Source organism: Silene latifolia, chromosome 1, assembly GCF_048544455.1.
Source record: "Silene latifolia isolate original U9 population chromosome 1, ASM4854445v1, whole genome shotgun sequence".
Lineage (NCBI taxonomy): Eukaryota > Viridiplantae > Streptophyta > Magnoliopsida > Caryophyllales > Caryophyllaceae > Silene > Silene latifolia.
Genome location: NC_133526.1, coordinates 76880645 through 76952733, shown reverse-complemented (window position 1 = coordinate 76952733; position 72089 = coordinate 76880645). Strand labels below are relative to the sequence as shown.

The 72089-nt window shown below is 35.3% G+C and overlaps 4 protein-coding genes across 6 annotated transcripts; 2 read left to right on the top strand and 2 right to left on the bottom strand.

Annotated features, from left to right (window-relative positions):
- Positions 1 to 16948: 16948 nt before the first annotated feature.
- On the top strand, positions 16949 to 36502 carry LOC141606719 (ubiquitin C-terminal hydrolase 12). Of its 3 annotated transcripts, none has more exons than XM_074425985.1 (32): positions 16949 to 17217; positions 17461 to 17527; positions 18160 to 18307; positions 18393 to 18550; positions 19455 to 19720; positions 20522 to 20740; positions 20839 to 20947; positions 21035 to 21150; positions 22058 to 22156; positions 22926 to 23035; positions 25122 to 25196; positions 26127 to 26205; positions 26318 to 26464; positions 26553 to 26633; positions 26729 to 26848; positions 27421 to 27543; positions 28362 to 28442; positions 28524 to 28612; positions 28701 to 28809; positions 28955 to 29023; positions 29100 to 29210; positions 31243 to 31298; positions 31389 to 31566; positions 32028 to 32129; positions 32256 to 32327; positions 34069 to 34134; positions 34685 to 34750; positions 34880 to 34966; positions 35057 to 35173; positions 35320 to 35394; positions 35515 to 35601; positions 36021 to 36502. In XM_074425985.1, the coding sequence occupies exons 1-32, from the start codon at positions 17188 to 17190 to the stop codon at positions 36060 to 36062; spliced, it is 3354 nt and encodes a 1117-aa protein (XP_074282086.1). In that variant the 5' UTR covers positions 16949 to 17187; the 3' UTR covers positions 36063 to 36502. The 3 variants fall into 3 exon arrangements, with proteins under 3 accessions (XP_074282086.1, XP_074282097.1, XP_074282078.1); XM_074425996.1 differs by having other exon boundaries at positions 16994 to 17217; positions 17464 to 17527; XM_074425977.1 differs by having other exon boundaries at positions 17034 to 17217; positions 27421 to 27567.
- Positions 36503 to 42474: 5972 nt separating this feature from the next.
- Positions 42475 to 43906, bottom strand: LOC141606713 (uncharacterized). Its single transcript, XM_074425965.1, has 2 exons — positions 43710 to 43906; positions 42475 to 43364 (listed from the first exon to the last, which is right to left on the bottom strand). The coding sequence occupies exon 2, from the start codon at positions 43361 to 43363 to the stop codon at positions 42530 to 42532; it is 834 nt and encodes a 277-aa protein (XP_074282066.1). The 5' UTR covers position 43364; positions 43710 to 43906; the 3' UTR covers positions 42475 to 42529.
- Positions 43907 to 45075: 1169 nt separating this feature from the next.
- LOC141606705 (putative glutamate carboxypeptidase AMP1) lies at positions 45076 to 57034 on the bottom strand. The gene is made up of 10 exons (XM_074425954.1): positions 55921 to 57034; positions 55383 to 55625; positions 49875 to 50027; positions 49622 to 49690; positions 48925 to 49012; positions 47900 to 47983; positions 47684 to 47772; positions 46788 to 46901; positions 45914 to 46048; positions 45076 to 45552 (listed from the first exon to the last, which is right to left on the bottom strand). The coding sequence occupies exons 1-10, from the start codon at positions 56920 to 56922 to the stop codon at positions 45379 to 45381; spliced, it is 2151 nt and encodes a 716-aa protein (XP_074282055.1). The 5' UTR covers positions 56923 to 57034; the 3' UTR covers positions 45076 to 45378.
- Positions 57035 to 63704: 6670 nt separating this feature from the next.
- On the top strand, positions 63705 to 65117 carry LOC141649013 (uncharacterized). The gene is made up of 2 exons (XM_074457719.1): positions 63705 to 63758; positions 64563 to 65117. The coding sequence occupies exons 1-2, from the start codon at positions 63705 to 63707 to the stop codon at positions 65115 to 65117; spliced, it is 609 nt and encodes a 202-aa protein (XP_074313820.1).
- Positions 65118 to 72089: the final 6972 nt, after the last annotated feature.

The following is a 72089-nucleotide window of genomic DNA, read 5'->3' as shown; positions in this document are numbered from 1 at the left end:
TAATTATTATACATTTTATATTACTAATTATATCGGGTTAATTGTTGAGTCGATAATTACGTAAACTATTTTAAGTAACTCGCGTTGTATCGATATAAGTTAATTGTGACGGGTTTATAAGAATTCGAATTTGTGAGCTAACCCATGTGAGTTGGCCCAATAACTATTCAGCCCATTTAACCCTAAGCCCATTTAAACCCTAACCCTAACCCTAAACCTAACCCTAATAGTACCCTCAACCCGCCTCCCTCCTCTCTTATTCCCTCAGCCGCCTCCCTCCTTTCATCAGCTCCAACTTCTATCTTCACGCATAGATAAAGAGAGAGAGTGGCTGTGGGTGAGTGACGACACAGCAGGGAAGATCTAGGGGCTATGGTCGACGTCAATGGGCGGCCCTGGTGGCGGATGTGGCGGCAGGAAAAAGGTAAGAGCAACCCCATTTCCCCTGTTTTCATATTTTCTGTCGGGTGTTTGTGGGTGTTTCGTGACTTAGGGAGGTGTTTATGGTGGTTGTGGATGGGGTATAGAGGTAGAGTGGTAAGTGACGAGTGTAGTGGTGGTGGTTAGGGTGGTTATAGGTGGTGGTTGTGGCTGTGCAAGGCGGCATCGACATGGGGGTAGTAAACGGGTTTAAGCAGCGGTTTTCAGGTGGGTTTAGAATGGCTAGGTTTGGGGTGGCACCACCGTGGACTCGGGGGAGGTCGAAGTGGTGGTGCCACGGTGTCTGGGTTCGTGGGCTGACGGAGAGCAAGGTCGTGGTGGTTTGGCAAGGGTTAAGTAACAGTTGCGGTGGTGGTGAGTCTTGAAAATAGGGCGTTTGGTGAGGTGTGGTGGTGAACGGACCAAATGCCAGCCCTGGTTCGACTTCGCCGTGGCGATCGACCAGGTGGTGGTGGTTGTTGGTGGTGGGGTCGAAGTGGGGACCACGGCTGGTGGTTGTCGTGGTGTTTTCAGGCGGCGCGTGAGGAGTTGGGCGAGTGTGAAGTCGGGTTGTGGGGATTGTGCTATGTTTGATTCGGGTTTTGTCTTAAATCGTTTAATTCATTAAATTAATTATTTAATTTAATTCCCGAGTTGATTAAATTAATTAGAGACGGGTTTGAGTCGGGATGTTTGAGTTGTTTAATGTTTGATTCGGATTTTCTTAATCATATAATTCGTTTAATTATCATATTGGTTACCCAATTTAATTCCCGAGTCAGTTAAATAATTCAAGTCGGGTTTTCTTAATCGTATAATTCGTTAATCCTTTAATTACCATTTTGGGTTTTAGTTCCTAGTTGTTTAAAATAAAATAATAATTAATCATAATTAATTATCTTGAGTCGGGTTTGTTAAAAGAGAAAAGTTACTATATCGGGAAAGTTTCCATTTTTAAGAAATTCTACTTTAGTATCTTCCTATGTTGGGAAGTTGGGTCAAATACTAATCGGGTCATTTTAGTTATCAGTTGGGCATAAGTTTGGTGTCGGGATGTATTTTGGGAAAGTTTCTATTTTGGGAGATGTCTATATTTAGTAGTTAGTAATTATAAATATTATAATTGTTTTAGGTGACGGATTCGTGAAGGATCGATAATCAAATTCATTGCTTTACTTTCTCGGATCGCTTAATCGCTTAATTGGAATTCTTTGGCACTTTGAGGTAGGGAAATACACTTGTCTTATTATCGTCGTTGTTGAATTGTGTTGACTTGATTCCTGGTTGTTGATTTACGTTATGATTTATATACGGGAAGTGATTGACTGAATTTATCGTATTGAGTATGATATCACAACATCGGGTAGCGGCATGACTTTATGATTTATCGTTCGGTGAATTATATACATATTGCATTGCATTAATTACTGTTGAGCATTTCATATGCATTGGAGTTGGAGGATGATGTGGTGGTGACGACGTTAAGATACGATGTGATGTTGTGATAAGGCCCGGGCGGGTTCGGCAGACTTGCCCTGGTGTCCTCAACGGAAAGCGCAGATCGGCTACGGTCGATATATATAGTCTACCGGGGATCGGTATGGCTGGGTTGTCCGGGTTATGAGATATGAGATATGAGTTGAGATGGAGATGGAGATGGAGGTGACGGAGGAGCATGCATATCATATTTTATTGTTTCATTGTTTTCCCTACTCAACCTCGTGGTTGACCCTGTGTATTCGTGAACACCTGTGATGAACCTTTTTATGGGGAGCAGACTTGACAGGTTAAGAGATAGGACGGGAGCTTGATGGGCGTGAGACACTGGATCAGACGACTTAGTAGCTAGATCATCATCTAGAAGACTTTCACTTTTATTTATGTCAGTTCTTGTAATTTGAGTTGAAAAGAGGATTTGTAATAATTAAGTTAAAATATTATATAAATTGCCTTGGAGTTTAATTTGTTATTCACTACCTCGGAAAAAACCGAGATGGTAAAGATCCGTTTTATTAGGGAATGTCTTGACGAGGACTTCTTTTATAAACCGGGGTGTTACAAAGTGGTATCGGAGCGAACGATCCTCAGGCCTAAACCAATGAGCCCAATGAACATAGGATGTGTCTAAATAAAATGAACCCGGGATAGAACTGTAGGAGCACACTAAGGTAAGGTATGAGTTAGGGGCCCCCTCACACCGAACCGTGGCCCTCTCGATTGACCGGAAACCCCGAGTGTATATGAGAGAAAGGGTAGAAAAGTTGCTTGAGGTTGAACAGGAAATTCATCTATCGTTGCCTAAGTATTAGCTAATTGATACATTGATTATTGCATAATCGAGTTGATGTATACTTTGAGACCCATATATTCTAACCATTTTGCAGGACAACGCTACGGTAAGTAATTTGTATGAATGATGTGTTGATAGTACTACTATGACTAAGTAATATGCGGTTATGTGATCCCGAAGCCATGTTAGTATAGTCTTGTGATAGTAATAAGAAACACGATAGAATTTCATATCTTTAGTCATCACAATCGTGATTTAGATGTAATGAGTAGATCGAGATGCGAAGGGATTCTATGGGGTATATGTTTACGTAAGTACAGTGTGAGATCTAAGTTGGTATGGGTTAGTATCGATAGTATGGTTGTAAGAGTTTGGAACATAGAAAATGAATGACTTAGTGATAAAACTCGTTCTGGTTGGTGTTACCCTTTAATTGACCTTACTGCCATTTCTTTTCTGTTATTTGCCTATCGATGAAAATTTTATGAGAGATAGCCTCGTGAGTTAGTGTTCAATAGACGTTGGTTTCATGCTTATATGATATACGGATTAGGAGTAATAAATACTTTAGTGAACTGTGGTTAGGAAGTTCCTGTGCAGTGATGTTTGACCAACGATTTTGTAAAAATCCTCATTTAAATTGTATTAATAATTTTTATATAATTCCAACTCCATTGATCAAAAGAGTCGCATATGTTTTCAAATTAATAAGCCACGAAAATTCTTAATGTCTCTATATTAAACGGTAAATTTTGCAAACTGACCCAAGTTTTGGACCAATTGCTGTCACATGTTTGTTTGGACCAACTAAGTTGTAAAATTCTTTAAAAATGGAATTCTTGTGCTTTAAACCTAATTCTTTTTCCCTGTGTTTTGAACTCACCATGTTTTATAAAAGTAATATGAATCAAGTTTTAATCAAACAGTTATTTATTCGTGATTTTTGGAAGGTACAACGTAAATCAAACATTTAAAATGTGCGTTCTATGTTAAAACTTCATACAATTGTTTGGCTAATTCATGAGCTGTAGTAATGTGAAATTGTAATGTTTTATATGACGATCGTAGCACGCATGTTCAGTAGTTATGTATCTAACCAGTGATAAAATTAAAGTTTAGTTGATAACATTGTTGGCATGATAGTATGAGTAAAATTGAATAGCTTAAATTGATTTTTATCAAGGGTGAAATATTTAATACGAGTCCAGTTGTTTGCATGTTTTATATACATTGGCATGTTGTAATATCTCTGGCGTATTCATCATATTTGCATAGTGGTCGGATATATATAAAAATAAACCTATATGGTCATATCTTGGTAAAGTTGATGGCGTTAAAAGTTAATTTGATTGTTCTAATATACTCGCATGAATAATTATAGTAATTATGTCTAAATGTTTACACATGGGTGGTAGTAATGATTGTGTCTAAATGTTCACACGTGTAGGATGTCATCTGAGTTCTAATGTCTTTCATATGAGTTGTGTGCCCATAGTTATAATTATTACCTTCATCGCATTAAATTATTTGATTGAACCTAAAACCTATAACATGATAATAAACAGTGTCGTTATTTCTTATTGGATATATTCGTTATTACATTGTCATAAAATGCTAAAGTGATTTTTGCAATTGTAGCACGACATTTGACATATCTATATTCTCGAGTCGTTACTATTAGTTATATTTTAATACAGATTATTTGTGATAATTATAATGGCAATTATAACGAGATAACCCTTTGAGGATTCACATGATATGTGTTGGTTTAAATGATAGTTGTTATAGTTACGCTTAATTGAGCCATGAATATAACTGAGTAAAGAAGTGCAACTAAAATCCTGACGTTGAGGTAATAGACGTTCATTAGTAAAGATAGGACTGAAATAAATAAGATGAACCTGTAAATTACAATATATGAGTCGACACCTAAGCTCGTTTTGTTGAAGGAATTGAATTAAGTTTATCTGATTTGGAGTTTCGTAGTAAGCTGTAAATGGATTCTATGACGGCCTTGTTATAAGATTATGTCGAGAAAATTATTCACCGTCCAGTATGAAAGTAAAAGTTTTGAAAGTGAAGTCAAATTTTGTCGTATGAGTATAATTTGAATGAGATTTCGGCCGATTGTCCGGTTGAATGGTTTCATGATAATTGCTAGTCCGGAGTAATGAAACTAGAACGGAGTCACAAGTAGTGGGTTAATTTAGTCATGTTGTTCGTTCATGTAGTGAATTGGTGGGTTGTGGTTAGTTACGAATGTCAAAACGGGAAGGGTAATGTGATGATTTAAGGGAGTTATGTGTTAACATGGTATGTTGATATTAGCATAACATGTAATGAATATTTGAAAAATTTGCCAATCAATGTGCTTTCGTCATTCGTGAATGAATCCCAAACACTTTGCTATGAGGATTAAAAATATTTCTAGGCTGATAAATACTGCGAACTGGTTGGCTTCATTTTATCGGTGATTATGTGTCTTGACCTAAATTTGTACAATTATGTGAAGGAAAGTCAGACTGGACCTATTAGGTTATAAATTTTCATAAATCGATTTATCAAGTATTGACCCTAATTCTCCTCTTAGGATTGATTGATCCCCTATGTCTCTAAGGTATGAGATTAAAACGATTGGTAAAATGGATAATTACTAATGATTTTACTGGTAACGGTAGCTTCCTTGAGAGAGTTTGTATATTGATTGTCCTTGGTAAGGATTAGCTAACTTGAGCGTGAGTTGTGAATCTTTTATCCTCTTTCGATTATTAGCGTAGTTTGAGAACCTTGTTATAATAATGAAGGTTACGAGGACGTAACCATGTTTTTAGTTGGGTAGGATTGTAAAATCTTAATGCTTAAATTGCACTTGTTTGTAGATTGTAGTTTGACCAAGTTGATGTTTAGTTGTGGGGTACCTATACAAATGAGTTCTATATGTTTTGTTCCTACTTCGGTTAGTTGGTTGATGTGAAAAAGGAGAGTGTGATTAAACTATTGGTAATGAGTTATGAGTTGGCCTATGAGCCGAGTGATGATGACGGGAGTTATGTTTACGGTCAGTCGACCATGGTTATTGAGTTACTTGAGTTTGAGATCGGAATTTAGATGGAAGATGACGGTGTTCTCAGATGAATATTTAGTTTTTATGCATTTGTGTTCTCATGTAGTTATTAGTTATAGTTAGTTGGTTAAGTAAAGACGAGTTAAACTTCGGGACGAAGTTTATTTTTTTTAGGAGGGCAGAATGTAACATTCCGTATTTGTTATGTTTAATTAAAGTGTCAAAAGCGTGTGTTAACCGTGTTAGAAATGCGTGACGTCCGTATGTACGATATACAACACCCTTTTGATGTTTGAGTACGGGAGCGAACTTCGGGACGAAGTTCATTTTAAGGGGGGAAGACTGTAATACCCCGTATTTTTATATAATAAATTAAATGGATATTATTATATATTAATTATTATACATTTTATATTACTAATTATATCGGGTTAATTGTTGAGTCGATAATTACGTAAACTATTTTAAGTAACTCGCGTTGTATCGATATAAGTTAATTGTGACGGGTTTATAAGAATTCGAATTTGTGAGCTAACCCATGTGAGTTGGCCCAATAACTATTCAGCCCATTTAACCCTAAGCCCATTTAAACCCTAACCCTAACCCTAAACCTAACCCTAATAGTACCCTCAACCCGCCTCCCTCCTCTCTTATTCCCTCGGCCCGCCTCCCTCCTTTCATCACTCCAACTTCTATCTTCACGCATAGAGAGAGAGAGAGAGTGGCCGTGGGTGAGTGACGACACAGCAGGGAAGATCTAGGGGCTATGGTCGACGTCAATGGGCGGCCCTGGTGGCGGATGTGGCGGCAGGAAAAAGGTAAGAGCAACCCCATTTCCCCTGTTTTCATATTTTCTGTCGGGTGTTTGTGGGTGTTTCGTGACTTAGGGAGGTGTTTATGGTGGTTGTGGATGGGGTATAGGGGTAGAGTGGTAAGTGACGAGTGTAGTGGTGGTGGTTAGGGTGGTTATAGGTGGTGGTTGTGGCTGTGCAAGGCGGCATCGGCATGGGGGGTAGTAAACGGGTTTAAGCAGCGGTTTTCAGGTGGGTTTAGAATGGCTAGGTTTGGGGTGGCACCACCGTGGACTCGGGGGAGGTCGAAGTGGTGGTGCCACGGTGTCTGGGTTCGTGGGCTGACGGAGAGCAAGGTCGTGGTGGTTTGGCAGGGGTTAAGTAACAGTTGCGGTGGTGGTGAGTCATGAAAATAGGGCGTTTGGTGAGGTGTGGTGGTGAACCAGACCAAATGCCAGCCCTGGTTCGACTCAGCGTGATCGATCGACAGCTGGTGATGGTTGTTGGTGGTGGGGTCGAAGTGGGGACCACGGCTGGTGGTTGTCGTGGTGTTTTCAGGCGGCGCGTGAGGAGTTGGGCGAGTGTGAAGTCGGGTTGTGGGGATTGTGCTATGTTTGATTCGGGTTTTGTCTTAAATCGTTTAATTCATTAAATTAGTTATTTAATTTAATTCCCGAGTTGATTAAATTAATTAGAGACGGGTTTGAGTCGGGATGTTTGAGTTGTTTAATGTTTGATTCGGATTTTCTTAATCATATAATTCGTTTAATTATCATATTGGTTACCCAATTTAATTCCCGAGTCAGTTAAATAATTCAAGTCGGGTTTTCTTAATCGTATAATTCGTTAATCCTTTAATTACCATTTTGGGTTTTAGTTCCGAGTTGTTTAAAATAAAATAATAATTAATCATAATTAATTATCTTGAGTCGGGTTTGTTAAAAGAGAAAAGTTACTATATCGGGAAAGTTTCCATTTTTAAGAAATTCTACTTTAGTAGCTTCCTATGTTGGGAAGTTGGGTCAAATACTAATCGGGTCATTTTAGTTATCAGTTGGGCATAAGTTTGGTGTCGGGACTGTATTTCGGGAAAGTTTCTATTTTGGGAGATGTCTATATTTAGTAGTTAGTAATTATAAATATTATAATTGTTTTAGGTGACGGATTCGTGAAGGATCGATAATCAAATTCATTGCTTTACTTTCTCGGATCGCTTAATCGCTTAATTGGAATTCTTTGGCACTTTGAGGTAGGGAAATACACTTGTCTTATTATCGTCGTTGTTGAATTGTGTTGACTTGATTCCTGGTTGTTGATTTACGTTATGATTTATATACGGGAAGTGATTGACTGAATTTATCGTATTGAGTATGATATCACAACATCGGGTAAGCGGCATGACTTTATGATTTATCGATTGTGAATTATATACATATTGCATTGCATTAATTACTGTTGAGCATTTCATATGCATTGGAGTTGGAGGATGATGTGGTGGTGACGACGTTGAGATACGATGTGATGTTGTGATAAGGCCCAGGCGGGTTCTGCAGGACTTGCCCTGGTGTCCTCAGCTGCGAGCTGGCAGATCGGCTACGGTCGATATATATAGTCTAGGAAATGGGGGGTCGGTATGGTGGGTTGTCCGGGTTATGAGATATGAGATATGAGTTGAGATGGAGATGGAGATGGAGGTGACGGAGGAGCATGCATATCATATTTTATTGTTTCATTGTTTTCCCTACTCAACCTCGTGGTTGACCCTGTGTATTCGTGAACACCTGTGATGAACCTTTTTATGGGGAGCAGACTTGACAGGTTAAGAGATAGGACGGGAGCTTGATGGGCGTGAGACACTGGATCAGACGACTTAGTAGCTAGATCATCATCTAGAAGACTTTCACTTTTATTTATGTCAGTTCTTGTAATTTGAGTTGAAAAGAGGATTTGTAATAATTAAGTTAAAATATTATATAAATTGCCTTGGAGTTTAATTTGTTATTCACTACCTCGGGAAACCGAGATGGTAACAGTCCGTTTTATTAGGGAATAAATTTAACATCTCACATAAACTATTTCTTCATCTTCATTACTCAAGTTACTTATCCTTGCACCCATCATTCATTGGGGAAAGTAGCAAATAGCCCCCAAACGTTTGGGGCTATGTGCAATTTAGCCCCAAACGTTATCAAATGTGTAATTTGCCCCCAAAACATATGAGACTATGTGCAAATCAATCCAATTTTATAATTCCGACAATTATCCATCTACAATTACCCTCCCCACCACCACCACCAAATACAATCTTCCACGCACCCTATGTCCCATCCTAACTTTCTCCTCTCTTTCATACTCCAACCATAAGCTCACCTATCATGAGTTCCCTCGTAAATCTATTCATTACGGAGTATAATTTATAAATCGTGTCAACTTTAGTTTAATTGAAGGCGCAGTTCAACTAGCGAAAACTACACCTATTTTACAAATATCTAACATTATTTACACCAATTAAATTTGGTGTATACTACAACTACTTACCAACCACAAACCCTATAATTAACTTGTATAGCCGGTAATCTTATTCATTGGGTGTGTCCCCCGTAGAAGGAGATACTATCTGCCAATTTTTGTACATTTCCTGCTAGTTTATGTGTAATTTGTTCTACTTATCAATATACTGTGATAATTAATCAATTACGTTGTTCCAAACTTCCATTTACGAAAATTTTGCTTTTTTATTAATAGAATATTATTCCCTAATAATATTCTGGATATTTTAGTGTACCAATTGATACACTAGAATATCCAGAATATTATTAGGGAATAATATTCTATTAATTATAAATTATACGCCACAGTTGGAGAGATTAGGTCGGATTCTTGGTTATGGTTGGGGTTTGAGTGGGAGAAGATAGTTAGTATGGGACATGGGGTGGAGGATTGTGTTTGGTGGTGGTGGGGAGGGTGGTTGTAGATGGATAATTGCCGGAATTATAAAACTGGATTGTTTATTTGCACATAGTCATTCTAGGAGCAACAGGACTAGTGAAATTAACAATAATAAATGTTAGAGTGGTGTAAGAAAAAATAATGACGGCGGGAGAAGTGAAAGTAACAATAATCACAACACATGTAATGAAAGTAACAATAGAAACAACGGAGAGAGTATGAAAAATTAACTAACAATTCGATTTTAGAAAAATATTAATTTATTCAAATATATGAGTTTGACAAAACTAACGAGTTAATCGTAAAAATAGCATGAGTAGTTAAAGAAACAACAGTAACCGAATAATTAGTGAACGTAATAGTATTAACATGGGATGTAGTGAAAGAAATAATATTAAGAGCGGGAGTGGTGAATGTGACACCCCTCGATAAGGCATCAAAAGAGAACTAATAAGTCTAAGCGGAAAATACGAGATTTTTAAAAACTTTTTAAAGTTTAAAGTACAAAATCCACCGATCGTGATCAAACGGAAATGAAAAGTAGGATAGTTAAGTTTTACAATTAAAAACAAAGTGTGTTGGGGAAAAGATATCCCACGAATAAGCACAAGTCTAAGGATAGGTGAGTCTATGAACACAATAACTAAAGTCCAAGGGTCAACGTTCTCGCTAGCTCACATGCCTTCCCCATATAATCTGCATCATGAACCTGTCATTCATGTAAACATGAACGCCACAGTCAGTGGGGAGTAACTCAGGGTTCTCCCAGCCACAATATGCTAAAATACAAGTAATTAAGAACTCAATTAAGTAAACCAATATAAATAAACAATCGCATGGGGTAACAAGAGATTACAATTGATAGGCATAGTAAGATAGGCATAGTGAGATAAGAATGATTATGCACACATGAGAGAAGAATAATTAGGTCATCCGTTCATATATTGACTCGTTGAATATTAATGAACAAGGGAATGTAAATGATAATCATAATGATAGACATAATATGTTCATAATGAAGTAGGCATGATACATTAAGAATAGATATGCATCCAAGAAAGTAGAATAACTAAGTCAACCAATTTCATATTAACTCGACTCAACAAGTGTAAGACATATACAAAGTGTAGACGGACAAGACAACAACCTAGACTCCAACCTCTTGGTAGGACGACGATAATAATACGGTCCTAGTCTAAACCTGGATCCAGACTCTCGGGATGGGCGTCACCCGATTCGACAAACGATATACAAATCGCATCCAAGACTCGAAACATGGCACACATAGCCGTAACCAAAGGTCGAGTAACCTCAAATCGGAAACATGGCACACATAGCCGTAACCAAAGGTCCGAAGAGAGGCGGAAGGATAACCCAATCCGGAAACATGACACACATAGCCGTAACCAAAGGTCCAAAAGGGGTAAATAAGGAATGTCAAGTCGTCACACTATGTAAAACGTCATTCTCGAGTCACAAATAAGAGCAACAATAATTTGCATGATCATAATGTAAACAAGTCCTAAATTGACCAATTACCAATCATGAGAAAGATTCATAACCAAGTAAATGATTAATAGAAGTTACATGTGAAGAAAAACCTTCAGTGAACTCCCAGCCGGGTGGGGACCAAACCCGAACCATTCATAAGCATTAGAACCAAGAGTAAGAAGCATATGAAGTAAATCATGCAAAACAACGTATAAAAACACTTAACTTAACCAAGTAAATAAGCACTTGATAAGAAAGCAACCTTAAAATGAATGTTGTCCACAATGAGCTGAAGCTCAAACTTTACAGCATTTAAAAAGTCACTTCTCAAAAATTCTGTCAAAGATGAGCTTCGGCTCATTTGCACCAGAATTTAAATGTCACCCTTATAATGAAGAAATTCAACCAACACACCACCAATTTTACCCAAAGTTGCTCCAACATCATTGTTGGGCACATAATCAACCTCCAAGTATCAATTATACAATTAAAAACAAGAATCCACAACATACAACATTCATAAATTACTCCATGTTCATGAACAAGACTTAATAAGGTAAACTCAACATAAAAATTCCATCTTTTTCACCCAAAAAGGCTAGATCTCAACTTACCAACATACAAAATTACCATTAGACATATTTCACAACAACAACACTACCAACTTCATCATTTACAATATTAATCCAACAAATAATCTTATGACATAATTAAACATGTCAACTAAGCATGATTAAGACGGATTTTTCTCTAATTAACCCCATGTAAACAACCCATTTCATCCAATTAAACAAACATTTGACAAAAGACTAGAAATTCCTCAAACAACCATAAGACGGTTTCACACACCAATTTATCCAACAATGAACATGTGAAACATGTAAAAGTTCATACTTTAACAAACACAAGAGTAAACTACAACATATAAACACATAAAGTTGACATAATGTCGAGTAACCCATCACCGTTACCTTTGCTCTTCTCATTCTCGACTCAAAATTGCCCCGGGTTGTCCAAGCTTGCATCCAACCATGTAAACAAACGAAATTAGAACGGAATCCGAGCTTAAAAGGGGCGGAAGCCGCGAGAGGTGAGGAAAGGCGGCGACTTTCTTACCTAGAAAGATGGAGGGCGATGACAGAAAGAGATAGGCGCAAAAATCATTGAAAACCGATAAGAAACGAAGATTTTATGGCCTTCTTAAGATTTAAGGTGAAGATGGGTGGTAATGGTGGAAATGGTGATGCTGAAATTTTGAGGAGAAAAAGTGATGGTAGGGTTTATGTTATGAGTTAGGTGGAGAGAAAAAGATAAGAGAAAAGCCCATTGGTCATCCTAGGCCCAAAACTTAAATTGAGTCGATTTTCCACTAAATTACGTCTCAAACCTACTACAAACTTAAAGACGGATATTTTTGTCAACATTAATATTATTATACATGTAAAGCAACATTTTTATAAAAACGGGTTTAAAATATAACTAAAATAATAAAATGGCTAATTAAATTATAAATGCCAAAACGGAAAAATCGCGGGTGTTACAGTGAACGTGTCTCATAATTTGTTGATAATTTACATCTCATCATAGTTTCAAGATATAAATTGTAAATGTACGCGTAACTGGGCATCAAACTTAGTATTACACATAAACAAAACTGTAAATCGTTATTGTAACTTCCGTGAAAAAAAAAAAAGATAACTTATAAATTGACATCATTAGCTCTGACCTCTGTGGTACAAAAAATATTTTCTTTAAAATATATTTTAGCACATTACTCAATTCTCTTGATTAATTTTCAATTTCAATTTTTTTTTTCTCAAAACAAAATACAATGACGAGAAATATGAAAAATGAATGAAATACCACTATTATATAAGTAATTTATTAAAAATTTTAAACTCTATATACCGTGCATTTATTACACGGGGCTAAACTAGTGAGCTACTAACCAAAATTTTACACGTTGATGATTAACAATGACTTTAAATATATCAGATGTATCACGACATTGTAAACCCAACCAATAAAAATATATACAATTAAAAAATTTCATTGGCTATCGTACACAATGATATTCAACCGATGTATGGACTCAATTTTTTTCATCTTTATAATTCAGATTACAAAATCTCGAACCTAAATACACTAAAATTTAGTCCAAAGTATATAAATGGGTGTTGTCGATGCTTTGAATTAATCTATAAAATATAATTAAAAGCCTACCCTGAAATGACTAATAAACGCCACGTAGAAAAAGCCACGTAGGATCCAAAAATGCCACGTAAATGCCACGTAAATGTGAGCATCAAAACTCATTGCCACGTAATTGTCTTATTTTATAGATTTAATTCATTTTTCTATAAATTAATTTAATTTATGTAACCCTTACAAATTTACATCAAAAATTCATAATTTATAATCAATATTGACATTTTAATTGAACTTTTGTAATAAAAACATGTTAATAAATGCCATAATTTATAATTAAAATTGACATATTAATTGAAATTTTGGTAATAAACCATGTTAATAAATTAAAACTTTTCATATTACTTAACATGCATCCACCATTTTTATTAACACTTTCTCCTATTTAATTCATTTTTTTAATTAAACATTATATTAAATTGATTAAAACTCTTCATAATACTTAACACCCACCAAATTAATTAAAATTTCTTCCTATCTAATTAATTTTTGTAATATAATATGTTAATAAGTTGATTAGATTTGTTTATACTACTACTTAATACCCATAATTTTCATTAACATTTTTCCCTATTTAATTCACCTCTTGAGTTACTCAGCAATCAATTATTTAATTTAATAATACCACAAAATAAATTAAAAATAAAATTAAAATATGGGAGTCTATGGTTGTGTGATGGCTATAAAACCTATAATACCTATGATAGTTTCTATTCACATTATTTATTTAAAATCTATTGCTCATTTGCCCATGAGTTTCTAAGTTGTGGATTATATTTTATGGTTTAATTTATTTATTTGATTATGGAGAGTATATTGAGTATTGTTGTTGTTATGACCAATAAATTATATTTTAATTTGTTATGTTATTGGTTTTATAAATCTTTTGATTTATATTTAAATTCATGTTTCCCATTTGGTTTAATTTCAATGATTTAAATGTGACAATGTTGATTCGTTTGTGAAGTTTTTGCCATGTTGATGTTTTACCTTTTGGTCAATATATTTTTTATATGAATTTTAAAGCATCGGGAAATGTATGTGAATGCAGATAAGACAAAGCATCACGTGGGTAATCTGAAGAGGGAGGAAATACAAAAGGCACGAAACTGAGGGAAAATCTATCTATCTATACAATATAATTAAAAGGATACTTAAAACATTTAATTTTAATTCACATGGCATTTTTATAGAGGTTAATACTAATTCATCTATATTAATTACTTAATTATTTATTTTTATACAATATTATAAAAAGGCAAAACTATGTATTAAAAAGTTAATTATCTCCAAAATTGTCACATGCTTATAAATACCAAAAAAATTAAAAAAAAAATAGTAGTTGCAATCACTAAAAAACTAATATAAACTCTTTATTTTCCTCTCATAAACTTGGTTATTAATCTACCTATTTATTTAACTTTAATTCCATAAGATAATTAAAAAGCAAGCGATACTATCTACCATTGTTATTCTGCATGTCATATTTTAATTTCGGAAGATAATTTCTAAACCATTTTCATGCAAAGTAGATTGTGTAAAAATATAATAATAATAACAATAATAATAATAAAGCAAACCTTTCACATTCCATTTCTCCTTGCACCATATTTATGTCTATATTAGACTTCATAATACTGAGAAAAATCTATAACTCTATAATCTAAATAAAAAATCTATAATCTATAAATCTAATTAAAAGGCAAGCCAATCTATATGTCATATTTAATTACATATGATAATATCTTAAACCACTCTTGTATAAAGTAGTTTTTGTAAAAAAAAATAAAAATTATAATTATTAGTAATCAAGCAAACCTTATACATTCCATTTCTCCTTACTCCTTATTTATGTTTATATTAAATTTCATAATAATGAAAAAAATGATGCTCAAAACTCAAAAGTCATGAACCTTAATTCATATTTATACTTATATTAAATTTGATAATAATGAAAAAATAATGCTCAAAAGTCATAAGCGCATCCTCAATTGTTTATATATTTTTGTTGGAAGGCAAAATTTATAAACCAAAATTTTTCTCATCCCTATTGTTAGTAGAATTAAATGTGTCACTAATTTATTTCTTTTTTAGTGCAAGTTCCATTGGTATGAAGTTTTGATCACATTTTTCAACTTCATCGTATGTATTTGTTTTGTTCTCATTTAGGGTCTACCAAGATTTATGGTGTTGACCTATTCAAAGGTTAACATACTTAGATCTCTAAGACTTCATTCCTATTCTCTCTTTCTTTCTCTATTTAAGAGGAAGTTTAAGTTAATAACGATAATATTGTATAAAACAAATTCCACTGTTTTGTTGATTAATTCGCACTAATTACTGAGTTAATTTTTTATAGGGACGATTCATTGAAAAAAGAAGACTATATGGAGAAGTAAAATATTAGGATTGTTTAAAGAACTATATATTAAAAACTAAGTGTAAGATTGACGACATCAACGTGAATGAGTAATAGTTTTTTAGTTTTTTTTCAACTGTATTTCTTTGACAAATTTAACAAAAATAACCCAACGTTTGTTAAGTATTCCGAAAATAACCCAACCTTTTGATTTTAACAAGAATAACCCAACGTTTGCTTTTGTGTTACAGAAATGTCCCAACATTTTACTTATATTTCGAAAAATAATAATTTAATCATATATTAATCAATCCATTAACTTATTGACCATATAGTGCATAAGTAATTATATAAAATTATGAAAAAATTATTTAAGAACAATTTGAAGCATGGAAAAAAAATTGAAAAAATATTATACTGCTGTTCAAAATCCCAAAATGCATAAATGATATGTTTAAAAAATTGTTTGTTTCCTCAAATCCACGGTTTAAAAAATCAAAAGTATTTCTCTCATAACTATTTTCACAAATTTAAAATCTATCTTATTTGTTATTTCTTTTCAAAAAAAACTATATATTTGTTTTATAATTATTTTTCCATTGACAAACTAAAGAAATTATAATTTTTCCAGTTTTTTGGTTATGAGTTTTTTTATATATGATATCACAAAATAGACTTTAAAGATTTATGAAACTATTTTACAAATATCATTTATCAATATTTGGTAGAAATTTATTTAGTTGAGATTTCGGGATATTTATGTGACAAAAATACAAAGGTTGGATTATTATTGTTTAAGTTAAAAGGTCGGGTTATTTTTGGAAGACTTATCAAAGGTTGGGTTATTTTAGTTAAATTCGCCTTTTTATTTTGGTATTTGTTGATTTTTTTCATCATTTTAGCTTTGAAAAAATAGCACTCTTTAATTTATCGACTTTGATCTTTATGTTAACATGACAATGCCCGTATTTTTAATACACGATCTATCATGAATTATTCATGAGGTAATCTTACTATGTGATTTGTATTTTATAAAGTCTCAATTACTAGAAACACTAAAAACAAAATATCCCGTGAAATTCACGGGCCACAAAACTAGTTAGTTTCTCATATGGAGTAACATGCTAGTAACATTTTATTTATATTTAGTTGATCCAAAATACAAAAGTATACTCTCTTCGTCCTAATTGTTATTCCGTATTATTTGCCTTTACACCTTTATCGATACTTTTTTCGTTTCATAAATACTTTTACAATTGACCGGAACGGAGAGACTACTCGGTAAACAACAAAAAGAAAAACAAAGAGAGGGATACCTCGTAGAGACTCGTACTCTCTCTCGATAGAGAACGAAAAAGCCCAAATGATGAGCAAAAAATAATAATAATAATAAAATAATAATAAATAATAATCAATCAATCAAGTATCCAAAAAAAACCCTCTTTTAAAAAAAAAAAACTCGTTATTTTCTCTCTATAATACTTTTCACAAACACAAATTATAATATTATTGTCACTCCAAATTTGTGCGCTACAAAACCCCATTAAAATCACTCCCCAATTTCTCTTGATCTCTCTCTCTCTTTCTCTCTCTCTTCCCGCTTCATCAATCATCAATGACTATGGTTACTCAACCTCCCTTAGATGTACGTTTTTTTCATTATTTTCTTCATTTCTTTATTTGATTTTTGACTTTTTAAATTCATTGTTTGATTGATTCATTCACGGATGTGTGTGAATCAATCTCGAATTCAATTGAATTCAAGTTTGTATATCGAATTCAATTCAATTTGATTTGAGTTTGATTGATTTGGTTTTATTTTTTCAACAATTAGGGTTTAGTGTTGTATGATCAGGGGTTTTAATGTCTTTGTATGTGTATCATGCAGCAGGAGGACGAGGAGATGCTTGTTCCTCATTCCGATGTCGTTGTCGAAGGACCTCAGCCGATGGAAGGTTTGTCTTTTATTTGCTTCGTTCTTCCAATTTGCTTGTTTCTTGATGAATTAATTGGTCTTGTTCTTAGCTTAGATTTCATCATGGCTGTAGATATGATCTTTAGGGTTAATAAAGCTAACGTCTCTATATGGTCCATGCCCCATGGAATTTGATTGTCTGTCGATGAGGTGGGCAGGTCTTGAGTTGGATTTGATCACGTCGGTAGAAATGATTTCTAGGGTTTACAAAATTAAAGTCTCTTTTTGGTAGATGGCTGGTTTTCGAGTTTGTAGTTTAGAATGTGGTGCCGACTTGTTGAGTTTTGAGTTAGTTATGTAGGAGAGTGTTGTACGCGTACTACCAAGTTAGTAACTTTTTTGTTAAAATTAAATGATGTACATAGCATAAGATGGGTGAGTTTTGAGCTATTCTTGTGTGCAAATCTTTGTATGTGTTGTATGCATACAATGGTCTGATATGAGTTTTGTAGTGGAGGTTAGATCTCTTTTGAGGCTTATAGTAGCTTTTTATGAAGATGATGTTAGGTCTTATAAAGACATTAGTCGAGAGTCGAGACATACCCTATTTATTGCCATTCTTCAACGTGTCACTTTGATCAGTAATTGATCTTTCTTTTATGGACATATCAGTGGCACAAGCAGATGCTAACAATGGTACTGAGAACCAGGCGATAGAGGAGCCCCCTACGTCAAAGTTCACATGGACTATAGAGCACTTTACTCGGATAAACACGAAGAAGCACTATTCAGAGGCTTTTGTTGTCGGTGGTTACAAATGGTATACTTATGTCACTGCTAGGGGAATTTTTTTGGGATTTGGTTTTGTTTTCCTTCACATGCATTTTAACTCTCACTTTTGGCAGGCGGATATTGATTTTCCCAAAGGGAAATAATGTAGACTACCTATCAATGTATCTTGATGTTGCGGATTCTCAAGCACTGCCATATGGCTGGAGTAGATATGCTGCCTTTAGCTTAACAGTGGTCAATCAACTTCATCAGAAGTACTCAATAAGAAAAGGTACTTGTTTTACATTGCTAATTGCGTGTTTCGATCACTCTCTATCTTGTATACCCTTGTTTGGTAAATTTGGTTCTTGATATTATATATATGCTGAGATGATAATGATGAGGTAAACGTTTGGCTCTTAAAATTTTCTCAGCTTTTGATTCCCAAGTCCCAACCACTCCCTTATCAGTAGTATTATTTTAACTCATTAGTCTTGATTACGCGTTACTTGTTTGGCATAGTTAAAGCCACAATTTAGCTATTATCTGTGGTCTGCCAAATTATTCGGCTTATAGTCCTAGTGAAGCGTCAGCCTTCATGTACCAAAAATTTGTCGGCTTGGATAGAAGATGTGAGCTTTATAAAAAAAATAAAAATTTTAGCACTTAATGCTGAGATGATAATGATGAGGTAAACGTTTGGCCCTTAAACTTTTCTCAGCTTTTGATTCACAAGTCCCAACCACTCCCTTATCAGTAGTATTATTTTAACTCATTAGTCTTGATTATGCGTTACTTGTTTGGCATAGTTAAAGCCACGATTTTAGCTATTATCCGTGGTCTACCAAATTATTCGGCTTATGGTCCTAGTGAAGTGTCAGCCTTCATGTACTTAAAATTTGTCGGCTTGAATAGAAGATGTGAGCCTTATAAAAAAAATAAAAAGTTAAAATGTAACCCCTGTTCGACAACTATCTGGCGGGTTCAGTGGGCCTTACGTGCCTGAATTGCATTCATTGTTTTTTAATTGGTCTGGAACAATTCGCCTCCTCTCATGTGGCTTTGAATTCCCAATTCACCTTGTCATCATATATATCACTGAAGATTTGCTGTTGTACCATTAGTCTCTAGACAGTCCGGGTTTCTTATTTAGGTTTCTGGGTGATTGATAATACTTATGTTTCTGGATGCTGCAGAGACACAACATCAATTCAATTCCCGAGAGAATGATTGGGGGTTTACATCATTTATGCCTCTAAGTGAGCTGTATGATCCTTCTAGAGGTTATTTGGCTAATGACACTGTAGTGATTGAAGCCGAGGTTGCTGTTCGTCGTGCCATGGATTATTGGTCATATGACTCGAAGAAGGAGACGGGTTGTGTTGGCCTTAAGAATCAAGGAGCAACATGCTACATGAATTCACTTCTGCAAACTCTTTACCATATTCCTTACTTTAGAAAGGTTTTGTTTCTCTCTCTCTCCTTTTTTTTGTATCTCTATTTATGTTCTATTATTATTAGTATTGTCCTAACACTCATCTTAAATCAATTTTAACAAAAATAATCCAAAATCTGCGATATCTTTCGGAAAGAATGCAACCTTGTTTTCCGTAATAATAATCCAACGTTTTTATCTGTCCAACACAATTGAGCCAAACTTGGAGGACTAGCATCACAACTCCAATCACATCGGCTGCATCTGCCTATTTTATATCAGCCCCTGATGATCGCATTGATTGTTTTCCATCAAAAAATTATGTCCTCTAGTTGGTTTTCCAAATTTGTAGAACTTGGCCCGGAAATTTACCCTCTAGCGACATGTGGGTCATTTATATGAGACGAGTACAAACATTGGATTATTTCTATTAAAAAATTCATATAAAGGGTAGGTTATTTCCGGAAGCTTTCGCAAGTGTTGGATTACTTATGTTAAATCTGATTTTTTTTCCCGTTATTTGTTAGTATATTGCTACATACTCCCTCCAATTCTCAATAAACTTCCCCTTTCCCCTTATGCACAAAATTTAAAGAAACACACTACCCCAGTACCCCACCATACAATTAAATTTGGACCACACAAACACTTACTAAAAATAGAAATAGGGAAGGTATTGTGAATTGACGGAAAAGGAAATAGGGAAGTTTATTCAGAATTGGAGGGAGTATTATTTAATGCGGAGTATTGTTTTTCACTATCATTTCTAATCATAGTAGCACTGTCCACACCGTAATAACTTGCTCAAATGGGCTACATTTCTATTAGGCTGTGTATCATATGCCAACAACTGAGAATGATAACCCCGCTAACAGCATCCCATTGGCCTTGCAAAGTTTATTCTACAAGCTGCAATATAATGATACTAGTGTCTCAACCAAAGGGTTGACGAAGTCGTTTGGTTGGGACTCATACGATTCCTTCATGCAACATGACGTGCAAGAACTAAATAGAGTTCTCTGCGAGAAGCTTGAGGACAAAATGAAGGTACATGCCATTTGTTTCTTTCTTTAGCGTGGCCTGCCTTAAAAGCAGGCATTGTTACAATTTGCGGGTCAAACTTTATTGTTGTTTTGATGGGACAGGGTACTGTTGTGGAGGGAACAATACAAATGTTGTTCGAAGGACATCACATGAACTATATTGAATGTGTCAATGTGGACTACAAGTCAACTAGGAAGGAATCGTATTATGGTAGTTTTTTAAATCCTAGAAATACTGGCTGTTAATTATTAGTAATTACATATTTACATATTTTCTTTACCGAACAATTGTTCTTAGATCTTCAGCTAGATGTCAAAGGCTGTAAGGATGTGTACGCTTCTTTTGACAAGTACGTGGAAGTTGAACGTCTTGAAGGTGATAATAAATACCATGCTGAGGAACATGGTTTACAGGTGAATCGTCGCTCTTGCAAGTTTATTTAGCTTATACTCCGTATATTTCCTTTAGGTTTTTTGGGTATTCTTATTTAGTTTGCTCCTAATTCTGTACATTTGCCTTTATTGTTTTTTTTCTTCCTTCTCATTTTACGATATACTAGGTTCTAGACCGTGATCAGTTATTTCCTTGTTTGTATGGAAAGATGTAATTAATAGGACCATAAGTTATGTCATGGAGTTTAACCTTGAAATGTTGGTGTTTTTGTTTGAATTGCTTGCGTGCTTAAGATCATTGTGGATGGATCAATATGTAAAACAGTCCTTGGTAAGTTAAAGATTTTAGCATAGATGTTTCGGTCAAGGAATATTATTTAAATCAATTTGGTTTTGGTGTGGACCTGCTAATACTTCCATATGTCTTTTAGGGGCTCACAAAATGATAGGTTGATGAGGGGTCAGAGGTAGGCAACCTTATCCCCGGGTTAACAATACATAGAGACTTATTTTAGTTTGCCATAATAGAGTTTTGGTTTGTTTGTAGATTGACGTGGCTTATTAGTCGATAAGCTTTTCTATCTTTGTGATAGTTTACTCTTCCTCTAATTATTTTGGAACATATTAGACAAAATGAGAGTCAAGAGTTCCTATTACACATAACATGTTGGACGGATGTCTAAGGGGAATATAGAGGCACAACGGAAGTGCAGTTTCGGTAATATGTCAGAGGTTAAAGGGAAATTTGGGGGTTCATCCTTATAATGCTATATAAATTAGAAACTATCAGGGGCTTGCATCCAGAGCAGTAAAATATTTATGGCCTCTGCTCTGATTTATATTTGGTTGCTTTATTATTTACACTCTCTTTAGTAATTTTTTGTTCATGTGATCGGTTTGATTGCTGAACGTTTTATTTATATTTTAGGACGCTAAGAAAGGTGTTCTATTCCTTGACTTCCCTCCAGTCCTCCAACTTCAGCTAAAGAGGTTTGAGTATGATTTCATGCGTGACACTATGGTAAAGGTGATTATTCATTTCCTGACAGCGTATTCTTATAAAAGTTTGCCTGCTAACTATGTTTTGCTGTATGCTTGAATCTGGGTTCTGTGTTACTACCAACTCATTCTTCTCTCTGCCAGTGTTTGTGGTGGATAATTGACTCTAACATGTATTAGAATACTTGGAGGCTTCTCTTCAAATTGTAATTATGAAAGTTTTTTTTTTTATAGAATAGCTGAGCCTCACATAGCCATCTATGGCTGCAGCTGTGGCTGGATAACAAAGTTTGGTCGAAGCCTAACTCCCCACATTTTTCTGGGGTTTTAACCCAGTCGCTTGGGTTGTCAAGCCAAAGTGCTTTAAGGGGTTTATAACTTCTATTGAGCAAAGCTGGGCAACTTCCAAATATGTCTCCAAATTTAACCTCTTTTTGAGGCGATGTTGCCCACATTTAGTGAGATTAGGCCGCAACAGTGGATGCCCTTACCGAGACGGAGACTTGATATGATGCTTTAGAGCCAAGTAGCTGATTTAACAACACATTTGCTTTTGTACAATTTGATCATTCAAGATGTCAGGTGCTCAGTTGGAGGCGTGGCATAATAGGAAAGTTGGGTAAAGGGAGACTCCTTGGGTATATAATATATTGCCCATGTTCTAAGCTGTTGTTCTATAGTAGCTTGTCCACTGTGACCTGATTGCATTGTATGAATATAATAGAGACGTATGAGTTGCTAGGAGATAAGTCCAGTTTTTAACTGAAGATATCCATTGCTGTTCATCGTATTTGCAGGTCAATGATCGTTATGAGTTTCCTCTCCAGCTGGATCTTGATAGAGACGATGGCAAATATTTAGCCCCTGGTGCAGATAGGAGTGTTCGAAACCTTTATACACTTCACAGGTATGAGTATGACCATTTTCTTCTGTATATTTCCTTTGTATGTGTTCTGGCTTTCTCTAGCTACGGATTGTGTTCCGGCTTTCTCTAGCAACTGTTGTTTCTGTAATGAGGAACTTGCTTCTCAGTGATTGTACATCTACATAAACTGATATCCAATCTTTGGGTAATGTTGTTGATGAAAGTTTACATGGATGAATGATTCTTTTATGTTCGGTAAATAAGAAGAATGAGGGTTGGTCCACATTTATGACTTGGTGCGAACTTTTGCAGTCTTAAAATATTCACTTAATAAAGAATACACCTTCATCCTTGAGATTTTCTCATGGTTTTTTTTTATGTCGATGAGATTCTTTATAGATATAAATATTAGAAGTGACGCATTTGTAAATACGTGTAAATGTAATATGTAGACAAGTTTTGTTGCTGATTTCGAACCAACACACTGCATCCATTCACGGTACTTGATACATTGCTTTATGCACAATAGTATCACTAATGCAGGCTGCTGTGAAATGCTTTTATTGCCTTTACGAGTGGAAAAACACAATAGTTAATAATCTTGATCTCAAAAGCTAGGGAAGAATTGACTGCTACTGCTTTGGTCTTGTTTTCTTAATGAAAAAAAATGATTAGCTCATTTTACTTTAAGTTAAAAAAATTGATGGTTCTCCTAATGCTTGTGTGTTGATGCCTGTTGACCACAAGGTACTAAATTTTGAGGAGAAATTAATAAATAGGTTTGGCATCATTTGGGCTTCTCTGAATTTGTTTTAGGCCCTGTTTGGTAAACATCAGATTAATTTCAGCATAAGCATATTGTAAAAGCAGATTATAAATGACAGATTTTATCAGAAGGTTTGACTAGCATATTATAATTAGCAGAATTAATTCGAGTGTTTGGTAATTGGCAGATTACGATTAGTAGATTGTCAGTTTTCTTTATAAAATGGAGAAAAATTTCCTATTTTACAATATGCTAACCAATATGCTGGGGTAAGCAGCATATTGTAAAACAACATATTGACCCCAAATATGCTGTTTCAATATGCGGTTTACCAAACACTAAAATTAGCATATTGATTGGTCAAACATGCTAAAACCCTTGAATATGCTAAAAATTGGCCAATATGCCGTTTACCAAACAACGCCTTACTCTCTTTTTTGGTGTCAAATAAGCCACAAGAGTATTACAATATTTGGGAAGGCAGATTCGAACTTGGAACATAATGTTTACAATATCCTTGTCTAAATTTGTATGGTTTCTTAAAATGTAATCTCCATTTTCCGCATTTCACGTATGGATTAACCAATTTTTTGGCGAGGAAAATATGGAGTTGAATGAATTTGAGAAAGGAAAAATTTTACTAGACCAATGTGATTAGAAGTCAACTTTCTCTGCTATTCTAGGGGAAGGTTGCATACCTCCAACTCTTCCTTTCCCGCTTGGAGCGAGACACGAGAGCCTATCTGTAGGGGTGGGCATAATCCGGTCCGGACCGGAAAAATGGACCGGTCCGGACCGGAGTCTAGTGGACCGGAACCGGAATTAAAAATTCCGGTCCGGTCCACCATTTTTTAAAATTCCGGTTTCCGGTCCGGTCCGGACCTCCCGGAATTATAGATATTTGCAATTTTTTTCTTAAAATTATATTTTTAATCCGGTCCAATGGAGCGGAATTTTTGGACCGGAATTTGTAAAAGTGGTCATGTAATGACAAATTCCGGTCCAACCGGCCCGGTCTTGGACCGGAATTTTGTATTCCGGTCCAGGTCCATGATTTTTGTCGATTCCGGTTCCGGCCCAAACCGGTTCCGGTCCGGTCCATCATTTCCTGCTATCTGTATGTATTAGGGTAATTATAATGCACGAATAATATTGTTTTAATTCAATCTTGGATTTGAGAGAATATGGAGTGGCATAACTATTGCTGACATAATTTTCTTTTGCTGTTTTAAGTGTTGGTGATACGAAATATAGTTTTATATTGATAGGATATGTTAAATTTTAGAGTTTTAACATAACTACCTTTCTTAGATATCTTGAAAAGTCGCTACTGTATTGCTCATATATATATTTTTTTGACAGTGTATTGGTGCATAGCGGAGGTGTTCACGGTGGGCATTATTATGCATATATTAGGCCAACCCTCTCAGACCAGTGGTGAGCGACTTTTGTGGAAGTGCCTTTTACCCCCCCTTTCCTCTTTATTATTTTTCCTTGTTCCTATATTTCAATTTTGCTGATGGTTGAGTGTATCTATTCTTTTCCTTTTTGCGAGCCTGGATAGGGTACATATGCTGCTGTGTTCTATATTGCATGCATTTTTCATTTATATCTTTGTCAAGAAATTGTTGAGGTAAATAAATTAAGATCTGGACCGCAGTTTGTGACGTAATACCCTGAGATTTGGGTTTGTTTGAATATTGGCATCTAGTGGGTCTTGTGAAAAGATCCCTCACAAGGCCACAAATGACTTAATGAACGAGGTTTGATTGCTGTTTAGTGTTGACTTAACCTCAACAACAAGAACATTTTTTTTAGTACTGAGAGCGGTTCAAATGAATCAGTTATGTTCGAGGTATCTTGAATTTTGAATCTGAAAGCCCGTTCGCTGAACTATCAAATTGTGTCTCATTGTGCAATGCAAATGAATGGAAATCTGACAGTTTTTTTCTTTTTTGGTAACCTGTATCTATCCAAAAAGTAAATGCAGCATTTTCGTTGCTTGTTTCATGGCATTCATGCTATAATCTGGTAAAACTTTTAGGCATTTCTTAGCATATTGGTCTTCCCTATTGTAGCTTTTAACGGAATTTAGTTTGCTTCTGGTCTAACTTTTATTGCTGCTTTTCATCTTATAAATTTAGAATTATTCGAACACTATATTATGAAGCTGGTAAAATATCGAGAACTATAAGTTTGTATAAAATACTAATCAATATCTTCGTTTTGAAATTATAAGTCAAGGTTTTAAGTTTTCAGTATCTTCTTTAAAAATTATGTTTATTAATATACCGAAGTTGTTGTGGTTGCAATATGCACTAGGTATGGGTCACAGCAAACTGATGCGTAATTGATTCTGTTTCTTAGGTTTAAGTTTGACGATGAGCGGGTCACAAAAGAGGATATTAAAAGGGCATTAGAAGAACAATATGGTGGTGAGGAAGAGGTAACTCTTTTCACTCATACTTTGTTGTTCTTTTGGGAGTAATTGTAGAGCAGCATTGTATAGAAAATTTTCTGTACTAAGCTTTGTTCTGTATTCTATCATCGTCGAACAGCTTCCGCAAACAAACCCGGCGTTCAATAATACTGCTTTCAAGTTTACTAAATATTCAAATGCTTACATGCTTGTGTACATACGAGAAAGCGACAAGGACAAAGTAGTTTGTGATGTGGATGAGAAAGACATTGCTGAACACCTTAGGGTAATAATTTGCTTCTTGTTTCTCGTCAGCAGTTGCTCTTTTTATATTCTTGTGTTCTTATGCTGTTTTTATTGTTGTTACTATCCAGACAAGATTGAAAAAGGAGCAAGAAGAAAAGGAAGAAAAGAGGAAGTACAAAGCACAGGCGCACCTTTATACCATTATCAAGGTTACATAGTTTGCTAATTAAATTTATGGTTCATTATTGGATGCCTACCTCGTGTTTGATTTAAATATGTTAAACTGATTGATTAATGATTGTAGGTTGCACGAGATGATGATCTTGCGGAACAGATAGGCCGCGACATTTATTTTGATCTTGTGGATCATGAAAAAGTGAGAAGTTTCCGCATTCAGAAGCAGATGCCTTTTAATCTTTTCAAGGTAATGGTTTGACATTTCAAATGCATCATTTTTTAACGCTTGTTTTTTTATTGACTTATTACTGTGACAACTGTGCTACTACGCTTGCAACACCAAGAAACCTTATTAATCAGACTAATTGATATTCTGTTTAGACGGAATATCATCTATATGGAACTTGTATTTCTTTTTTACTTGACAAGGGTATATATGTTCTTAGTTTGACTTCCTTGAAATTCGCATTGATGGGATCCGGAGTTCTGGCTCGGTGTGGCAGTTTATTTTCTGATATCATTAAATTTTCAATCTATCTTTTTTTTTTTCTTAATACTTATTTGATTTATATTACTCCATATATGTTAACAAACTTGTACCCCATCTTTGGCATATGGCCTATTTTCCTTTTACGACTTCTGCGTAATTCCAGTTTTGCAGTATTGTTATGTGTGTGGGTGTGACAGAAGTAGTCTGAAGTTATAGTGTATTTATTTATTCGAGTGCTTAAGAATTATAGTTTAGTTGATTTTTAGCAGCAGTGAAGGGCAACATTTAGTTGATATGTTTAATCTTTTGTTACGTCATTTTTATTCCAGGAGGAAGTCGCCAAAGAATTTGGCATACCCGTTGAATTTCAACGCTATTGGATTTGGGCTAAAAGGCAGAATCACACATATCGTCCAAATCGGCCTTTAAGACCCGCTGAAGAAGCTCAACCTGTGAGCACACTTTCCTATTTTAAGGTTCTTTTGATCAAAAGTGGATCATTTCTATGTGTTTCCCTTCATTTTGATAAATACAAACCTTGGATGTGTACTTCGTTACCAGTACATAATATTCTATCATGATACACACTTAAAAAGTGTCTGGTATATAGCTTTTTAGCGCACATCTTGTTAAGAATAGGCGCTAACTGATGTGTGATTCATTGGGGTTAAACCTTTGGTAATTCACGCACAAAAATTCTTGTGTGGAATCTATTCCATTCTATACTGCGTTGCAGCGTTAGAGTGATGTCGGAATAATACATGGTATCCTTGTCTCTTTAGGTGTGAGTTTGATATTATGGCGGTGGAGATTCCATTATGAGTTCTATAAACTCAAATTAATATTGATAGAAAGATGTCTAGTTAACGGGGAGTCATGGGAAAATAGTGTTGGTTTGATTCTGATTAGAACGAAGTTGTTATTTATCATCCGTGTCTCCCTATTGTCAATTCCGTAATCACTTCATATCATTTCCAGTTATAGGTTGACAGATTCTGAAGGAGACTGAAGACCTCATATTTTGTTGTTAATGTCTAATCGTTATTTTCGTAATTTTTTTTTTCATATTTGTTGAACCAGGACTTCTGCTTCATGTAACTATCAATCATCATTACTGTTTTTATCTTGTTTTCTCTTTCATGATATCCTTGATAGTTTTGGTAAACAGCTACTGAGCTACATATAGCAAAATGTAGGTTTCATAAACAGCTAGTCTCTTCAATGGACAATTCAGTAGTTGACTACTTGGTTAAACCTCTGTACATTGCAGGTTGGCCAATTGAGAGAGGCATCCAAGGCCGGGAACAATGTTCCCGAATTGAAGTTGTTTTTGGATGTGGAGATTGGGCTGGTATGTATGTCCTCTGCTTACAATTTATTAGAGGGCTATATATAATCCGCCCCCCTTCAGTGTGTGGTTTCTATGTTTCAGGATCTTCGCCCACTTCCTCCACCAGATAAAACAAAAGATGATATCTTGCTCTTTTTCAAGCTCTATGATCCTGAGAAGGAAGAGCTCCGGTATGATAATTGTTTTTTTATTATTGCATCTTGTAATCTTGATTCATCCCCTGGAATTAACTGATATGTTTTTCTTTGTTAATGTCAGATATGTTGGAAGGCTGTTTGTTAAAAGTGCTGGTAAACCAGTTGAAATTTTGGCCAAGCTGAATGAAATGGCAGGTTTTGCACCTGAGGAAGAGATTGATGTGTTTGAGGTCAGCTTCTGCAAATTTATGTATCCTATCTGTCTTAATTGGTCGTGTCTTCTGATTATGTATTTCCTTTGTTATTATTCTTTCCTGTGTAGGCTGTGTTATGTTAAGCTTGTCATTTGATATTCGTTTCTTGTTTGATTTATAGGAGATAAAGTTTGAACCTTGTGTCATGTGTGAACACCTTGATAAGAGACAATCATTCAGGCAGTCCCAGGTAATTTCATTTCACTTTGGCTTTTAGCATCTTTAAACACTGCTGGTTATGATAACATGTCTGACCCTGTTTTCAGCTAGAAGATGGTGATATCATCTGTTTCCAGAAAGCGCTTCCTATTGACCATGAGGAACGATACCGGTATCCTGATGTGCCGTCATTCTTAGAGTATGTACACAATCGTCAGGTATAATTGAAATCCTGAGTGAAATTTCTTTGAAATTGTGAATTTTTTTCCAACCAGTTTGGATATTGTTAAGTTGTTGAGGTTTTGTTATACTTGAGTTTGCAAAACTATTGCTTAGTTTTTGCATGAGTTGGCCCATGCATAAATACCAAGATCTACCCTCACGGAACAGCCATTGTTGATATAATTTTGTGGCTCTAAGCTGCCAATGTTTACAATTAAAGAGGTTGTGCTTAGGGTGGTGGTGGGTGTCGTGTGGTGGTGTCTCAAAAGACCAAAGTGGAATGTGAGGTTGCAAGTGGGATTGTGCATTCAAAAAACTACTGAAGAAGTCATTCACCAGGTTTCAGAGGAATTTATTAGTGAAAGAGCTCTCTTTTGGACATGGTGAAAATGCCAATAGGGCCAACTTTTATCCACCCAGTAGCGTGGTTGTGAATCTCTGTGTGACACTGCATCGAGCCAAATTATCAAGGTTGCGTGCTCTTATACCAGACAGCTGGTCTATTTTATTTTCTACGTAGTTGCTGACTTATTTTGTTAACTGTTCCAAAACCAAGTCTCAAACCGATTCATACCACCTTCCTTTGCTGGCCTATTTGATCTGGCCCCTGCTGCGTGGTATAAGAGCATGCAAGCTATCTGCGCATTCATGCCCGGCATTCCTCGCCCCGCGTTGTTCCAACAACCAGTCTATTAGTACACGTAAATGCTTATAATCAAGAGAAGTTCGGCTTATGCATTGGAGAAATTATTGAAGAATCATCTGTTGTTTTTTTAGCCTTCCAGTCGTCGGAAAATAAAAAAATGATAAAAAGACCATAGTTTCTTAGTCCTCATTCAGAGTCATCTGCGGTCATTGGGGAGACTAGAATTGAAGAGTCCCGCCTTGGGTTGCTAATATACGGAGCCTGGATATCTGGATACTTTAGTTGTTGGTCCAATTGAACCAGAGTTCTTGCTACTTTCAATCAACCAATCTTGGAAGTGTGAATTGATACAAACTGAAGTTTTTAGCAGTAAATTGATTGCCATCTTTCCATTTGGTGAGTCCGGAGGATGTGATCGCTGTTTCTGTGAGGGGTGACCATGTAAGCACGTTGCTGATGGCAGAATAATGAGCATAGGGTACTGAAGTATCCTGCCATCGTGGCGGGCGCAGAAGGATTGCCTGAATCAGTAGAAGATGGGAGTTGGGCCTGGGAAAATTTTTTAGCGAGCTATTTGTTTTTAAAATGGAAAAAACATAAGCCTGACTTGTATAATCCTATGATGATGCAAGCTTCTGGGAGAAAGGTGAATACTTTTACGAGTGGAAGTGATCTTCTGTTTGATGAGTAGATATTTTGGGTGAAAGAGATCTGGGAGTCAATCTCATGTTTGGGAAGCACCTACAATAAATTTGCAAGAATCAAGGATGTTTGAAGATGTGGATATCTCTTATCATGAACCTAAGTCATGGCCTATTAGGCTTGATTATCATACCATGAAGCGGGTGGATATGTAATCTACCCCTAGTGTCATAGCTCAGCAATCTGGTATGATAGGGCTTCAAATCTTCTCGACAAGATGAAGCTGAAGTTGGTTGATCCAACAGGGAAGTGATTACACGCAGCGCCACACTAACTTACTTTAGGAAGAGAAAAGGTGTAGAGAATTTGATTCAGGGATTAATGTTATGATAAAAGGGTCTTATAAGGGTTTTCTTGATAGGTTTGATGTGTGTGCTTTTATCTCTCTCTCTCTCTCTCTTTCTTAAAACGTAATTTTATTTAATGATCAGGAATAAAACCTGGTACCCGGGAACCTGATCTCCTCTTTAGCTGTTATTCCTTGAGCATTGATGACCTATTTTATACAATGTCACTTTTCCCCCCCTCTGAATGGTTTGGTTTCCCCATAAATAGTTTATTACGTGGTGTATCTAGGTTTTTGCTTCTAATGATATAAATTGTCACGTAATGGTTCACTTATTTGAAAAGTATGCTTTCCAATAAAAGTTTCACGTATTGCTCACCTTAATTTCTCTTAGGTTGTGCACTTCCGATCCCTGGAGAAACCTAAAGAAGACGATTTCTGCTTAGAATTGTGAGTTAGTTTTTACTCTGTATTAGTTTGCTGCAAATGGTTTTTTGTTTTAGATGGAAGTTTGCTGACTCTTTTTGTTGCACAATTAAGGTCAAAAATAAACACTTACGATGAAGTTGTTGAAAAAGTTGCAAAGCAACTTGGTCTGGACGATCCTTCAAAGATTAGGCTGACTTCTCACAACTGTTACTCCCAGCAGCCGAAACCACAGCCAATCAAATATAGAGGAGTTGACCATTTAACTGACATGTTGGCTCATTACCAGCAGGTAATTAATTACTAATAAGAATCATTCTTTCTTGTTTTCTTTTTGGTGTCAAATGATCCTAAGGGCATTACAATACGAGGAGGATAGGGATTTGAACTTGGGTCCTGATGTCCACATTACCTCCGTCTTAAACACTAGGCTAAGACATCTTCGTTATATTTTTGTAAATCAATATTGCCAGATCACCCATGACTATGGTAAAAAGAAAAGGTCGAATACATATATTTAATTGTAATGGTGAACTCTTACACATGCTATGTGGTCAATACACTGTGAATTGTCTTTTTTCTTGTAAAGCCACCAAAGTATTTCCTTTGGTACTTTTCTGTAGTCACTATATCAAATTATTTAATTTTATTTCCGTTATAGTTTTATTAATTTTTCCATCATAAATTCCCCCTAGTGTGGATAAACTTGTACGTATCACTTAAATCCTAATGTGTTTTCTTGTTGGTGGACAGAGCTCTGATATCTTGTATTATGAAGTTCTAGACATTCCGTTACCAGAACTGCAAGGGCTGAAAAACCTGAAAGTGGCATTTCATCATGCAACAAAAGAGGAGGTATGTGATTTTTTTTTTTTTTTTTTTTTTTTTTTTTTTTTTTTTTGTAAAATACTCTTGGTGATTTTATCTATTGTTTGAGATGTCTCTTTTGTAGTTTGTAAACATTTTGTCGACTTTTGTCAGGTTGTAATTCATAATGTTAGATTGCCGAAGCAAAGTACTGTAGGAGATGTTATTAATGAGCTTAAGACAAAGGTATGTGATTATCTATGGGAACTGCGTGTGTGTGTGTGTGTTGTGTGTTTCTGTTTAGGCAAATCATTTTATTTGTCAAGTTAACAAGTACAAGCCAAGGTCAGATGATTGGTGTGTTTTGTGCTTCATTTAGCTGGTACTTGTGCTGTTGCTTTATGGCCTAGTGGGCCACTTTTAGACACTCATCTATTTGGTGATGAATAGTTATGTTGTTGGAGAACCTCAGCTATTCATTGGCACCTGATTCTTCTCCTCCCTTGTAGATAAAATTACTCATGTGAGCTTACAAGCTTAATCATCCTCCTATCCTTCTGTAGTTTGTACACAGGGGGTCACTCCCTTGGTGTCTTTTGATTGATGTCCTTCATAAGCGACGGAGACTTGTCTGATTTCTATGGATATGACGGATATACTGACGTAACTGCTACTAGACTAATAAAACACGTCATAAAATAACTAAACGTGATAAAAAAAAGTCCTTGCATTTAGTACACTACCGGATTTTTAACTGTCGCGGCAGTCATTATTGATACCATGGTCTTATACCATGTCATGGACCCTGTTGAGATTCACCATCATAAGAAATGATTTTAGAGAATTAATCTACGGTGTCCTATTATTGTTATTATTCATAATAATGAACCGCTTCTTTCAGTATACAAGTCATTTCCAATATTGACGAATTCAACTCTCTCTTTAATCTCCCAGAATATAGATTCCAAAAATATAAGTTTCATTGTTTTTCTCGAAGTAGCTTTTTGTATTATCTTATAAACCTTGCAAAAGCTCAGAGTTTTGGCAATAACCTTGGATTCATGGTTATGCTGTCCTACAAGATTTTGTATTTTTGATACTATATGGCTTTGTAAGTGTTGTTTGATTTCATTTCCAGTGGTGACAAAGACTCAGTATTCTTTAGCTTTGGAATATAATGAAGTGGAGTGTCAGTAAATACATCATTTATGTATGATAGATGGCTCGTATAGCAAAAACCTCCCGGTGTTGAAAACATGGTGGTTAGGTTGTGTTCATATGATTCTTATTCCGTCATAGGTAGTCATTCAGCCGTTGGACTATTGTTGGTTTTATCTGAAACATACTAGCATAAAATCTAGTCACATCCCATGGACATGAACTGGAATTTTCTGGGGCTGGGGCTAGGGCGCTAGGCTATGGCTGGTTGTTGTTCATTGTCATTATTATTAATAGCCGTCTATAGAGCGGCCTCTCCAAATTTCAGACTAAATAAAGTAGGGTTTTGGACGTGTGAGTATAAAATTGTGATTGAAAATTGAAAATGAGTCAAACATCTGCTAATTTATGAAAAATTAGTACAGATGCCGATTGCGGAGTCTTGGATGTTGTATGTTCTATTGGAATACCTGCTATCAACTGCCAATAGGATAATCGCTTTACCCATTTTTGAATTCAAAATTTAGAAATGGGACTCAAAAAAAGAAAATAATTTTGTACTTTCTCGAGACGAGGCTGTGTTGTGTGTACTACATTATGCCTTTTTCAGACCCGACACTCAGTGGGATCACTGATTATCCCACTATTATGGTTACAAATTTACATTTTTTTATTTTTTTATTATCTTGCTTTTACAATGGAGTTGGGACTCGGGAACTTTAGGCAGTAAGCTAGGGAGACAGGTGTTCCTATTGGCTTCTAGACCTTCCATTTTATGACTACATTCAGTTGTTAGATAGTTCAAGCATTCTTCCATCTTAATGAACAGGTGGAACTGTCACGTCCTGACGCGGAACTCAGATTACTTGAAGTTTTCTATCATAAGATTTACAAGGTGACTACTTACCCTTATCTCCACTAATCATTTTTACAGTATATAGTACTCCTAGTATATAGTATTTTCTTATTGCTTTCTTTTATTACTTTGACTCTACACTTTTAGTGCCAATCCTGTCGCCGATACGGCAGTGTGGCATATGGATATGGATTTTTTTACCCGACCTTGCCCCGACTGACACGTTTCGTAGTACCAACGAAAGGGGAGTCTTGCGTGACCAAAGTAGAGGGACGAACTGAGTTTGAAGGATTTAGCGTGTCTTGTAATTTTTTGAATCTGTCTCAAACATCTCTATTTCACTTTCAAACCATCCAAATATTTTAATTTTCTAGTAAATGTTTGTTTGAAGACATTTCTCCGTACGTATCCTCATTAGGGGACAGTCCCAATTTCTTAAAATTGAGTCCTAGCGTTTGAGACTCGAATATGTACCTGTACATGTCGGACTATCGTGGTGCTTTTCTATTTGTGGCTGAATACTTTCTTAAACACTTTCTTATCTCTGCCAATTTTAGGCCAGAACTTAACCTGTGTACTATTTTTGCAGATATTCCCACCAAATGAAAAGATAGAAAATATAAATGATCAGTACTGGACCTTGCGTGCTGAAGAGGCAAGTCTATCATCTCTTATCTGAAACCTTGGAACTTAGTTAGCTTAGCTCTTTGTCTCGTCACTTGTGACTTTAGTTCAGCAAAAGTATACTTAATGTAGTTCTGGCATTGCTGCTTTCTTGTCTTAGATCCCAGAAGAAGAGAAGAATCTTGAACCTCATGATCGCTTAATTCATGTTTACCATTTTACCAAAGATGCTGCTCAGAACCAGATGGTATTGGAAGTTCTGCTTATTTTTTAGATTTCTATTTGCTCAGTTGCTTTTGTTATTGGGATGCCAGGTTTACCATTTCTCTTTTTTCAGCAAGTGCAAAATTTTGGAGATCCCTTTTTCTTGGTAATTCATGAAGGTGAAACACTAGCTGAAATCAAAGTAAGAATACAGAAAAAGTTGCGTGTTCCTGATGAAGAATTCTCCAAGGTATAGTTGATGTTCCTGCCCGTCCTCTCTCATTGGGGATTGGTCGTTTCTTTTACTAGTTGGGTTACCTGGGTGTTTTAGTTCCCATGAATTGAGGAAGTATTTATGTTGATTATTGTTGAACACATCTTAAATTTCCTTTGCAGTGGAAATGTGCATTTTTGTCATTGGGCAGGCCTGAATATTTACAGGATACAGACATTGTATCCAGCCGTTTCCAGGTGGGTTATTTTGTTCTTGTCACTATGCTCTATGCAGTGGTGGATGTCATGTCTGCTTGTTATTCCTGCAAGGCACAGCACATCTAGTTTTAGATGCTAACTTTTGACTTTGCCTGACAGAGGAGAGATGTTTATGGTGCCTGGGAACAGTACCTTGGGTTAGAGCATACTGACACTACTCCAAAAAGGGCTTATACGGCAAATCAGGTAATGCTCACCTGTTGACACCCCTGGCTCTGTACAAGTAGTGGTCGTTTGGTTGACCCGTGAAATGGAAATTTTATTATATCATGAAGTTTCAATTCATAAAAAGTAAATACCTAATCCATAAAACTTTTTTGTAATTTTGATTGTTGGCATACTTGGCAATTTGGGGAGTCATATTTTATGGTAATTTCTAATTAACAAGGACGGAGCAGACTGTATGGGAAATACTAGGAAATGGAAGTCTTGGAATTTCCCTCCAAACTTTACAGAAGAAATTTTCTCTGTGTTGACCAAATGGCTTCGAGTGATGGTTTACCAAGCGTAACCCAACCTTTTGCTTTCTTGAGGCCTTGCAGAGAATATTGTTGGAATCCTTGTGAATTCCAAAATCTAATGGTTTGCTCTTGTTTCCTTTGCAGAACCGCCACACATATGAGAAGCCAGTGAAAATTTATAACTGATCCATTGAATTACCATCTAAGTTGGGATAACATTCAGTGCCTGTTGATTCATATGAATTCAAAAGGAGAAAGTGGTATTGGTGCTTGAAGAGTAAAATGTTGGCTACCATCTGGATTACTTATCCGTTTGTGGAGGACTGGATGTCGGGTACTCTTATTATTGCAAATAGCAAATAGACGGTGTTGGAGTTTTTCTTTTGATTTCACTGCTGGATGAAGTTAGGTCTTTTCTCGAAGAGGCTGCTGCTATTTTACCATTTTGAATCCCTTGTAATCTAGACGTATATAAGATTTTGGATAAGGGTTTGTAAATTGGGTATAGTTCATTGTTATTCCTTTCTATTTCACCTATGGGTTGGTCGTTACTATATCTATTGGGACAGTGAGATGGTTGCTTTTTATCCTTTATTACATTAATTCAGTGAAGTTCCTATTCTTGCTAACTTAAATCTTATATTTGGTTTCTTAATTACTAAGGTGCACAGTTGAAAATCGGATAAAAAATCATTCATCCAGAAATCTTCTTATATATCATGCCTTGTGTAATTTAAAAGCATAGTGTTTAGTTGTTCCAGTGATGGGGCATCATTGATAGAGGATCTACTTCATACAAACTTGTGAAAAAACTGAAACGTATCCGTTTTGCAATTACCAATTGGACTTTTAACAAAAGAAAAGAATGGAACAAGCAACGGTCTGAATTTGATGATATCCTTGAAACTGAACTGGAAGATATTTTGAGGGCAAAAGTGAGGAAGATTATGAATCTAAACATGAAAATTACTTGGTTTTCAATAAAGTAGCGGCATTATATTGGAAATGAGTGAAGAATAATTGGATTAAAGACGGAGACGCTTGCACAAGATTTTCTTCAATAAAGTTTTGACCAGTAGGAACCGTAATTTTATTGCTGGTGTTGAGAATAATTCAAACGAATGGAAATTTGAAGATAAAAAATTCGTGGGCTTTTTGAGGACTATTTCAAAACAGCAACTCTCCTATAGGACCGTCCTATAGCATAGGACGGGCCCAATAGAAGAATTAGCCCAATAAAAGTGAAAACCATATAACAGTATTAACACTCCCACAAACATAAGCTACGGACTTTAGTCTCCTTCATCGCCACAATGATCGTGCCCCCACCACCTCCGCAATCACCACCGCTACACTATCTCCCAGCCACCGACCCAAATCTTCGCAGCATCAATCAATTAGACGAAACAGAATAAGAACGGCGGCATCGATGGCGGCGCCATTCACCCACAAGTATGGAATTAGATTTTGAAGGTATCATATTTTAACAAGTTGAAATTGACAACTAATTTATATTAACATGTTCATATTTTGTATGTTAAAGTTCTGATTTTTCAAGTCAAGATTTAGGGAATTCAAATAAAACTCAATATTTAACACATACCTTTGTCTTATATTCTCAGTTTGAAAAGCATTTGTTCTTACTTTAAAACTTACGGTTTTAGTTTGAAAACTTCATACTTTGCTATGAAACCAATTCTTTATTGTAATCTTATTTGGTGAATTAGCATTTTTAGTTTGATTACTACCAATTTTAATTTGAAAACATATTTTTGGAAGGTAGGAATTCAAGTTCAAGATTATATTAGTTTGAGAACTTAATGTCTTATATTAAGGACTCACTCTCTTAAAATGACTAGCTAGGGTCTACTGAGAGGAGCGGCAATGCGGCATGGAGTAGAATCACCGACCGATTTTTGATTGAAGACGAGAAGGTGGTTTTCTGTTTGAAGAGAAGCAGTTCATGGCACCATCTAGAAATTTAGGTAGTTGGGTTTTGTATTTCTTTGTTGGGATGTATTTGGTTTTTTTTGGCTTTTACTTAATGGGCTGGTCTTATGATATGAGACCGTCCTATTAAACAATTTGTGATTTCAAAAATATTTATGGTGCAAGTTTGGATAACGGAGGTCCGTAATTTTATTGCGGGTGTTAAGAATAATTCAAACGAATAGGAATTTGGAGATAATAAAATTCGTGGGCTTTTTGAAGACTATTTCAAAAAATATTTATGGTGCAAGTTTGGATAACGGGGGTCTTTCAATATTGAGAGGAATTTGAGAGACTTAGAGAGAGAGAAAGATGAGAACTTTTTTTCTCTCAAAATCTCAAGAAAAATAGGAGATCTGGAACTTTTTTCCATGTCTCCGCTCTTTTTCATCTCTCTTTCCCCAATTGCTATCCATCGTAGTCTCTTCTTCCTTCTTCGGGTAGATACTTAGTCTCTTATCTTTAGTATTTTAATGGAAAATTTTCCGTCATCTTTCTTGATTTTCTTCTTCTTAAATGACTCGACTTTAATTTGCTCTCCATTCTAGCCTAAAAGAGCTTATTTCAGTCATGTCGTAGTTAAAGAAGGTTTAAATCAAGGATCTAATAGCAATACTTCGAGAGTTATCTTTAGATTCTAACACATTTTTTGTTGATTTCTTTAAATTAGAATCATTGCTTTGTAACGAGTGTGTGTACTGAAATTTTTAATCCTCTGGATTTCTAAACAAATCTAAAGTTTTTGGGATCTCTTTGTTCCCCTTTGGTATTATTTGTGTACAGTTTTCTGATTTTCTCCAAGTTTTTTTGTTATTAGTTTGAATTTTTTTTTTTTTAATTCTTGAGGGTTTTAAAGTGTTGCACTCTCTTGAGGAGAGTCCAGTTCATAGATTATACATCTGAGGTAGTACCTCTTATTGTTTATTTTCTGAGTTTTATTTTAAAGTTTTTGAGTTCTGTTTTAGTATAAAGTTTTTGAGCACATTTACTAAAAATTACACTAAAAAAATATAATATTGCTCAAAAACTATATTTATAAATGGTAATATGCTCAGAAAAAATATGCATATGCTCAAAAACTACAAGGTCTGAGGTATTACCTCAGATGCGTAATCCTTTTTCTCAGGAGAGTCTCCTTCTTTGTCCCTTTTATTTTTTGGTTACTTGTGGTGAATGGAATTTCAAAATTTCGTTTGAATTTCGGTCACCTTTCTCATCCTTGCGGATGGTATAGGTTGATTATAAAATCAACCTAGTTTCCTTAACTTATCAACAAAAAAAAAATCCTTTGATTCATTCTCTTCTACAACTGGAAGTATTTTTAGCATGTTACGTTTTTGGCTGAATAATGATCAACAACTCTTTATCTAAACCCTTTACCAAGAAATAGGTTCGTAAGGCGGTTTTTCAACTAGGAGCATTAAAATCTCCTGGTCCTAATGGTATTCCTACTTTTTTTTTTATCAAAAATACTGGTATCATATTAAAAATGATATTACTGAAGCTGTTTTATCTATGCTTACAAGTGGCCATATTCTGAAGAGTTTCAACCATACGTCTATTGTGCTTATTCCAAAGGTTACAGGTCCTGAAACAGTGGAACAATATAGACCAATAAGTCTTTGTAACGTCATTATGAAGATTGTGACTAAATGCATCTCCAACAGGATGCGTCCAATCACGCCCTTTTTGGTGGGAGATTTTTAAAATGGCTTTATTCCCGGAAGAAGCCTAAGTGATAATGTTCTAATTTCTCATGACTTATTCCATCATATTACGATGAAAAACAAAGGAAAGAGGGGTTTATTGGCTCTTAAGATTGATATGAGTAAGGCATATGATCGACTGAATTGGCATTTTATCCAAAATACCCTAATTCATATGAATTTCCCACCAAGCATGGTTTCTTTAATTATAAATTGTATAACTTCTGTTTCCTATGATACTATGATAAATGGGAGTGCAGGGAAGACCTTTAAACCTCGGACAGGCATTCGACAAGAGGATCCTATATCTTCCTATATTTTTGCCCTGTGTACGAAGGTTATCTCGCAAATGCTGCAAAATGCTCAAGAATGGAAAAAATTATGTGGTATTAAAAATATGTCAGAAGGCCTCTGCAACCTCTCATTTGCTGTTTGCAGATGACTCTATCTTTTTTATGGAAGCAAAACCCCACTATTGCCAGGCTCTTAAGAATATCCTTCGATCCTACTGTCAAACATCTGGTCACCAAATTAATAAAGATAAATCAGCTATTTCTTTTAGCCCTAATTGCACTCTTCGGACGACTAGATCATGTATGCAGATTCTGAATGTTTCTGGTAACAAGGAAATGGGTAAGTATCTGGGATTGCCAACTGATTTTGGTGCGAGTAAAAATGATATTTTTGCACTACTTGTTGAGAAGGTTCGTAAAAGAATCCTTAGTTGGAATAATAATTACTTATCGCCAGCTGGACAGTTAACTCTTATTTGTTCAGTATTATCTCCACTATCAGTTTACGCTCTATCGGCTTTCAAAATTCCGGTAAGTGTGAATATAAAGATTGACTCTTTATTATCACAGTTTTGGTGGAGTGGTACTAATAAACGGAGTCACCTACATTGGTGTAGTAAATTATTTACCAGTGGATCCAAGTCTAATGGTGGATTGGGTATTAGGAATATTGGATGTTTAAATCAAAGCTTGTTGGCAAAGGTGGGATGAAGAATTTTGCAAAAGCCTGAAAGTTTGGTTGGACGTACATTGGGCAATAAATAAAAATTAACTCCCACCAATGTCATGAAGTCTATGGGAGCCAGGACTACGTCTTTATCATGGGGTGGTAGGGGAATTCTTTGGGGTATTGAACTGTTGCGTTCTCGTTTATCATGGGTTGTAGGTTTTCCTTCGCTTCTTGATGTTTGGCGTGACAAATGTATAAGGGGTGCTTCCCTAGGTCAGCTTCTCTATTTGTCTGATACGGAACTGGCTCAAAAATCATTTATCAGTGTTTGCCAATTGCAGAACGAGTTCGGGGGATGGGACGCTGATACTGTTCATTCTGTCTGTGGAAATAATGTTGCTCCTTATATCTTGTCTATTGATTCTCCCTTTGAAGACACCTCAGATAGTCTTTTTCGGAATAACACTAGAAATGGGATATACTCTGTCAAGACAGGTTACTCAATTGCTTTCCGCAATCTCTGGATGAAGAAAGCCTCAGCCACTAACTTACATCGTATGGAGGCCAACACCTATTCCTTCTGTAAGACGCGATTATGGTCACTACCCATTCATGGAAAATGGAAATTGTTTATTTGGAAGATTCTCTCTAAAACCCTACCTGTTGGAGAAGAGGGGATGGAGAGAAACCTTGATTGGGACTATTCCTGTTGTCTCTGTTTGGACGAACCATGTCTGGAAACAATGGCTCATCTCTTTCGTGATTGTCCCCTCTCGTTGAGAATTTGGTCTGCGTCTATACTGGGTATTCGTGGACAGATGGGACACAACATCTCTATCCAAGCTTGGATTATCAACTGGGTTAATTTTCTTTCCATTAACTCGGATCCTATGATAACTATCTCTATTTTCATCAGCACATTTTGGCGAATTTGGTGCATCAGAAATTGCCATAAGTTCAATAATCTTGATGTTGATATTTCCCTATCTATGAATATAATGGCCGAAGCTTCTACGGTTACTTCATGCTTAGCCCAACGAAATGCTACTAAGGTGGATGTGGATTTAATAGATTCTGATGATTGTTCTGAAGTGGCAAACATACGAAACTTCTACCATGTCTTTCTAATTGGCACTTCCCTTTGTTCGAATTATGTTCACTTAAGTGTGATGCCTCCTGGAAATCTGGGTTTAAGGCAACACCTGGTTGGATAATTCAGTATGCTAGTAGTGATGTTTTTCGACACGGCTCAACTAGGTGGTTCTGGGCATGCTCTCCTTTCCAAGCAGAAGCTGCGGCTCTTCATTATGCCATTACTGATGCGATCAATCATGGTTTTAGGCATATTGACGAAACAACTGACTCCTTAGATCTAGTACTTCAAGTGACGGGCAACATGGAGGCTTCGCAAGATGCAAAGTTTATTATCCGTTCTATTAGTAGCTTAATTTCTACTACGCATTGTATTAATAAGTCGGTGCCCAAAGCTAAATAGGATTGCCCATTCCATTGCAAGAACTGCTATGGGATGAGTAAGCCTCTTATTTGCTCACTTTCCAAAAAAAAAAAAAAAAAAAAAGTGATGATCCACCCATGACTCCATGAGGTCATGACTAACCTCTCCCAAGGATTGAGATCTGATATTGTGACGCCAGTGATAACTGATAGATAGGTTTGGAATTGTCAATCAAGCTTGATTTATAGTTATAATAACGTGTTTGTTAACTCTTGAGGTCCTGAAACCTTTTAATCACAGATGAAGTTGTAGGATACTAGGATCTAATCGCAGGACCGAATCAAGGATCTCCGATATATTAGAGGTGCAAGTACAAGAGAACAACCTGCAGATGATAGTAACTTTAGCTAGTAGTCACTCAAAGGTTTCAACCTAAAGCCGTCACTGTTATGAGTTTAAGAACTACCTTTGCGGTTTAATATAAAAAGAAATCCAGCTTTACCCTATTTCAAGTCAATCAACAGCAGTTTCTTAACATGTCATTTCTTTCGACAAATGGTCATGCCATCTCCAATCGGTACTAAGCTGATGCTTACACGCTCGTCTTCCATAATAGCTCTATTGAAATCCCTGAGGCTAATAGTAGTTGAATCATTGACTAAAGGATTAGCAACTTTTCCATACCAGAGTACATTATCGATCACAATAAGACCACCTACCCTCACAAGCTTCAGCAGTAATTCAAAGTACTCCTTGTACATTTTCTTATCTGCGTCAATGAATGCAAAGTCATAGTTACCAGCTTCTCCATTAGAAATCAAGGAATTTAGGGTTTCAATTGCAAGCCCCTGTCTAATATGCACCTTATGCAGAACCCCGGCTCGTTCATAGAACTTTGTAGCAACTTGTAAAGCAGTGTCGTCCCTCTCACAGGCGATCAAACGACCTGATTCCGGGAGAGCAAGGGCAACAGCCAATGAAGAGTAACCAGTATAGACACCGATCTCTATACACCGAGTTGCCCCAAGAATCTGGACAAGCATGGCGAGGAGCTGGGCTTGATCTGGAGCCACCTGCATTCTACTTGCACGCATTGTAGAAGTCTCTTCACGTAATTCCCTTAAGACCTCAGGCTCCCGGGTATTGTTCAAGACATAGTCATAAAGCTCTGGAGTCAAACTAACAACCTGTTTGTTCAAGTACTTGTTGTCATTCAAGACAATTCCTGGTGCATTGGTGGAACATCTAGCATGAAGAGAAGACTTGTCGTCCTTCCTACGTAACGACAGAGGAACATCTTGGGGGAAAATATAGCGTGAACTCGGAAAGGTTACAGGCAAAGTTGATGGTATGACGCAACAGCTGTGTGACATCCTATGAGCACCGGAGATTTAAATAAACAATCCCGACTTAGCAAATGCATTTAACATATAGGCGTAGTAGATAAAAGGGTAAGATGCCTATGCATTTGTTTCCGTTTCCCCTATATTTTTCAATACAACCATTGTAATTTCAATTCCAAGCATACTTGTGTCCCAAAACAACTACTGTAGATATCTAAACACACAACAACATTTCTTACCCACAACAATACTTGCATTACTAATTTGACACAAAGCACAATCAATCATAGTTTTGAAATAAAATTGCAACATAATTTACAGAAATAAATGGGATTTAGATAAATGATTGCTTAGAAGAAGGAGAAACATTGCTTACTTTTTGGGGACAGTCAAGTGGATAGCAACAGAACAGCTGACGATTATACCCAAATGCACAAATCACATGGATTACACTTCCTAAACTTTTAGAAGGAGGAGAAACATTGCTTACTTTTTGAGGACAGTTTCAATATGTATGTATATTTATGAGATTGGGAGATTCCCCAACTTCTTTATTCAAGGTATTATCCGTCTTAAACTTTTACGAGTCAAGTAGTATTATAAATTAGACCATGTAAATGACTTGACCCGACATCCGAACTCAACACCTGAGTTTGACGACCCATCCGAATACAACCCAACTCGAATATTTATTGTTGCAAACTAACTATTATCTATAAATAACTCATAATAATTTACCTAAAAAAACCCGAAATTGAAATGACCTGTAAATAATAACAAAGCCGAATGCATAGGAAAAAAAAAAACAAATTTGTCTTATATCCTTAAAGTGATAGTATGATTGACTTGTTTACATCAATATTAGGGATACTATCAGGTGAGATTGATATTTGTTTGGTAACATTGATGAGATTCTAAAGATTTGTACCTATTCATTAGAGCTGGTAAAAGTTGACCCGACATGAACCGACCCGAATCCGTCACTGGCCTGACATAACCCGAACCCGATATAACTCAACCTGCAACCGACACAAATGACCCGATTACCACCTCCACTATTCACACTAGTCCAGTCCTCAAATAACAAGGTTAACTGCTGTCAAAAAATAAATAAATAAATAAATAAATAACAAGGTTAACCTTAAAGCAGTAGTAGTTGAGTTATGAGTCAATAAAATCATGGAGCACATAAACCGAAATCGAGTAGATTACCTAAAACCATAATTTAACTAGGGGTTAGCACTACGTAAATCAACACCCTTTTGGAAACTATATCAATATCCGGATAAGATACAATAAGTTCCTGAAGATAAATTCTTATTTGTATATCACAAATTTTCATTTGTGATAGAACATTTTTCGTCACAAGCTTGTAATTACTACAATTAAAACATGCAACACAAAACTTGTTCTGCTTGCAATTGTTTTGTTGACATTCATAATTCATTTACTACTGATTTATAGTATTTCCTTCACTGTGCTTCCACCCTCCGCTTCATCGATAGTCTAGGCTTCCACTAGAAGTCTAAAAGGGATCCATATTAATTTATTTATCGTATTTTGAAAACAAATAGTCACAAGTTCTATTCTCACCGGAAACGAAAATCTTGTACCGTTTGTTCTAATATACTACTTCCTCCATTTTTCTAAGTTTGCCCCATTTCATTAAAATATACCTCACATTTCATTATTTTATGGGGCAAACTTAGGAAAATGGAGGGAGTATTATTTACACTTTCCGATTTTTTCTTGCATTTTTTGAAAAGTGTAAATAACCTATCAGAATGGGGGAGTATTCAATTATCAGACTAAACAACATTATGTATTTACAAGTGGTACTTGAGTTGAGTTGCACCAGCCCAAACAGTTAAATACTTGGACAATCCGTAGGAACTCGTAGCTTCTTCGCGGCGCAGGTGCATATACTGTAACATATCATCCTACATAATTTTGATAGGACTTGGACCGATCAAAGTGATTCAAACACCAGCTCTGTCCATATACTGTACAAATCTACACGGTGACCATATAAATCCAGATTTTTGTCAGGATAGATCCCCTCTCAAAACATCGGCAGCCCTTTGTATGGCTCGAGCAACCCTCCAAATTTCATGCTGAATTGTTGCTACATCTTCACTCGTCTTTGTTTGAGAAATTGCGTTAGCGATTGAAGGGAATTGGGATAGTTCGGTGTCGTGATTGTTTGAAGGTCCATATACCTGTAACCATAATCAATCACACAGGTTATTGCCACATATGACTATATGAGTTTAAATTAAATAGGAAAAGATAACAAGTAACTTGAGCATGTCTGTTTTGTTTCCTCTCTATCCCAGCAGATTGTCACCTATCTTGGTTAAGGATAAAAGAGTTACGAAGTACTCCGTATGGACCGTATCAGTTAACCTAGTTTAGTAAAAGATTCATTTTACGTTATCTAAGTATCTAACAAGGAAATCCACTTAACTACTTTGGTATCAGACAACAAATAGAGAATTAAATCATTAAACAACGCCTTCTGAATAATGCACGAGTTTAGAAACTAAACACCCATCAAATAGAGAAAGATATGACACTTACAAGATGCTTAAACCACTTGTTCCCTAGGAGCCCATCAGCATCTACTAGCCCTCTTTCGGCCAGCATCAAGCGATCGTTTAATATCCGCTCCTTCAACATTGAAAGATCACTAAGGGATGTATTCCGTCTTAAACTCTGCAATTTTAGCATGAGAGGCATAAACATGATTCAGCAAAAAACTAATGCAACATGTCTGTCTATATATCTGTCATTTTGGTCTGAGAAGCATAAGCAGATTTAGTAGAAATGAACGTAACGCTTTTATTTATATATGATAAATATATGCAGATTTGTGTAGGAGTGTTTGTTCTGCATATGCAGATTTATATATGATAAATAAATATATGAACGCAACCGCTTTAATTTTATTTTATTTTTTGACAATAGGAAATAAATAGCTTACATTACCCTCTGGGCTAAGGAGTGATCTATTCTATTATGACGACTAGGGATAAGACTAAGAGTAAGACAATGAAAATACCGAGTGAGACTCCTAATTTGCATAATAAACGCTTTACAATCCGTTGATATACTTTTTGGCTTTTGTACAAATGAAATGATTAAATTACGAGTACATTGAAAATTGTACCTTTTATATACAACTTCTTCAAAAACTCGTCTTTGGTAAAAAAACAAATTTCTCTCATACCATATTCCACTGCCCGTAGAAAAGGAAATACAAAACTTCCGATGTAACCTTCATATATGATTTCTTTCTCTCATTTCCCTCATTTCACACAACATGGTATGGTAATTCTTAAACATTAACGTAATGCAATACGCAGAAATCACAAGACAGAATTCTAGTCCCTCTGCTGGCCAGTTAAAAAGTGTCCTAAGAATATAAAATAAAGTACAAAGTTCCTGATCGCACCTTAGCTTCCTCTTGAACTTCTTTGGCAGCCAAAAGGAGATGCTGAATCGAATTTGTAATAGGAACAACAGAGACACGGCCTTCCAACATACGGCTCAAGGTATCTGTGTACACCTACACAACGGAATTGTTAGTTGAACAACTCTCCAAGCACAAATGCACACCGTTGGCCCTTGGGAAAAACCTAAGGTACTTATTTTTGAAATTGGAAGTTTTTTTTTTTTTCCTGTGAAAATGACAGAAGCCACTCAAAGACTCAAAAACTAGTCAAACGTCATAATTTTGAGTCCCAAATTCCCAATACAAAAATCAAAATAGGCCAGACGACGAATTAAACAAGTCTGCTAGCGGCAGCAATAGGCAAAATATATAATGATGTCCTCCCTCCATCCCATTTATATTGTCCTAGTTTTTATTTTCAGGACGTCTTAAGAAAAAGTGATAAAGTAACAACTTTACCCCTTTGACTTGAGGGAAATGGGGACAATATAATTTTTCAAACTTCCCCTCACATAGTCACATATTTTAAAGAAGTATACAACCATATGGAACGGAGGAAGTGTAATTTTGCGGATGAGCAACATTGATTACATGCCAAAAGATATCATTACACAACTGATACATATAGCAGAGACCCTTTGATACTCATTTAGATAATACTCCCGAAGAAAATCAACAACAATATTGCCCAACTGCCTCAAGGAATCCAAGAAATGGCGAGACGAGAGGGGGTGGATGTATGCAGCCTTACCCCTGTACTAAGACTATAGAGAGGCTATTTTCACGGAAATCAATACAAAAATTGCATTGACTGACGGCTACTTCACAATGAAAAGAAGCGTAGCCATTTTAGTGAAACATGAATGAACAATCAATAATAAAAAAATTGTCGATACCTGTAGCTGCGTCGCATATGAACAGTAATTAAAAGGCAAAATTGGGTCATCAGCCAAACGAAGAGCTAACAGCCCCCAAAGTCCTGCCACTGGAAAGTAATAACCACAAAAAGTACTATAGGTCAAAAGACGAATTAGGTCTTTAACCAAATTCTTCTGTAACTTAATGGAATTTTAGAAGGCAAAAAATGAAATATAGATAACAATATAACATACCAGCTACATGGCGGTGGAACAACGGATCACCATGGTTAATCATCCAATCATAAGAGTCAAAAGCTGTGTGATAAACTGGAAAATCTGGATAGTACCGATCAGTATTAGAATTGCTGGAGTAGCGGTAGAATGTTAGAAACCTCGGTAAGCTCAGTGTCATTTTCAAAAATTTAAGATAATGGGAAAATGTACGTATAGAATTTAAATCAATCTTCTTTGGTACAGCAAAATAAAAGCCTAATATGAATTCAAAACTAGGCTTCTACTACATTCAAAGGCTCTAGTAAAAACAATAACTCAAACTATTCCAATAACAAATGATAACATGTGGTACTTCAGAAGCAATTCTTCTCCCTTCAGACAATAAGAAGGATGTGAAACAATGATTCATCACACTCTAAAAAGTATTTCCAACACCAATTGCTCGTGTCTTCCATTCACAAACTTCATTCCTCTCAAATGTCAACAGGATATTGAAGAATTACAAAGTAAGGATATGGATATCCACACTTTCAAGACTCGGTCTTATTTGGGATCACCCTAGATGTTTAAGACCTTTAAGTTAGCTCCAATAGTAATGAGAATGTAATACTACCCCCATCCCCAATTGATAGTTCTCATTTCACTTAGTAGTCAAACAATGTCCACTTCGACCACTAATTTTTCCAAATGCAAGAGTTACTGAGTACAATGTAAAATTATTTAACAGTTGATTTATCAAAACAACTATTCACACATTTATCATTTATAAAAAAAAAGTTGTAATTATTGCATATTGTGACAACACATCGGTCAAAGTGGACCTTGTTGACAATCAAAGTCAAATTAGGACAATATAAACGGGGTGAAAGTTAAAGATAATATTATGGTGTCATGTCAAACTACCAAGCTCCGTATGTCTATTCATATGTTAGAGAACAAAGCACTGATTATTTGTTTCTGGCGCCGTAGGCAACCAACTAGGATCAGATATGATGGCGATCAAGACTCCTTACACTAAATATAAACATGCACCAGTGAATTACCTTTTCCAAAGTATATATCAAGCGAAGGAACCCCTGCGTACTGCAGAAATGGAGCAAAATCAGAGTCCACTCCATTGAGCCTCTGAATCTGCAATACCACAATAAACAAATATCAAAGCTGACCTGCTCAAAAATAAGCATCGCCTGAAAAAGAATAGAAGGTATGTTAACCCTTGTTATTTCGACTCCTCACTTTTGGGGCCACACCCATGTCTAACATGAGAAGTAAGGATATGGGTAGAGAACCTTCTATCCAACTTCCTCTTTACCTATCTGACAGTTCTCCTAGAAGAATGGAAGGGAGCCTCACAAGTGACAAGTCACAACTAATTTTTTATTTGGAAAATGTGTCCAGATACTTGTATCCTCATTCTGGGACAAGTCCCTTGTCTCAAAAGTTGACTCATGACGAGTTCCTCACTTGGATATGAAGTGTTTAGTATGCTTTGAGGTTGTGACTTCATAGTGAAACTTCACTCTGCTATGGCAAGTAACAGTTTATCGGACAAAACTCTAGATAGCCGGGGCCCTCAATTATTAACTCTAGATATTTAAAGATTTGACGGCAGCATTGAAAAAATGCACTATCTACAATTGAGAGACTGTGACATTGCAACTCATGTATGTACACAATACGAAAGGCCAAGTATATATGCACACCGCATGAAAAGAAGACAGAAGTTGAAAATAGCCTTACATTGATGCCTTTGTTCCTAGTAGTCCATTCTTCATAAACTGTCATGCCTTCCACATCAGGATCCTTAACCTATAAAAATTCAAACAAACTTTGAGATGTTGGTTTCGCATACCACACTATATCTAATCATGACCCAAAAAAAAAAAAAAAACATGCCTCTGTTTTTTTGTAACTAAATAATATATTCGTATTGATTAACATAATGACTGTACAGTCAGGAGGTTCAAATTCTCTGAAGGAAAATCAGCCATACCTTTTTGGTGATGTCAATTAGAAGATCATCTAATTGGGGAGTTGCACTTGGAAATATTCCAGGCCCTTGAGCTGCACAATCCACATTTAAATAGGCTATGGCCTTAGAGCCAAGATTCATAATGTTTTCCTCAACCCATTCAGTTGAACCTATCTGGAAAAGAAAAAAAAAACATTATAAGAGTCGTACTGAAATTTTGCACTAATCTTACTATAGAAATAATTAAATGTCCCCAAACAATTTGACAGAAGGCAAAGGAAAAGGGAGATATACTGCAAAACACACTTCCACTGGTCCACAACATTAACATGATGTTATGTTACTAAACCCTCGATTGGATAGAGGCTTGGAGGAAAAAAGGAGTGGGGGACAGGAGAGGGGATTAATTTCCAGTGTTTGGTTAGTAAATTGGGTTAGACAGAATTGAAAGGACTGGAAATGAAGCAATCTGCTTTCCCTCCTACAAGCGAAATTAAAATTATTACAAGATTAGTAAATTTAAGAGCCCTTCAAGGATAGCATTACCTGATTATTTTTCCATTGTCTTTCAACATATTTGTGATGTTATCCCTTCAAGGAGAACACAGAATGACTAATGTCAGATAATCAGGAAGGTGCTCCAACTTTTCAAGATGTTGTGAATGGCTATCTAAATATACTTCACAGTCAATCAAAGCAGATCTTGGCATGGATGAATAGACCCGAAGCTCCAGTATACCAAGTGTGGCAAATAATCATAAAAAAGGGGGACAGGGATAATAGTCAGATGTTTTATCTGACTTGTATAATTATGGTTTGTCTAGGAAGGCCAACAGTAGCAACAGAATGAGCACATATCATATATACGGAAGGTAATCTATTGTAGAACTATTCCTAAAGAATTGATCAATATTAGGCTTCTGACCCTAGGTCATATCAATTTTTTTTGGTAGATAGATGCCTCTACATTCTACCCACAGAAAGAATTGAGGTGCAGAGTAACCAATAACTGTTAAGACATAGAAACGGTAAATTTTATCATAAATCCGCTTCATCGTGTCGGACTAAAATCGAGGTCAGTAAAGTAGGCATGTAAATATACCCTACCTTAGATTGCCCTCAGATAAATGACACTGCATAAGATCATACGAGTATCAAATGAGTTAATTTGGCAAAACGAGATTAATCTTCAACGCTTACTTAACTGAAAACATAGTGCGCACTTTTCAGCTAAATTAACTTAATATAGATTGTAGGCAAGAAAAGATCCAAGTCTAAACCTCTTGACAATTTTTTATTTTTTCTGCAAGTATTAGAGGATACTGACTAAAGGATACCAAGGGGGGTAATGCCTTAGAAAAAGAAAAGTGGGAAGATTAAGCTCTTAAGCTTTCATGAGTATCTCATCTACAAAGAGAAGATATGTCTTAAGTGTTGAGAGTTTGAGAGCAAAGAACTTGTCTCCAAATATACTATAATTTTACAAGCCGGTATTGAAACTGTTGAGTGTTGACGCATAAATAGAAGCAAAGTCATCAAAAATATGATGGAACCATTTTCCAAACTTCATGAATCCACCCCCTTTTCATCCTTCATAAAGGAGTGTCCTTAGCCTTACTAGGGTGAACCAAACCCGGGCTAAAGAGACAAGGATAAGTGACACATTGATAAGACCCATGGGTGAGAGAACAAAAGATGATGGATAGATTTCCTTACTGAATGGAAACAAAAGAACAACAGCTAGCCAAATTGAAGCATCTCTGTTTAAGCATGTCTAACTGTCTTTTAAGTATTGAACTTTTTCGTTAGCAACCAAAAAAAAAATGTCAAAGCAGAATCTTGTTCCTAATCGAAGTGGCTTGAAAGTCAAGAGTATTTCTAAAATATAGCAGAAACTTTCAACAACAAAAAGAAAGTAAATCATATTCATCATTTCCTCTAGAAAAGCTTCGACAGATAAAAACTCCAAAGCCTCTAAAGATTCTTGAAAACATTATAACTCCCAATGATGACAATTGTTGTCGCATAGAACTTCCTTCACGGTGGCTTTTTTTAGAGAAGCAATTGGTTTTCCACAAAATGGCCGTGAAAATGGTTATAGGTAAATCACTAAATCCCCACATAAATGTTATTTCAAAACAAAACTCTCACTCCAAGTTCAACCCTAAAATCCACGAAGCAAAGAAAGAAATTTGAGCTCGAGATTAGAGATTTACATTTCAACTTGTCACTCCATCAACCTAGCTTGTGGGCTCAATAGTTACGATGGTTACATTCATCCGAAGCACAAATTTTGTGAATACAAGACTCCAAATACACTGCGTCTTAAGAACTGCACTAACAGTGAGAGGTCTGAAATACCACAGCCACAGTCAGACTTTAGAAAACAAACATAATTGACAATGAGTAGTGATGAGGTAACAAATTAAGCTAGTAATTTCCTTTCATTACAAGTTTGATACTCCTGCCACAGTTAAAATCATCCCTCAATTGACAAATGTAGTAAATTGATTTATATTCATCGGCTATATCAATCTCCTAACTACAGAAACATATAGTAATGTCCAACGCCTCATGAGTAACATAATGGACAGAACATATCAAATTGTTACCACACTCAATGTAGTATCTTTGGGCAACAATTTCCAAGTTTCATAGAGATTGTAAATGTCAAAATATATATTCGTGACTTATAATATGACACTCAGACTCACCGACAAGGAGTCAGGTGCAACATGGAGTCTAGTGTCTGACATCTCGATCTCGTGTACCAAATGGAACTTGAAAAAAAAAAAAGAGAAAATTAATTTGTCCTATTATTATTACCGGGTGCTGCCTCCTAGTGTCTCCCTCCTCTATTCTTCTTTTTTTTCTTTTCTCTTCTTGCTCTATTTTGACATTGCTGACACATAATTTTAGGATATTGAAGTGTTGGTGTCGTGTTTGATTTTCGCATGGTAGACACGTCTCTGGTATTGCGTCGGACGAACGACGCAGTGGATTAACATAGTTCAAGACCAAGAATAGAAAATTTACAACATATTTGCCAGCATCATTTAGAAATCTAGTGAAGTGAAATGTGAGACATGGCTGAAACCTCTAGAAAAAACATTATTCTTAGGCATCTGAACTTCTACATACATTGCCACTGATAACATTTGATACCATGGCAAACCCAAAACTTCATCAAATCCGCCTAACGTTCCTAAAACGTTATAGATAATAATCTTTCATTATCGATAATTATTTTACTACTAAAAGTTCATGAAATATTGATGGAGTGATGGGTTAAGGCTGTGTACTGCTTAACCTCAACAAGAAGAATTAGTCTTGTGTAAGACGGTTTCACACAAAAATTGTGTAAAATGGTTCCAAATTACAAGAAAATCATGCCCATATTAGTGCAAATGCAGTTATAAAAAAAAAAGTTCTACAGTATACTTGTGAAAGTCCGCCTTACACAAGTATTTGCCTATGGCAAGTTCCTTATCAGATTGTTTTTACAATAGTTGTCCAGCAAACCTTGTGGTAGCCAAGTACGACGACCATGGCATTTGAATATATATACGCCTACGCGTTGATTTGGGTTTTCATAGAGCAAAATAGTCACTATTTTATTGGAGAAAAATAGCTTCAGACTATAATTTACTGATTTCCATTGTTTGGTTTGGAAGGAAGAGGCAAAAAGGAAAAGCGAAAGAAATCCCAAGTCCTATATCTTTCTCCTACCACTTCCATCTCTCTTTTTTCTACGTCTACTGTTTGCATAACCAAGCAAAAGCAATTAGCATTTATTTTCTAGAGGATGCAATTTTTTATGAAAACATTTTCCCTTGCCAACTTAATGTAGCTTTATTGACAAAGGAAGTTAGGAAACTTTTAAAAGCATCTCAGCTGACACAAGGATTCCCACTTCGGAATGTATAAGAAAACGGAAATCATACGCCAAATATTTCTCCCACCTAAGTAAGATACTAAGATTACACCAGGTTTCATTTATTACAACATCATATTACTACATTCCTGATTTTGTAATTAATTTGTCATCAGCATTCTACAGCAGGTAATATCTGTCATATACTTGAGGCTAAAAATATACTTGGCCCTCTCCAAAAGTGGTCACTGCAAGATTCTCATCAGCTTATTATTGTTCTGTCAGCCAACTTTAAGCTCATAAAGCAAACTTAAATAACAACAGAATACCACTAAAAGATTATATGAAACGGACTTACAAGTGAGACAATCCAATAAACCTATGATTAAAGGAGGAATAAAAATTTAGGTCAGTCTCACATGTGATTATGTGAAACCATCTTATACATGACTGACTGACAGAATTAAAACATATGCAGTTCCTCATGGATTGCGACTTACAGTTGTGCATAGCAACCGCAGCCCAAAACATAATCATATCCCACTAATATCCCCCTAAGTTCCCTAAAACATTTTCCAAGTTCATTATTCACGCCTGTGTTAGGTATTTTACTGCTGAAATGCCGTATTACAGATTGATGAAGTGATGTGCTAAGGCCTAAATCTATGTACTTCTTGCCCTCAATAAGAATCACTTTTGGCAAGATTCTCAACAGTTTGCTTTTACTTGAGCTGTGTTGTGAACATTGTGGTGGATGAGGGGTTTTGAAAAACAAAATAGTGAGTACTTGGTTGCATGGGAGAGAAACAGTCGCTATTTTGGGAGAAGAGAAGTCTATTGATTTCAGTTGTTTAATATGGGAGGAAGAGGAAAGACGGGAAAGCAAAAGAAATCCCAAATACTAGATCTTTCTCTCTCCTCTTCCATTTCTCATCTTCCGATTTCACTCATTTGCATAAGCAAGCAAAAATAACTAGAATTCCTTTTCCATGGATACAACTTTGTGACGAAATATCCTCCGTTATCCACCAATTGGTGTCGAATGACAAAGAAAGTTAAAAACAAATTCAAAAGCATCACAATTGCCACATAGATTCCTCCTATGAAATGTATAAGAAAATGGAATCATAAGCCCGACATTTCTCCCTCTTAAGATAACACCGGGTTTCATTTATTATAACATCATCTTACTGCTATATTTCTGATATCTTATAAAGTATATAGTTCTTCATCAACATCTACAACGGGTAATCTTCTGTTATAGGCGGTGCACACTTATCTCGCACCAAAACTGGCATCCGCGAGAATGTCATTAGCTTACAATTATCCCGTTGGCCAAGTTTTAGCTCATACATAATGACAGCAGAATAAAAGCATCCAGAAGCACAAAGCTAAGGGTTAACCAAGCATGTAATAGGCTGTAATAAAATCACAGTCACTAACATACGGTTTCACAATATTGTAAAATCATCCATTACAGACACCTATCTATACCTTGAACGTAAATCATGGTATCTATTAAAACGGAGCTTGACATGGGTATTTTGGTCCATAATCTTACCTAAAGTCACCTAAGTAACTGTGGTTAATGCATCTGGAAGTATTAGTTAGCTTATAACGAAAACACAATGACAGGGAAAGCAGTTATTACGTACCATTCCAAACTCTTCAGCATCCCAGCTACAGAGAATAATTGTTCTACGAGGTCTCCATCCCAATCCCATCAAATAAGCATATCTGCGAGCAACATCTAGTAAGGCAGCAGTTCCACTGTTAGGATCAACAGCACCATATGTCCATGCATCTCTATGGTTTCCGAGTAGAACATAGCGGTCTGGCTCCTCCAAGCCTTTAATGACAGCAAATACATCACTAATAGTAGCCATCTTCTCTTCCCCCTGCATATTATGAGAGGAAATACATCACTAATATTGTATAGACAAACCAACAAGAATAGAAACTTGTAGACAAAATATGACTTTTGCTCACCTTATCATATATTCATTCATATGTACAAGAAAAACCCAAAAAAAGAACACAATAACTTCAATTTGAATAAGACCAAATTTCACATGAAAACAGTTGCACAAAAAAAGGACCACAATTGACTCTACATCACAAAGACAATATTCAAACAAAATAAAAAATAAACAATAACCAAGTAAATCCAAAATGAATGAATAGAGCAGCAACCTGGTAACTGAAATTGAGCAATGTAGGACCAGGTCCAACCCTATGAACCCCAATTTTGGCGGTATGATCCCTCCAACTCAATGGCACCTGATTCCCCTCAAGTGACTTCAAAATAGACAAAGCCGTCTCCAAAGACACAGGCATTGACGGAATCTTAGGAAACCTCGTAACCACCTCAACGTCTCCCCTCCCTAACCGCTCTGTTCCCAATACGCTTCCCCAACCCGGACTCAACGGGTCTCCCACACCCTTCATAACAGTCCCCCTCTCCACCCCTTCCCCCGCCCCCTCCGTAAATGTCAACACTGCCACCGCTCCCTTCTCTGCCGCCTTCCTAACCAAATCCCCCCTCGAAACCGCCCCGCCCCTCCTCACCACCACCACACACCCGCTCACATTCACCCCCACCCCCGCCAGCCCATTATAGTCCTCTTCCCTCCCTAAATTAACATATGCTGCCGGACCCAACGCTGTCCCCGACGGTGCGTACGCGTGGTATGGACGCACCACGCGCGTGTCTTCCACCTCATTATACTCCTTTCTCTCCACCTCGCTAAAATGCGCCGTGAGCGACACGCGTCTAGGATAAGACAGCAAAACCTCGTACTCTGCTGTTTTTGTTTCGAGCCCTAGGGTTTGGAAGTGGGCCCGGATGGAGTCGGTGACGTGGTGGGAGCCGGGTGTGCCAGCTAAGTGAGGGTGGAGAGTTAACGCGCGGTGATACTGTGAAACGGTATCGTTTGATGCTAAGGAGAGGAAGATTTCTTGGTAGTCAAGTTTTGTGGTATTTGAGAGTTGAGGAGGTTGTTTATTAGGGTTTGTATGGAGGAAGGAATGAAAGCTAAAAATGAAGAGGAAGAAGAAGAGGAAAATGAGGGTGGTAAAAGAAAAGCGTTTGAGTATGGAAGAATGAAGTTGATGATGAATCGCCATTGTTGTAGTAAAAGCTTCAAGTGAGTCAGATTTAAATGGAGAAGGTAGAAAGGAAGGGACATCACACATAACATTAAGCGAGTGCCGAGTGGAGACGGAGAGTGGGGTCCTACTATATTATTACCCAAACTTCCTTTTATTTGTCTGTTTCTGCTCGGTCGTAATCGATACTCACTCATGTACCTTCCCATTCACAAATTTTCATTGAAGACCTGACATATCCGTCATAAGCTGAAGACGGATACCATTTTATCTCATAAAGTACCCACTTTTTCTCTCTCTGTAACACTATTCATGTGGTTCCCTTTCTCCACTAACCCATTTTGTTACCATTTTATCTCACAAAATATCCGTCACAAATGGTAACCCGTCACAAGGGAGACCAATTGCTTCCCATTAGGCCTAGTTTTTTTTATTTAATGTTGCTAAACTTTACAACGATTTATATCATTTTGCAAATTCTTACTTCAATCGGGCTATTTTTTGTCTGAAATAAGACGGACTAAGGCTCCATTTGGCAGTACACTTCAGGTACCTGATTTGCCTGAAGTAGCTTTTTTGCAGAAAAAATCAGGTACCTTATTTTTTTTAGAGTATTTGACAACTACCTTATTTGACTAAAAAAGTATCTGAAATGAAATGCTACATGGGGTAGCATTTGAGAAATCAGGTACCTGATTCATTTTTGTCTACCTATTTTGCCCTCGAATTTTTAATGACCTCAATTAAAAAAAACCTCATTCGACTTTCTCAAAAATAAACACACAGTCGTTCAACAAGTTCTTCAAAACACAAAAGTCGAGCATCTGATTACTCTGTCAAGGTAAACGCCTCAACTTTCTTCTACGGATAGAGGTATCTTAGCTTGTTTCTTTTTCATTAATTTAGCTTGAATTGATCAAATTGGCTCCATTAATTATCTAGTTATGAATAGAAAATCCAATGGAAATTATAGTTGGGTTTTGTAGATGATGATGACGACTTGATTATTAGGAGTTAAACATGTTAATTACTTGGTCGATTTCTGTAAATTGGGCGTCTTTATATTTATAATTTATGATATATTGGGTATAATGCTTTTCTGCTAGTGCTAATTATGTGGGTTTTCGATTCATCGTAAATTATTTATGATGATGATGTTTATTAACTATTATTGGTTTAGTTAGGCATAAAATCATGACTTGCAGGTAGACACGTTGGTTTAATATAAGACCATAATTTGGGGTGAAACTTAATTATTTTTTTTTGTGTGTGTGTATGAGTTTAATAGAGAACTAATTTTGTATCCATAAAATATATTTTCGATGATATATTGTTTGAATTTTTTTTAACCTAATCGTGATATATTAATTACTGTTCTCATTCTCTTTGAAACATGTTAAATACTTGTGCAAATATATTGAGACAACTTCATTACGACGTTATTACTAACAACGTCAATGACAATAACACAAGAATAATAGTAAAAACATAATCCCCCTAAAACTAAAAGAATAAGAAAACACCAACTTTTTCCCGCTCAAATGCTCATACCTATAAGTGGGCCTTTTTTTTACATATTACTATGCTGGGCTTAGTGTACGCTGTCAAATAATCTATAATATATACAAGTCCACTAAAATCTATAACATTAGTATGCTGTCAAATAATCCTAAATTGAGTAAGTATATTATAGAGAAATGTATATGCAACAAATAAGTACAACAATATCTATTAAAATATGCACTAAAAATATCAAAATTTTACATATCTTTGTAATAAAAATATACAGCAAAATTATTCCTAATTATACAGCAAAATGATTCCTAATTATACTACTCAATAAAATTTTACATATCTTTGTAAAAATACATTCCTAATTATACTACTCAATAAAATCTTTCAATATATCCTTAACAACCTCTCCATAGTTAAGATCTTTGATGAATTAGAGATGGTAGCATAAAGATGTCGTACAAAATATATTGAGATGGTAGCATATACTTATTTATGAATATTTTTTGCTGAAATTTTATTCTCTCCCAAGTAGTTTTAATTGTTTATGAATCGTCCGTTTAGATGTGTCGTATTATTTTTATATTTTTTTCTGTTTATAAAGTTAATATGTGATTTACTTACATTTTGTTTTTAACTCAATTATCATACCCCCTATTAGTAGTGACCCTATATTAGAGTATGTTTTTGAATAATAATCGGTTTTCATTATATGTAATAATAATAAAAAGTTTGCACAAAAATAATTTAATCTAAGTCTTTTAAATAGTACACTTTTTTAAAAATATATCACTAACATTATAACGTACATTAGAACTTATAATAAGTACAGCTCATTTATACAAATATCTTAAATGGCCACTATATAAGCAAAACTCACAAATATCATTCTTTATCTCTCAAATACCGTGCTTTAGCACGGGATCTCAACTAATGATAACAATAATCAAACATGTCCTTTTACGTCATTTTGTCAAATATCAGCTACCTTTTCAGCTAGTTTCCAAACAGTTTTAACAAAAATCAGCTACCTTATCAGCTCTTAATTTTCAGGTACCTTTTCAGCTACCTTTTCAGGTTTCAGGTACCTTATCAGGTTTCAGGTACCTTTTCAGCTAGTTTTGCCAAACAGAGCCTAAATAGTCATTTTACGACAAAATTTTACTATTTTCTAAAATATTACTATCATTTTCTAGATAAAAAATACTAACAACTTTAGTTATAACATTTTGTCATTAAATGATTACATTCTACTCCCTCCGTCTCGGTCAATTGTCGTCCTTTGGTTTTGGCACAAATACCAAGGAAATCCAATTATTAAATGACAGGTGGAATAAACTGGGTGTCAATGATCAAGTTGTTCATCAAATTCATTATTAAAATAGAAAGAACAACAATTCACTGAGACACCCAAAAATGGAAAAGGACAACAAAAGACTGGGCCAGAGGGAGTATCTTATTTCAGACCGTCTTAAGCAAAACTTATTGATACCATTTGAATTGAATTTGTAGATGTCATTACATACCCCATATATCATCCCATCAATTAAATCCGCAATTACATGGCCCACCTATTTTTTACCTCTTTACCCTTACTTTTTCCATTTTTTTTTAAATACTCCATTTTTCCATATGTTACCTTTGATATAAATCAGATGCGGTAGGATTTAAACTTAACCTATAGGATCTATATTTTTCTGGATTAAATTTGTATCTCTGAATTTTTCTAAACTGGACTTAACTTATGCCTTATTCTTTCTAACTTATTTTCAACTCACTGAAAGCTCACTGAAAGCTCTATTCGGTTCAATTTAGTTAAGTTTCATTCAGTTCAATCCAATTCGTCTCATCTTCATTCAGCTCCATTAAATTCAACTCATTTCAGTTCTACTTATCTTAAACTTAATACTTTTTATTAATATTATTTTTTATTCCATCATCATCATCATTGTTGTTGTTGTCGTCATTATTATTATTATTATTATTTTTTTTTTTTTTTTTTTTTTTTTGCGTAAAGCTTGGATCATTATATTAAATAAGAATGAAAATACAGCACCGTGTCCTTTCTACAAGGTTAGCCAGGAAAGCCACCTAACATAACAAACAAGAAGAAGAAAAGCTAAGCTAAACATCAGAAGCCATAAGCACTTGCGTTTCCTCTAACTCGGAGAAAAACCAAGTACTTAATGCGCCAAATTAAAGTAGAAGGCTCAGATGAAACATCTTGGAAAATCCTCTTGTTACGTTCCCTCCAAATGTGGTAGATGGTACAGACGAGAGCACATCTTCGTAAGCGTTTCCCGCAACCATTACCTCTGTTATATTTTTTAAACCATGAGAAAATGCGCCGCCACCGTGTAACAACGAAAGAATTCGCGACCACACAAAGAACAAAGACGCCAAACATTTGCAGAGAAAGGGCAGTCGAAGAAGAGATGATCTGAAGACTCTAAGTTTTGCTTACATAAGACGCACCTGTTAATCAAGACTAATCCTCTACGGCAGAGATTATCGATCGTGGGAAGCTTGTTTTGTACAGCTAAAATCCCAATCACAGCATGTTTTGGATAGATCAACGTATCACCCAAAGTCTTGTGCTGCGAAAAAACAGGACCCTTATGCCTGAACAGATCATACGCAATGCCCTTGAAATCAGGTTGAGCTAACAGATTTTGTGCAGCGGAAGAGCTCCCAGTGACTTGAATAAGCGAGTCCCTGCAATCAATTAATCTGCTCCAAGCCCAAGAATAAGCCGAGGTCAGCTGGAAATGCCAAATATCCACACCCTTAAGAACATAAGCTTTTATCCATTTGACCCATATGGTAGGAGAATCAATGACAAGTTTCCTAATCCATATCAACAGTTGCGATTTATTCCAGCTCAATATCTCTTTTATACCCACACCACCCTCTTTCCTAGGGAGACAAAAACTATCCCAACTCTTAAACACAAACCTTCGTTGTCCAGCATCAATCCCCCATAAGAAATCCTTGCACATTTTCTGAATTTTCTTAACAACTCCTTTTGGCAAAAGGACACTAGATCCCCAAAAATTTTGAAGACCAAAGATGACGGAGTTAATAAGGGTAATTTTCCCAGCATAGGACAAGAGACTATTAGCCCAATGAGATAACTTGCCTCTAATTCTATCCAGAAGAGGAGCAAACATCTTCTGTGTCAATCTCGAACTAAAAAGAGGAATGCCCGGGTAGCGGATCGGCAAATCTCCTTCAACATATCCAGTAGAAGATAACACCAAACGCTTAACCTCAGGAGACACCCCACCAAAATACAAGTTGGACTTCATAGGATTTATCTTTAGCCCAGAATAATCAGCAAATAAAGAAAGGCACTTATCCACAGCTTGGACAGAGGGGAGATCTCCTCTAGTGAACACGAGAAGGTCATCCGCAAAAATTAAGTGAGTTAAGTTTATCTTGACGCATTTAGGATGATAAGAAAACCCCGAGTGAGTAGGGAGTTCTCTAAGAAGTCGGGACAAAACCTCCATACATAAAGCAAAGAGGTAAGGGGACAAAGGGTCACCCTGCCTCAATCCTCGTTTCCCAGGGAAAAAACCCTCGGTAGAGCCATTAATATTTAAAGAGAAATATGAGGATGTAACACAGGCAAGGACCCATTTGGAGAACTGGGAAGGGAACCCATATAAATCCAGACATTGAGCAAGAAAGGACCAATTAACCGAATCAAACGCTTTTTTTATATCCACTTTAAGAATGCACCGAGGAGAGATACGACCCTATTATATTTGAAAGCTAGCTCGTGGGCAAGCATGGAATTATCAAATAAATCCCGACCTTCAATGAAGGCAGCCTGCTCCACACCTACAATATCACCCAAAACCTTCTTCATTCTATTAGCAAGAATTTTGCTAACAGTCTTATAGAATACGGTACAACAAGATATAGGCCTGAATTCTGTAACGGACTTGGGAGCATCACACTTAGGAATCAAAGTAATGAGTGTAGAGTTGGCAGCCTTGGGCATTTTACCTTTTCTGAAAAATTCTGTACATGTACCGCTATGAAATCAGTCCTGTAATCACCCAGGAATCTTTAAAGAATCCCGAGGTATAGTCAATCCCGGACTCTTATTTCTATCAATTGAAAATAGGGCATCCTCAATCTCCTCTCGAGTCACCAAAGCTTCCAAGAATGAAGCATTCTGAATAGTACCATGAGTGAACAAAGAAGAAGGGAGACTAAGAACGTCCTCTGTAGAACCCAATAAGTACTGATAATAGTGCAGGAAAGCTTGAGAGACTTGAGCATGCCCTTGACAGAGAGAACCATCAACATCCTGTATAGAGCCTATAGTATTCCTGCATTTTTTTGCAGCAATTTGAGCATAAAAATATTTCATATTATCATCGCTTTGCTGCAAATGGTGAATCTTGGCACGTTGGGCAAGCACTCGCATTTCAGCTTGCTTAAGAGTAACATATTGCAAAAGAGCAGTTTTCTCCTGAGCAATCAACAGATGATTGAGAGGAGAAAGCTGAAGCAGATTTTGACAATCGGTAAGAGCTTGTTTGGCAGCGCTGACACGAGTTCGCAGACCAGCAAATTCACTAGAATGTATAGTTTTTAATCCATCCCGGATACACCTCAATTATAATTATTATTATTATTATTATTATTGTTATTATTATTATTATTATTATTATTATTATTATTATTATTATCATCATCATCATCATCATCATCATCATCATCATCATCATCATCATCATCATTATTATTATATTAATCTATATCTATATCTATCTATATTAATAAAGGAAGCTTTTTTCGAGCGATTACAGAGAGTCCAACTTTTTACAAATGACTAATATTATTAAATTATTAATAGATAGATATTATTATGTGAATTTGGTATGAGATAAAAATCGGTAAATACTAGAATTGGATAGACAATGAATACCTAATAAACTATAACCGTAAAACCTAAGATGCATGAGCACTAGAATTTGATGGTGGCTTAAATACATCGCACCTATGCTATTATATATACTCCTGAGTTCCTATGCCTCTCATCATCCTCAAGTTTTACGTTAATATATTATCGTTATTTTGAGTTATGCCCTTTGTTTTACCATTCTTTTTTTTTTTTTTTTGAAGTTTTCTTTTTTCATGTGCAGTTTATCAATAATTGAATAATTGACTGTAAGACAACAAGAGTATAATAAGATAGATGATCGTCGTAGCGGTTTTAATCGTCCTCGGTTTTGTGTTTATAGTCGTACACATGTAAGTATTGACCATAAGACAACAAAAGTAAACTAACAACTTTGATAACATTTTTTGTAGGAAAGTACAGTTGAGATCAACACACGATGATCGATAAGGGCATGGATGGAGAAGATGTTATGATTGATGATATGATAGTGGTCATACCCACGATGGAGGAATACTTTTTAGTTTGATATTTACCAAAACATGTTTTCCTTTACATGGTTTCATAGTGATCTTTCTTTAAATTCACACATTAATAAGTAATTCTTTCGTGACTTATGTAGGTTATGCATCGAGTATTTTCCGAGTTATGCACCGAGTTGAATAAAAACATAGCGGTGATGACTTTTCGAGTATTATCAATTATCAAAGAGTCTAATATTTGGTAACTTTCTAGAATTCTCAAAATATTGTACATGTATACAGAGTATTACTTAATCTTTTTTCCTCTTTGAAATCTATATATGCTTATATGCTCCTAAAACATCCGAAGTTTCGACGTGTGAGATCTTTTTATGATAGACTTTTCATAGATGTATAATGATATTTCTTTGTTCCGAATAGATATTTTTAATTTTAGTGTGTATTATTTTAGTGTGTAATGGAGCATTGCCCAGTGGAGCAAATTTTCAGAAGCGGGTAGTACCTGATATCAACCCAACCTGCTGTCGGTGTGGGAGAGTGGTCGAGACGGACGCACATGCACTAATCCATTACCCTCTGGTCCGTGATGCTTGGGCAGCTGTAGGTGTAGGGATTGAGGAGAAGTGAGAAGTATGCCAGCGGATGATAGATTGGACAACGACGGTCTTAGAAGGACAAGACGAGATGCTTATTATTTGTAAAATTATAATGGTGGCATGAGAGTTGTGGAATGATAGAAACAAAATATTTCATGGAGATAGCTTTGAACCGTGGCTGCTTTTGGAGAGAGCATATAAATACCTTGAGGCCTATAGAGCAGCAATCTTGGAGCCGAAAGAGCAAATTACTGGAAGCAAGCTAAGGAGGCTGGCAACACGAAGTGGAGACCTCTGGACACAGGATTTTGGAAAGTTAATGTAGATGCGGCGATTTTGGGGTCAGCAGTTAACGGCTTGGGGGTGGTGATCAGGGATGAGCACGGTCATGTGGGCAGAGCTGCGGTAAAAGAGGTTCATCAATGTTGGGAGCCATGTATAGCGGAGGCGAAAGCGGCTTTGTTCAGTCTTCAGGTTGTACGACAGATGGGGATTGATAAGGTGGTCCTTGAATCTGATTCTTTACAACTCGTGACGCTCCTCCGTAATACTCTAGCGTCTTACATGGGCAACATGGTTAGAGACATTCCGTCTCTTGCCAGGAATTTTGAGGTCGTTTGTTTTGATTTTGTTAGGAGTGGGAATAGAGTGATGCACTGTTTGGCTCATTATTTTCCTATTGATTATTCGCCGCTTATTTGGGTCGATATAGTTCCGGATTGTATTGGTGATGTTGTTGCTGCTGATTTTGATTTCATATCAACTTTTGATTGATTAATAATATTACATGTTCTCCTTCCAAAAAAAGAAATTAATTCATTGCATACACGACTTTTCATAATTTGTGTTTGTGGCCCTATCCCCTATTGTCAGCGGAGTAACAATGTAATTTTTTATTTCTATTTCAAAGCTCAAATCACTCTAATGCATTCTAAACTCAATAGAGATATCTTTAAATTTCTATTCATCTTATATGTGTTATCTTTTTGGGGTGTATGTATATTTATGTGACGAGATTAAGTTTTTACCATCATAACCGTCTCTCACTACATTAAAAGCTAATTAAAAAGAAAAAGATAAAATTAATTAAAAAGATAAAATAAAATTAAATAAAAAAAGATAACTAACTCTTATCACTTTTTCTTTAATCCTACTAAAATAGAAAGGGGTAGTAAAATTAAGATAGAGTTATAGGTTTAAATAAGGAGAAACTAACACAATTAATTATTAGAATAATTCTACCGACTTTTAGTAAGAGATCCTCTATTTTATAAAACAAAAAAAGTCGAAAAAATGTCCAAACAAACGTAGACATTTTTATTAATTTAAGAATTCTACTAAAGCTAGACAAGTGTAGAACCACCCAAAAACTACTTCATAAAATGAGTAAAACATGATGTAAAGTAGCTTATTTAACTTTTTTTAGTCAATACAGAGTATATTAAAATAGGCTCGTGCATCGTACGGGTATTAAATCTAGTATATTTATAAAAGAGGCTTTTTTCGAGCGATTCTAAGTTGTCCACATCATCAAAAATCAATTTAGGAAAGTATAATAAATAATATTTTTTGATATAAAAAATAAAGTAAAAAATCTTATAATTATTATAATATATATTTCCTAAACTATATTCAAGTGATTTTTCTAATTTTTATATAAAAACTTTTTACATTTCATTTGAAGAAAAAAGTATCATTAAAAAAATTATGAAAATAGTATAATTAGATTCGTGGTAAAAAAATGTTATCATTAGAGTATAGATTTCATATTATTTGCACATATTTAAGATGATATACTTCTTAGTATTTTATATGTTCCACAATGAACATATATAAATAATAAATTTGTCCCACATCGAAAGATTAACATAAGGCGGGGTGATCCTATGATTATAAATAGAAGGCATCCTTGAAATTTATTTATCAACCCAAAATCTTTTGAGCCTCTCAAGTATTGTCTTAGAGAATTCTTAAGAATTTGTATCATTATCTTCACAATATGATATAAAAAATAATGTGGAGAATGTTTTAATTATTATAATAATATTTTCTATATTAAAATGGGTTATAATGTTTATAATGTTTTAATTATTCAATTTAATGAGAATGAGAATATAAAAATGAGTTAGGTATGATTTCATTACAATGGGACCAACTCACTGAACATTAGTCAAACAATTAAGCGGGCAACAGTTGAAGAAATCCAAGTATAGCAAAGAGCTCATGGTTCAGCTACCATCTTAGCTCTAGGAACTGCCAACACACTTAAAATAAAATGCTACAATAACATTTTCCTAAAAGTCTCATAGGCCATAACGGCTTATGTAGTCTTAATACCAAATTTATTTGCATTTTATATCACGAATTTTTATTTGAGACGGAATTATTCGTCTTCAATCTTTTTTTGTTTAAATAGGTACTTAAATTAAAAGACTTACAAACAAAGTTCATACATCAAATAAGGGGGAGTAGAAGGCCTAACTCCAAAGAACAAATCGTTATTAAATCGAGTTGGATGTCGAACTAGGTGCGAAAAAGATGATGTACTTCTTAGTATGTTATATGTCACACATTGAAAAATAATGTAGATGTGGTGAACATACTACGTACAAATAGTAGACAAGGTGGGGTAATTCTATTATAAATAGTAGAATTATCCCACATCGAAAGATTAACATAAGGTGTGCTGATCCTAATATATATTATAAATAGTAGAATTGTCTGATTTGTCGCACATCGAAAGATTAACATAATGTGGGGGTGATCCTATGATTATAAACTAGTTTTAAACCCGTGCAAATTGCACGGGTATGCTATTTCAAATGCTTCTATTATAGATATAATATACATATAAGATAAATTGTTTGTAATTAATTGTCTCCTTTTAAGATAACTATTTTCAAAAGTAAAGTTTTAAAATAAAACAATAAAATCTCTCTATTTCTTATTATCAATTTTAAATTACAAATTTAATAGTTGAATTGTAAAGTCATATTTGAATTTTTATATTAATCTAAATCATTGTTTTTTTTTTCTTCTTGCATTTGACGTAAATAATGCATCATGGGTAATTGGCCAGATAGATGTTATAATATGATATATCTTCTTGTTAGCTAAACTTGAGTTACTCCTTTGTCTTATTACTCGAGCAACTTCAAAAAAGCCCGACTTACATATAAAACAAAATTATTCAAATGATGAAAACAAAACTAAATTTGTAAAAGTGAATCGGTCTGAATAGTTGCTGACCCGTGCAAATTGTTAAACTTGTGTTTTTATGTAATCAAACTCGTGCATGTTTGTAGAAGTCGTGTAACTATAAAAAATTTTTGACCCGTCCCCGTTTAAAATGAAAATTTTGGCCCGTTTTTCATTAATAGGGATTGTTAATTAAAGAAATAAGATAAAATTAAAATTGTTACTCGTGCACGTCAAAAAGAATATTTTGACCGTAAACTTTTAAAATGAAAATTTTGACCCGTTTTTCATTTGTACCGATTAACATTGTGATTCGTGTACAATTTAGTTGAATTATGAAGTAATCCACCCATGATATTATTCTATAAATATTTATTTGGAAAAGTATTTTAAAGTCAATCCCAGATCACCTCTCTGTCTCTCATCCTTCATAGTGCATGTTCTTTCAATCTTTTTTTTTTTTTGATGACGAGGGGGTTGAATCCCCCCCGGGCCCATGCATTCTCGCACCACCACATGGACCATGTAAGCCACCCCCTTCGGGGGCTGCAGTGGCCAAGTGGTCAGCGCCCCAGCTCGTAGTCGAACTCGGGACCTCTCAACTCCTGCATTTCTGCAAGCTTCAAGGTGTTCTTTCAATCTTCATATATGAAAAGAATCTTATCCAAGCAACAATCATTATTCCTGTTTTCATGGAGCTGAAACTATTTTCCGTATCCATTTTATCATAGAAAATGAGTCTTTTTTTTTTGCTATTTTTTCTATTTCAATAACTTCTCTTTTTTTTTCCTGCAATTTATACACGATTTTAATTTTGTTGAACGTTATATAAAAAATTAAAGTGGTAAGTTTGGGCTATTTACATTTGTGTTTTATATTACTTAATCATGCGCATTTACGTTTGTGTTTTATCCTAAAATTTTGTGGTTTTTTTAAATTATTATTATGTATATAAAAAAAACTAAAGTGATAAGTTTGGGCTATTTTGTTCAGTTAGTCTCTCTTAAGACGTATATAAAACAATTCTTTTGCAATTATCTATGCATCCGGCTTTCGTTTTATTCTAATTATTATTTGATCCATTAAATACCCCTTAAATGAAAAATTATTTATCGATTTTGGACCCGTCGACGGTATCAAGAGTAAAAAGTAAATTTGTCTGACCAATATATGACCATGTTATAGTTTTTCATATTTTAACTTTGCTTCATAGTTACCCTAGGCCCATAAGGAGTAGTACGAAGTAGGTTTTACGAAGTATAGCCCATATTACTACCACTCTACCACTAATAAAACCCTACAGCCTCACCATATTATGTCACTGAGTCATTGTCCACACATTTCGTCCCTTGAAATTTAACTCTTCTCACCGCTCCTCTCTAAACTCTGTCACACTTATTGATCGTCCCGCACTTTCCTCTTACTACCCAATCTCACATCCGTCTCTCATCCTTCAAAGCCTTATTCAGTTGATCTTCATGCATGAAGTGAGTATTTTATATGTATCACCATAAATTGTTTTCGTACACCGAATTATTAAGAATGAGTCCTTTAATTCTTAGCTCTCTTCATTTAATTTAAATAAAATTTTCAATTTATTTAAGTTTTCCTGTTTCAAAATGAGTCTCTGATTTTATTTTTCAGAAAATATTTATGTATTTTTCACCCTTTTAATTCTTTTATTATTGTATAAATTGTAGAAATTAATAGTAATCACCTATTCACATGCCATTGATGGAATGCAATATTAAGTTTTCCATTTTTAATATATTTTTCGATTTATTTGTTTGTTTAAATCATTTTTCTACCTTTTCAATATTAATATGATTAACCTTTGACTGTTGATATTGGACTACACAAATTCTAAAGCCAACTGTTTTACGGAGTATAAAAAAAATGAGAATTGGTTGATTCCGTAAATAAAAGTTGATAGGAGAACATGGGGGGACAATGTGGGCCATCTTTAAAAAATAAAATAAAAAAATGAACTTTCAACCACGTGCTGACAACTCAGCACTGTGGTTGTTCGTTTAATAAAGAAGATATGAGTCATCCTTGGAGCTTAAATATCGCAAATAATACCTTACAACCTGTTGTATATTTGCATCATACAACAGGCCCATGTATCCAATCCAATTTATTTACTAAAAAAAAAAAGAAAAAAAAAGTCAAACCTCTCAAACACAACAGAGCAAAACCACAATTTCTCCCCTATTCACTCTACGATGGAAAAAAATAAATAAGCAATTGACAGAAAGAAGGAAAAATGCATTTACCAATATTTTAAGGTAATTTTCCACATTAATTTATTTATTAACATGTATGTTCATCTTTTTATTAATCTGATAATAACCCTAATTTTATTAGATTTGAGTTCTTATGAAGTTGATTCGATAAATTAATTTTTAATCAATTGTTGTGTTTTTTGTACTTTGTGTTGTACGGCCTCCCTAACAACGTGAATCACAAAATTTGAAATTTTGTTCTTGAGATTATAAGAAAATCTGGGTTTTTACCCAGAAACCATGCTTAATTAAATTGTACAGGGTATAATTAAAGAAAGAGGAGAAGCAGGTGTCATGATTCATGAATGAATCATGAATAATGCAATATAGCATTATGTTATATCTGACCATATATGTCATTATGATTGTATATGCACCCATCTTGTGACTATAATTTGGTTTGGTGGTGTTGTTTATGGTGTGCAAATAATATCCTACACCTAACTGTATATATATTTTAGTTAACTGAGTATCGTGTTATTCATTGTGTCTTATCTTTCGTGGTTCGCTCTTCGAGTAACATATATGAGCTTTTACACTTTATCTTCATCTCTTCATCTTTTGACATGCGATTCTACCTAGCAATATTTTTTAATGTACAGTTTTTTGTTAGTATATAGAATATTTAAAATTACATGTAAGATTTCGAGCTTATGGGTGAAGATTTTGAGTTTTCATGTAAAGATTTTGAGTGTTACTTTTATTTCCCAAATGATCTTGTTTATTCTCTTTCTTAGACCTTCGTAAGGGCAAAAGAATGACGAAGAAGAAGACAATGACGACGACGATGATTTGGATCAATCAATCCGGTGGTGATGCCACCGACAGGATGGTACATATGAATGTGTTAAAAAAATTACATAATACATCACAAAGAAGACGGGGAACCGATGTTCAAGACCGATGTTCAAGAGGAACATGTTGTATATCGTTTCTTTTGTGATATGTTCTCACGGGAACGAACATGTATTCATAGAATCACAGATGCATTTCCTTAGGGTAGTCTCCAAGTGATTTATTGTATGTAAAAGTTTTATTAATTGTTTCAATGTTTAGTTTCTGGTGTATTTTTACGCACATTCTTAGTTTTAGATACAATTTGAGCTTTAGAGTGAATTTCCCGAGCTCCGTAATTTTCTTAGCTTTCGACATATTTAAGATATATTTCGAGCTTGCGAGTAATTTTACCGAGCTATGTAAAAAACTTTTCGAGCCTAGTATTAAATGCTACGTACAAATTTTATACTATGTACAAGTTTTGAAATCACAACATAACATAACTACAACATAAACAAGTAGAGTTGGTGTCAATATGATAAAACAAATAAACTCAATTCGTACCACCTAAATGACTACAGCTACTACGAAATAAGTTTCAAACGAAGCTAAATTACAAGTTTAAAAAAGTACAAATGATAATCCTCCGGTGCCATCAGAATATCACGACGACCTATGTGGTTAGTACTATGATTATTAATAAGTACTATGATTATTAATAGGAGGCTCAACTCCAACTCTATCTCCCTCTTTCTTTGCATTGTTCGCTGCCTTTTTACATACAACAGTGAATTTCCCACGAGCTCGGATATTTTGAATATCTATCAAACTCCTCTTCCTTGTCAACCTCTCCCTCTTTTTTGTATTCCCATGTGGATTTTGTATTACATCAATATCGTCCTCTTCAACATTCAAGAATTGGACGATGCCACCTAGTTTCATCTGCCATTGAATCTTTGTCCGCAATTTATATTGATGATACAAAATGCAAACACAATGAGAACTAGTATCATATTCAGCGTATGAGACAAAATTATTGAGCCAATAATATTTCAGAGGCCATCATATTTCATATCATGAATCGAATTCAAGCTAAATGTAAATTGTAAAGTATTCAAAATTTCGAGCTAACTCAATTACATTATGAGCTAATCCATAAAAGTATTGAGCAAATAATTTTATCTACATAAAAATAGTTCAACAATAATAAACTCACTAAATTCATAATTATCCGAGCTCCATTGCATATTAGACCATCCCCAAGCAAGGTCAATTGCTTGGTCATGACCTTGCTTGGTCATGGTTAATGGGGTAATTAAGGTACTTAATTGGTGACCAAAGTTGTTAATTTGTGACCAAAGGTCAATTTGTGACCAAACTTGGTCACTTTGATCACAAATTGACCACTTATGTGACCTCCTATGTGTCCAAATTTGATTGGTGGAACAATAAAAAATTATAAAAAATCTGTTTTGTGTGGGTTAAA

Coding starts and splice junctions, on each gene's coding strand:
- LOC141606705 (XM_074425954.1), bottom strand. CDS start 56,922: ATGTGTGATGTCCCTTCCTTTCTACCTTCTCCATTTAAATCTGACTCA. Junction 55,626..55,920: donor TGCTCAATTTCAGTTACCAG/GTTGCTGCTCTA, acceptor CATAATATGCAG/GGGGAAGAGAAGATGGCTAC. Junction 45,553..45,913: donor ACAAGTGGTTTAAGCATCTT/GTAAGTGTCATA, acceptor TTATGGTTACAG/GTATATGGACCTTCAAACAA.
- LOC141606713 (XM_074425965.1), bottom strand. CDS start 43,363: ATGTCACACAGCTGTTGCGTCATACCATCAACTTTGCCTGTAACCTTT.
- LOC141649013 (XM_074457719.1), top strand. CDS start 63,705: ATGATCGATAAGGGCATGGATGGAGAAGATGTTATGATTGATGATATG. Junction 63,759..64,562: donor TGATTGATGATATGATAGTG/GTCATACCCACG, acceptor TGAGGCCTATAG/AGCAGCAATCTTGGAGCCGA.
- LOC141606719 (XM_074425977.1), top strand. CDS start 17,188: ATGACTATGGTTACTCAACCTCCCTTAGAT. Junction 21,151..22,057: donor CTGAGGAACATGGTTTACAG/GTGAATCGTCGC, acceptor TTTATATTTTAG/GACGCTAAGAAAGGTGTTCT. Junction 23,036..25,121: donor AACCTTTATACACTTCACAG/GTATGAGTATGA, acceptor TTTTTTTGACAG/TGTATTGGTGCATAGCGGAG.